Here is a 72,089-nt window from a genome sequence, read left to right as displayed (position 1 = left end):
CTCATGCAAGTATTCCACAGACCCGAGTGCAGGGGCTGTTCTGACCTCTCCATCCCAATGGAAGGGCTTACAGCATTGATGCCCGTGTGAGCTCCACCTCAGAGATCTGTAGCTGGGTGTTCATGTGGGAAATTCAGATTTGAATTTGGTAATGCAAGGCTGAATTAGTGTTTTCCCTATTCTGACACTGCAGTGGTAGGAGTGGTAGGATTGCTAGATGGTACAAGGGAGGGTAACATAATGTTCTGACCTTTTGTGTGAGACCTCATAGCAGCCTTCCAGTATCTGAAGGGGGCCTATGGGGATGCTGGGGAGGGACTGTTCATTAGGGACTGTAGTGACAGGACAAGGGATAATGGGTTAAAACTTACACAGGGGAAGTTTAGGTTGGATATAAGGAGGAAATTCTTTCCTGTGAGGGTGGTGAGGCAGTGGAATGGGTTGCCCAGGGAGATTGTAAATGCTCCATCCCGGCAGTGTTCAAGACCAGGTTGGACAAGGCCTTGGGTGATATGGTTTAGTGTGAGGTGTCCCTGCCCATGGCAGGGGGGTTGGAACTAGATGATCTTAAGGTCCTTCCCAACCCTAACTATTCTATGATTCTATGTTGAAGAATATGATGTTTATTCTGAGAAAAGTCGGAGAATACCGCTGAAGTATTTCTGGATGAGTGTCAAATGTTATTCAAAGAGTGTTTAGAGTGCTTGCATAGTTTCAGGTTTTAAAAAGAGAAAATATGAAAGAAAAGTGAAAGAAAAATTATATCTAGTTTTGGACAGATTACCCAAGCTATCGCTGCCTCCTTCCCCTCCCCCCCCCCCCCCCCCCCCATGCTTCAGGTATCGGTGCCTACGCAATAAATCTAAGCAATACACAACAGCTCAAATCTTCTTGCACACATGAAGCTCCTGGAAGATGCACTTTTTCCCTGCACTGTGGCATCTTGAAATGATTCCTCTTTGTTACGTTTTTCTGCAGTGGTATTTGGAGTACTTCAGAGTAAGACCATGTAGATTTTTAGTATCTGTAGTGAAAAAACTCTACTGAAAATTGGAATTATACTGGTCTGAAAGACAGATCAGAAGTTGCGCCGGGTAAGAGTTCCTTAAGACATGAGAATGATGTAAATCAATAAAAAGATGTTGGATTGAAAAGAAGAAGGATCACAACAATATAATTTTTCATATACTTAGCAAAGACATCCATATAGCATAACAGACCTTTGCACACAAGCACAAATATATGGAGCTATTCAAACACAGGTTCTTGTGAATATTTTAAGTGGTGTTATATGACCTAGCATTCTGTGGCTCACTAATGATGAGGCAGGTCGTCTTTATGGGGCACTAATAATATATATACTCCTTTATTAACAAATAAGCAGAGTTTTTCCTGTTCTGGATTAAATTTTGTTATTTGTTTATTTTACTAGTTGTGTCAGGTACTTTGAATTTTTTTTTGTCCCAATAAAGAAAGACTAGAAAGGTATTTGTGATAGATATGGTGCAGTTCAATAGTTGAAGTTCATTAATAATTGGAATGTTGCAGAGTATGAACTAATGAATACTGATTACTCCTTTCATGTCTAACAGCACCCTGTAGACCAATACATCAGCCCAGACTTTAATTTGGTTCTAGTAATGGTTTCATCAATAGTACATTAATTCTGTGTTTGAAAAGATATACAGTTGAACCTGACCCACACAGTAGATACCACTGTCATAAAATGGCCACATACTGACAACAACTGGATAATTACAAATAATTAAATCCACTGAGATTCAGACAATCCTAATTTTAAGTAAAATGTATCTTATCATATCTATCGACAGGAAGCATAGCAAGGGAGATTTATCAACTTGTACTTCTTCCAAAGCAAATTTACTAGCCTGCATCTTAGAGAACTTACCGATCTGTGAAGCAGCTTCATGAAAGTATCTCTCCTTCCATGTTTACCAGGATTGTTCTTGTGTAGGACTCGTCAATATTCTGTAGCGCCATATTCTGATATTTTTTCTGAATAAAGCCTGCAAAAGAAATTCTCACCTTCAGAGAACTTCAAATATACATACATATTTATTTTCCTCAAAACATGGGTGATCATAGGCTGAAATACAGGTACTTGTTACCTGAAAATCAGAGTTCTTGTTTACTGCCTTCTTAGTATATATTTAGAAGCCTAACAAGCTTAGGTGTTCAAATTTAGATTTTTAAAAATTTTAATTTTGGAGCTGCCAACCTGCTCAGTGTGTCTTAATACACTTTAAACTGTGATCTCATGTTCAAAATGTTTTTAAAATGCTAAAATTTTTATTAAAATATTTGAGAATATTTTAAGAAGAGGGAGAAAAGGCAAAAGAGATAAAATAATTAAAAAAAAATCGGTTGTATTATACGGCTTTTTATAAGCATGAAAGTCACAATAAAAAAGTAAGTAAAATTTGGATGCAGCTTATTAGCACTGTATACAAAAATGATTCAAAATGCATGTACTTAGATTTTCTGAAGCAGGTAAGTCAAATAAACAGGTGCCAGTTCTGCACGGTGTTGGGGTTTGGTCCTTGCCTGCTCTAAGAGGAATGATGCTATTGAATAGGTTTGGTACAGATAGGCTCTAATATTTGAGGATTATCTGTGTGTTTCCTATCTCCCCAGCACTATTGTTTTGGAGATCACTGGATATGAGCATTAACTATAATAGATCCATTTCATTTTGACTCATAGGAAAGCAGATAGAGGAATAAATTCACTGTTCAGAAGGCCCTTATTTGCATTCACATGAGCTGTTACACTTGCTCAGATCCTTTGCACATTCACAAAGTGGTAGTCCACCTTGTCAGTTGCAAGATTAGCTTATTACAAGATTCTTTAAAATGCCTTGAAATTTGATTTATGTGCAAATGTAGCTTGTATGAACAAGTTTCCATTCTTACGAGGCATGACTATTATTCATGGAACAGCAAGACAATTCACTCTGTTTCTCCACAGGGAGAAGCTTTCCTTGCCTTGAATGTCTCGCCAGCTGTGCAACTTTAAGGCAGTGCTTTTTCCACTGAACTAGTTGTCAAACTAGCTTGCACCATTTGCCTACTGAGATTGCCTAGTAACAGCTCCATTCTGCAGTTGTTTCCACTCAAATTATTCAACCTCATTCTCTACATTACTTGTTGGATTTTGCAAGTTGGTTCCAGAAGCTTTTAATTTTAAGCAGCAGGAACTGAAAGAAGGCTCCTTTGGAAAATGTGTTTATCCCTCTTTCTTCACACTGAAAAATATTGTTTCCCTTTCTTTTCCTGTCCAAAATTTTATCACTTCTTTTCATTCTTGCTGAGCTTATAGAAAACTTCTAGCTATGGGGAGCTACTCTACTGTCTGCCATTTAGAGTCATGGAATATTTTGGAGAACATCTGCCTTGAAATATAGTCCTTTTGATTTTGAGTTGCATTAAAGTATCTGCTACGAAAAGCTTTTGTATAAACTATTGTTGCATTTCATGATATGAAGTCATGTTCCTATACTCAGTATTTTTTTTGTCTTCATGAGATCCCATCTTTGAAAGACCTAGGCAATGTTTCCGTAGGCAGCACATATGAAAGAAAATCAGGTCTTTGTGATGATAACTCAGATTTTGACAGATCAGACAAGATGTTCCACTATTCCCATAGTGGAGACTTCTCATAGCTGCGAGTTTAATACTTGTGTTAGCTTCTGAAATTTATTTGGTTTTATTATTTGTTTTTGCTAAAAATCGGTTATTCCTCAAAGAGCATACAGGATTTTTGAAATGCTTTGTGATTCCCTTATTTCAAGGTCTACAAAATTTTCAACAGAAAATAAAACCAAAAACTTGTGGAGAACAATCTTTCTTTAATTTACTGTGTATGCTCTTAAATAACATGGAGATAGAGCTCACACGAAAGAGGCTCTGTTTTCTCCTGGGTAGAATGGTGCATTAATTCAGTCCATTCTATCTGCCTCTGCTGGTGGAATGAAGAAATGAAGATTATGTAGAAAAATCACCAAAGTAGAACTTGTCTTTAGTAACTTCTTTGGTGACCTTTTTTTATATATATAAATGTGCCTTCTATCATCATCCATAAATAGTGCCTATATCTGCTACATTTCTTCAGAATCAACCTCTAAATCTCTAAATAGATACATTTCACTGGGAAAAAAAAAAATGAAGCTGTTCTACTGGGTTTCCCCACCTGTATGTTTATCGCTGTTGCTTATCCTCCTTGAACCTTGTGAAAACAATAATAAAACATTTATTCTTCCCAGATCTGTAATTAACAGAAAACCTAGAACAGCTACAGTAATACAACCCACTTAGTCATTATATAGTTTTGCCTTTCATAGATGATAATCACAGAAATTGGTAATTTATTGCTTCTGTGAATTGAGCCCATAAAGTACTTGAATCCAGAACTCTAAAGCTTATTATGTTGCCACATAGACCTTCTGAAATACAGTGTGACTTCCTTGTTCCACTGACAAAGCAAACTGATAAAGTTGTCCTGTGTCAGATCTCTGCTTGTCTCTTGTCTCTCTGCATATGTATTGAAAGTGAGGTAAAATTTCTCTCTGTGCATCAGGTCTACTGATAGGTTCCTTCCAGCTGTAGTCCGTTTTGAAGGCTGTGGAGAGAGCACAGTATCAGAATTGAAATCCATGTGCAGAACTGGAAGGTTAATTCATGTCCAGCTGAGAAAGGTTGTATTGTCTGAAGGACATGACTGCATGACTAAATTATTTCATAATTATACAAGCATAAGCCAGGAAAACTCATCTACAGTAGTTTGCATGGCAGTACTATTTAAGATACACACACCTGATACTGAGTTATGTAGAGTCATGGGTTTTCTAGAACTACACATAGTAGGCTATTTTTAGGACTTCACTTGTAGTATACCACAAGTGACTCTCTTTTCTTCCTGATCCTTGGTGAAGTGCAGAAGTGCTTTCAGCATATCATTTCATCTAGCCTGTGTCTTCTGGCTAAGGGGATGTCAGAAGCAGGCAAGGATGCTAAGAGCTGAAATATGTATTCCTGACTTAAAATTTGTACAGAAAATACTTTCATTCATGTTCTGATGTGAATTTCATTTCATGAATTGCATTTTAAGTGTTTAGTATCTATACTAATGCAAACACTTTCAAGATTGATTTAACTTAACAAATAGCAATTTGAATTTTCTGAAAAGGGTTTGTGTCTACCTATGTTCCATTGTATAAATGTTCTACTGACTTCTTTTAAACAGAATTTTGTTGCTAATGTTTGGATCTTCTTTATGGCAGAGAACATTCAAAGCCATTGCTGTACATAAAATAGAGTACTTGTGCTCATGTGTGACAGGCAATGGCTGAAGACTGGCATACTGGTCACTGTGGAAGCAGATGACAAAAAGTTGTGGCACCTGCGCTGCAGCACACACTGCAGTCTATAAGCAGTCTTTCCATTTTTTTAGGTGCTGAGCCATAGAAGTAGGAAGTACGACTGGTATTTCAGCAGTAGTAGTGTTGCTGTATGGAACAGGCTGACAACTCTCATGGAAGGCAAGGGGTCAGGAAATGACATGTCTAGACTAAGGCATTGTGTTCAGTGAATAAAAAGTGAACCTGGTATAATTCATTCTTTCAGCCAGCAAATACTTGTCTTGGAACACAACATTTAGCAGATTGCCTTAAAAATTATTTTTGTTATTTCAGTCACCAGCCTTTTTCTCTCCTCTACTTACTACCAGTTTGTTATAAATATATATATCTGGTTAGTTTTTTTAGGATTTACTGCTAAAGTGTTTCGAAAGATGGAAATGTGAGTTATATTTAAGGAAATAACTGTTCTTACAATCATCTCATTAAGAGTTGTTTGAAAACTTTCCTAAGTTTGTGGTAAGTAATGAAGACAGACGTTTACCCCTAAGCCGCAGCTCTTCAGTACAGCAGTGAATAATCTACTGGTGTCTGCTGAATATGCAAATGAGCTGATGCCAATTAAGAAATGGTTTGTGTATTCTTCATAGAATTTGGTGTGTTTTAACCATTGTTATTTTGTTTCTTAAGCTGCAGGCACCTAAATTTTGGGTTGTATCCACTTCCTATGCTGCCAAGATCATACGGTGTCCATCTTTTGCAAGCTATTTATGTTTTTTTAAATTCACTGAGATCTCCACTGATGTGCATTTTATTCCTTCCCAGATATATGAAGATTGAAAGCAAAGAATATGAATTCTACAAGAATTTTTATCTCATCCTTCACACTAAACTGGCTAACCCTCTCTACAAGCCAGAACTGCAGACCTAGACCATCCTCATTAATTTTACTGTCACCAGGGAAGGGCTAGAAGACCAGCTGTTGACTGAGACTGTCAATGTTGAAAAGCCAGACTTAGAAAAATGTAAGGTAAAGACTATATTTTGACCTGCCCATTGCCCCTCCTGAGATTTTGAGACTAGTATTAATGCACCTGTTTGGATCTGCTGTACAGTAATTGTTAGTAACCCATATGTTAGAAAGATTTTAAGGACCAGCTTCTGCAATGTGTAGCAGGTACTTCTACTGATTTGCTCAAATCCATGCTCCCAGAGGGTTAGGCTTGACCTAAATCTCTGCTTGAAATTAAATTAATCATGATTTTATTCTCACACTTCTCTCTACTGCTTGGTTTGCTCTGTGCATTGCATTTAATTTACAGTGCAGGACTAAAGCCCTCTACCATGCTTTGTGCTTCAGTGATCTTGAGCCAGTAAGAGTGAATAAAATTTCATGCCAGTTCGTAAGAAGATATGATGGCATTGTTAGGACCTGCGGCACTTGATTAATAGATCATAATTTATTCCTGCAAAGATGCAGTTCTGTGGCTGCTGCAGGCATGCCAAAGTACAGTAACTTATGAAGAGAAACACTTTTATAGCTGGTTATAGAAAGGACTTTGAGCAGACTGTGATCTATGAGATAAAAAATGAAGAAAACCACTTAAGGGTGTGAAATGAATAAGAACACTTCCTATTTCTCTAGTGTGTCTTCCCAGCTATCACATGTAATTTACTAGCCTCATCCACAAAGATTTGCTACACTTCTTTGAGGTACTGCTGCTTCATGCAATGGTAAACTGGGTCAGAGAGGTTTAATTGCCCCTTGCAGACTGAAAGCCATATACTTGGGAGCATGATCTGAAAGCCATGCTCCTCTGTATCTGCATGTTGTTCTACATGGGGCTGTATGCTTACAGCACCTGTATCACTGAGGGGGGTTTGGTGTGAGGGTCCGAGTCTGATGGAGCTATAAGACTATTTAACTGTCAGAAGGTCAAGCCAGCAGAGCTGACTATGACCATGCTTTCCCCCGCTTCTTGCTGATGAAGTGGGGTTTTCTAGCTTTGTGCTATTGTTGATTTTCTCAGCTGCCACATAGATCACCACTTTCCATCTCTGGTAAGAGACCAGTCCTTTCTTGTGGTCTGAGGAGGAAGGAGGCTAGGAGACAGCTAGAGTGCTGGTCTGCATTGACCCTGACCATCTCTCTTTGGGTGTCTCAGAACCTTAGTTCTAGTGTTTTGGGACAGAAGATAAACTATCTCTTTCAGAAATTAAATTAAATCAAATGATGTAATTAAACAGAAATTATAGTTCAGAAATGGTATAAATCAGAATTTCTGGCTGTGGTTGTTTAAATGCAGTGTTTTCACTCCCTCTGCTAGTCCACCCTGGCCAAGCAGCAGAATAGTTTCAAGACTAAGCTCGGGTCACTGGAGGATGGCATGCTACTCAGCCTGTCAGCTTCCCAGGGCAGCTTCTTAGACAACAGTGAACTTGTGGAGAAACTCAAATCAACAAAGTTAACTGCAGCAGAAATATAGCACAAGGTAATAATAATGGAACTATTTTTAACCACTTGAAGTCACCTGTAAGATGTGTGTTAGTAATTATTTTAATGAAGCATTTCTATAAGCTAAGAAGAGTCAAATCCATCTCTGTACAGCAAGGGCTGTCCACCCACTTAAAAGAGTTCCATATTTCTGGTATGTAATTGTCACATATTCATGGGTGTTTTTCTTTTTCATTTAAGTGCTTGAGTCAGAACTCATAAAACAAGTAAGTATCAGCATGGAATATGAACAAATGTATTCATATATGATTAACATAATTTCACAAGTAAACAGGCATATTGCTGCAGAAAACAGTTGTTCTCTAATGTTTGTCTAAGATAAAAAGCTTGATTTTTATCTTAAATATTTGCTACTTAATATTTGCTACCTTAAATATTTGCTACTCTGTGAAAAGAAGTCAGTTTTCTAGAGTATATACATATGCATTTTTGTATGGATAGGAAAATGTTGGTAATTGTGTGGGATAATTGTGGTGCACTAAAAACTAAATGCAATTGTCATCCTATAGAAAGCTGAAGCCAAAGAAAATGAAGCTCAGATTAATGTGACAAGAGAGCGCTACAGACCAATGGCTGTAAGAGTGTCCATTCTTTATTTTGTTAGGAGCACCCTGGGCAGCTCGAACCCCATCTACCAGTTTTCACTGAGGGTAAAAATTTATCATCTTCCTGTATTTGGTTTCAAAGTGCAAGGAACAGAATTCTGCTTCCAGCAGTGAGGTCTGATATATTAGTTATCGCTTGTACCAGATGTTTACATTTTCAGGTCTGTGTGTCTGACAAAGGAGAACATGATGTGACCTCCTGCTGGTCATGCAGCATTCATGGGAATGCAGTACATTCCCACAAATGACTTTGTAAACTGTCTTTATTCTGACCATGCTTTCTGAATGTTCTTGCAAAGTTTACTTTTTTTTGAGAGATTCTGAATTCACTCTGGCAAATCTACCAAATGATCTAATGCTATGAGGAAGGGAGATCACCCACTGCAAAATTAGCAGTTTGCTTAAGTGAAGAGTATTGGCATTTGCAGCCCTCACCACTAGTTTGTGGAAAGCTTCCTCAAAAGCCTCTTGCAGAAGTGCTTTGCATTTTAGATTGCTTATGCCAGCTCTTCTTAGAAGCCTACAGTCAGCTTATGTTACACGTAAAAAAGAAAAAAAGCAGAATTCAAATAAATTAAAATAACTGTACTTATTTTCAGGCCTTCAATGCAATCTCCCACAAATTAAGCAGGCTGAAAAATCAGGGGATATTCAGTGTCATATGTCTAACCTGACAGAAGCTGTCACATATTCAGCCTTTCTTTTCACAAGCCAAGGACGTTTTGGAAAGGATCAGTTCAGTTCCTTAGCCCAAACAACTTTTCAGGTGACAAAATTTTTCAGATCAATAATGTTGATATTTACTGGCCTTGTTGTTTCTTCACTAGAAGGTAATACCTCTGCCCAAACAAGTTATCTTGTTACAGAGTAAAGGGCACAATAAACTTCTGATTTATTAAATATATTTTTAATTGGAAAAGAGGAGGCTTTTGACAGATGAATATATTTATATCAAAAAGAAAAGAGAATATATGGTATCATGGCAAAGGTGTCTCTTTTTCCCCCACTATATATGATTAAACTGACAAAAAAACTAAAAAAAATCTCGTAGAAACCTGGAGTTTTCTTCAGTATATATACAGCTCATGTGCTGGGACTGCTTCAATGTAAAACAAACCCCCAAAAACCCCAAACAATACCCAACAACAAAAACCACTCGGGATTAGCAAATTTCCCAAAAGCTTTGTGAAAACTTGCAGTCTGAAGAGGCTTAGAATGGTGATAGAAACAGCTGTGCACTACTTGTTCTTCTTCCTATCTTCTGAGACAGGAAAAGGATACATAGAGATAATTAGGTGGAATTCAGAAATATGTAATTTTTCAGTAGTATTAGCATAAAATAATTGTAACTAAATCTGTCTAAGGTTAACTTCAGTGTGCACGATTTACATATTTATGTTTGTTTGTTCCCACAAGCTAAAGAAAAATAACTGCTGTTGTTCGCTAGCTCATCTTTAAATTTCAGTGAATTTGTATGTAAATGTATTATCATATATAAAAATATATTGTGTGTATATATATATGATATATATATGCAGTTATATTTTCTGCAAAAAAGTCTTCACTGGCAGGTTGTATTTGGTTTTCATGGTGTCATTTTTAAAAGGTAAAGGAAAGTTCAGCTCTTTTTGTATGTAGGAATGGTTTAAAAAAAAATTGTCACACTCTTTGGTAACTAATTTCTAAGAATATAATTCCATTTGCAATAGATTTCAAATAAATATTTCAAAATATCATTCAGCAAGATGTAAATTCTTATGTCAGTTTCAAAAATATGCAGCTATAGAAATCCTTGTTGCTTTGAGCTCCCTATTCAGTAATACTTTGAGAAGTGAATACTTTAAGGCAGAAGTGGCTCTGAAGCAAGTTGACCTTTCTCAGTTTTGTATGCTGTGAAGATTCTTCTAAGAATTAAAGAGATAGAACTCCTTGAATTGGATTTCCTTCTTTGATTCAGAGTTGAACACACCTGCAAGAGTCCTGTTGACTTCTTAACTACTCAGTCGTGCAGTGCCATTAAGGTCTGCTGGGAAAATTGCTTTTCAGTTCTAAATCCTTTCTGATGTTATTTCTGAAGGCATGCTACAGATAGGCAATTTCAGATAAAGCCATACACTGAACCATAATTTTAGTAGAACTAGTGATGCTTTTAAAGAGGAACTGTCCTTGCTTAAGAACACTTTGCTTAAATACACTTAAAAAGTGTATTTTTCCTTAGACATAGTGCATTGTGCGTTGTGAGGAAATTCTGGTTTGCCATCATTTGTCCAGTTCCTTAAAATAAAATTTTGATCTTCATAAGACTCCTCACTTCATACGACTCCTCACAATAAATGTTCCATATGAAGTTTCCACTTTGTCATACCTTGATGTTTAACAAGCAGACAGTATGGCAATACTGACCAAAGTAAACTCTTATCAATAATATTATTTTTATGTGCATGTATATATATACGTAATTTAGTATTTTAAGCTAAATCCTGAGTCCCTTTGAATCAGTTAAATTACGGCTTTTTATGTACTCCCAAAAGTATCTGCATTTATCTTCCCATTTCAGTCTTCATACAGAAGGTACACCATCTGTATTTGTCTTTAGCATGCTTCCAGTCTATGTCAGTGATGGATGTATTAGGGGAATAGATAGATACTGAAAGATCCACCAAGAGGTGAAAGAAGTGGGTAGACTCACAATGTCCAGAAAATGAAAAGCTTCCCCAAGAATGGATAAACAAAAGCTTTCTTCAGAAACTAATTTTACTGAGGGCACTCCACTTGGACAGAATGTCATATGCACTTAGGTATGAAATCTGAGGGGCATGTCTTTCAGGGCAGGTGTGTGTGAGAGAGGCTTGTATGTGTCATCACAGAGAAAACTCAGATCTTAGCCAAATAACGTAAAACTGGGTGATCTGTCTGAATTTGAAATCAGTGAGTGTGATTCTTAGCCTGTTCTGCTGGTGAAGAGTTTATGAAGAGGTACTGTGGTAAGACATGAGTCTCATCATATTCGGAGAACATGCTTGTTATTTCTTTTAGATTGCATGTAGGTACCATGAGGAGAGTGCGCATTAATAAATGGAAATATAATAAGTTATGCTATTAATAGCTAAAAGAAATATTTCTAAGTGTTAATTCTCATTATGCCATTAGGGCTGGTAGCTACCCCCATGGAATGACAATTTTTCAGGACTCCCTTTGTTCCAGAGTTCGAGGATTCCAGGTTGAGAGGGAGGCAAGACACAATGGATAAAAAAAAAACAACTAGTTTATTACTATAGGGAAAGATATGGAGGAAGAGCCAGCAAAGAGTAAAAGAAACAGTGATGGATATTTTTGGTGAGTGTTTATCTTACTGATCCCAAAGAACATTTGGTGACGATCAGGAAACCATCTCTGAGAGACATCATTGCAGTGCGAGGTGGCAGGCTCAATGTTATCAGGTTTCCCCACGAAAGGCAACGTTGAACTGGGTGACACGAGGTTCTGACTCTCTGCATTGCATGAGGCTCGGGCTTTTATGCTAGCAAAAAGGCACACTCATTCCAACGTAGGGGGCCAGCCTACATTGGAAGGAGTAGCCGGGTATACAAAAAGGGTCTCTAGGGATAGGGACTTTTAGGAGATTTTTGGGGAGGAGCCGCCACGGACCATTATCTCATGTGTCTTGCAACTGGTATGAGACTCCCTTTTGCTAACAATGGTATTAACTCCCCTATTTTCAAGGCTATATTCCCACAACCCGTGCCAAACAGTACTTTTCTATTTTTGTGTGTTTCACCACGGACCATTATCTGGTGTCACTGACATACCCTTCCTGAAAATTCTCTTACACCATGAAAGATTCAGCTGTGGATACTTACAAATATTCTCCCAGCTGTTTTCCAGTTGTACTGTTTTGATCTTTTAATCCCAAGTGATGGCCTCATAGACCTGATCCTCCACACCCCACCACCACAACTTTTATCCATGTGCATGCCTTCTGAGAATGCAGGCTTTGTACCCTGAGTGTATATTTTGCCCAGCCTTATGTGACAGTATTGCCTGCATATAAGGACTTACTGGACTCAATTACTGAAGAGGTCTTCTCATTCAGAAGTTGCTGTTTTCTGTCACATGGCTCCTGTCCCAAAGAAATGGGAATGACTCTCTTCTCCCTTGCTTCACCACCTGCCTCCCCTCTTGTCTTCAGTTCACTTCCCTGACGATTTTGTTGATGAAATGATTGTTTGACAATCTCTGTCAGCTGCTCAAGTCTGAGAAGCTGCTCAAGGCTTGAAGCCTGTATCAGAGACTGTTTTTGGTGTTTAGTGCATGTTTTTTCATGTGTATAGGAACTCTAGGGGGGAAAAGCTTGGCTCAAGATACGTGGAAAGCACAAGGATGTGTTTCGCAGCATCCATGAAGAGAGTAGTCCAGCCATTCCTATGTTACTCATTTTGTCTCCAGGAGCAGACCCACTTGAAGATATTGAATCACTAAGTAAGCCTCTTATTTGCTTCTTGCATAAGAATCATTCAGCTGGCTTCCCATTAAAGAAAGAAAAATTGACCTTGAAAGTGAAAAGGAACATGCAGGGCTGGAAATGTAGGTAATTTGATATGCGATTATATACTTGTGTGTATGTGCTCATACACACATAAAAGTGTATTTTTACTAAACAAAATAAAGTCTTCTGGAATCATCTGTCACTACAATGGAGTATACATTACTATGGGAAAGTTGGGCACAGTTTATTTTCAGCAGAAGATTCAAGTTCTAAAGTTTCTCCTCCACCCCACACTCCCATATTCGTGGTAAATGCGGTGGATGAAAAGCGTAAGGCTATAAGCACTATAGCATGAAGAAATTTTGAGACCAAGTATTATTCTTCTGCTTGGCATAATGCAGGTTTCCTTTGTACTGTTTTCTACCTTTTGACTTGATGAGGGCCAGAGGGCAATTTTCTTCATGCTCATGTAATCTTGTGCCCCCTGTGACTAAATAATGGTCATTATACAAGCTATATTCAATTGTATAGGGCTCTGTGGCTTTATTCTTAGGATTACTATTCCCCACAGACAATAGTGAGAATACCAGGTTAATACAGCTGTGACCTCACTGTGCTCAATTTAAACTCAGACCTCACAAGGTGAGAGGCTTGTGCATTTACCCCCTGAACCAATCAGTTAAAAAACTGATGTGATATCTACCACATGTTGCTCTCTTTTTCATAAGGGAATTGCTATGTACTCCCTGTAAGAGTTTCTACAGCTCAGTAACAATGCCGAGCATCTATCAAAATGTCAAAAGGTTCATTATCTTAAAACCTAGGGAACAGATTTCTGCAGTCTTTTCCTAATACCAGCAATAAGGCCACTGTTGAGAGCTCGCAATTTTGCTTGTTGAAATTGTAACGATTTAGTGAAGTGCTTCAGAAGAAGTAATATGCATTGCACAAGTGATAGTGAAATTAATGGGGGCATTATCGTTCTTTTTCCTTTCAGCTTTGCAAATTTTTATGTCTCCTCCTTCTCTGTCACTCACCCTTCCCCAGTTATTTCTTTTACAGACAAAAAACTTGAGTTCTCTGTAGACTCTGGAAGATTTTAACGTCTCTCTAGGACAAGGCCAGCAGATGGTTGCAGAGGAGGCAACTAGGAAGGCTGCCCGACACGACCATTGAGTTATTTTCCAAGTGTCAAACAGCCCTTCTGACAGGGACTGTCTCCTCAATTGGAGGGATATTCCCAGAACACAAACAAAACAATCAGTGGGTTAGAGTAAACATTTTAAACAACAAATAATCTTGCTCTTTCTCGCTTTTGACTGTAACAGGATAAACATATTAATAAAATGTATGTCATTTTTTGCTGAACACTCCTCACCCTCCCAGGAGGAGCAAGAGAGATACAACAGAAATCCTCTGGTGGGTAGTAGGACTGCCATCACACATATGCTTTCCCCACATAATTAAGAGTTCCTGTTCCATTGACTGGGCCATAGTGGAGACTTGAGTGAACTGGGTCTGACACCCCCTTGGGATGCTGTGTAATTAACCCTGAGTACTGCTTTTCTGAGATAGCAGCCGCAGCTTTGGCCAGCATTACATGGACTGAGAACCCACTCTGCAACACACACAAAGATCAGTGCAATCCCCTGGTGAGCTGTGGTTCCTGGCACAACGATGGAGTAGGCAGGAACACTGCAGTTGTTAATGCTACTAAGAGCACCGCTTTATGCTAAATAGCCAATGGACATTTGTAGCAATCCCTTTCTCCTGAAGCCAAACAAGAAATGCATGTTCCAGGCCTTGATATTAAGGAGGTCGTGGGAGTGGGGTGATTCCCTCCTCATTTTAACCTCAGTGATGTTTGGCTATCAACCAAGTTGCCTGCAACAAATGAAGGGATGGGCTAGTGTTGTCACCAGCTGAAATAAAACCCCCAAGGGATTAGCAAGGGGCCTTGGTGTGCTAGGTGTTGCGCAAACAGACACAAACAACTCCTTCATCAACAGTGAAACTGGAAGAATTCTTTAACCAGATTCCATGAGTAAGCTATTCATGCAGTCTGAAAATGACCCTCCTTTTCTGTTAGCAAGTACAGAAATGTTGCTGTGAAGGAAAGAGCAGAGATGGGTTTTAGGAGGATTTCAGAGTTCTCAGCTGCTCTGGGGACAGGGCAAAAAAATGGGAGGTGGCAGAATGGGAATCAGCAGTGTTGTGTGTCTGAAGCCACAGGGATACATGGGAAACTCCTGAGAGGCGTCTGGTGTCACAGACCTGATCCATTTTCCTGCCTGTTATGCCTGGGTTCTGAGGTGACAGTTTTGCTGTGAATATTTTTGATAATAAAAGATTGGGGAAATTCCAATAAAGCTGTTGGACCAAATCCCTAATGGTGCTAGGCTAGCTGGAGCTACGGGGATTAGGATGTACTCACTGCTTCTCAAGCTTCAGTCTTCAGGGGTTTGGCCCAAAAAAAGCTCTACATGTTTGTGTTTAAAAAAAAAAAATCCTGAAGAAAAAAGATGATTTATTTTAGTATGCATTTTGTTTGAGGCTAGGGGCTGTATTATGTTTTAAAAAAACTGCTATTCTAAATGACCTGGGTCATACTTTAAAAATTCCTTTGGCTTCAGATCTAGCAAAACCAGTTGGCACAGGGGTTAGCAAAACCGCAGAAAAAGACTGGCTTGAAACCTTTTGGTAACAGGTTTAACTCTTCTATCACTCTTAATAATTTCTCAAACTCAGACACCTTATATATCAAATGGTTGTTTTGTTATTATATTAAGGCTTGAATCACTTCCACTTTGCTGTGGATAGATACAGCCTATATGAAAATGTAGGCACCGCCAGGCTGATATCACGTAATGTGATGTGATATGAAAGTCTTCCTCTCTTTTTATTCCCCTATTCCTTTTTCCACGTGTCAAGGAACAAATTTGGAATACACTTTTATTTGGTCTCTTGATAAAGCAGCCAGAGCATGACTGACATGTTTTATTCTTTGGCTGGTGTATAGAGTTGTAATTCCTTTTGCACTGCACAGAGATGGAAGCCAGTGCAATCAGTAGGTTCTGGCACAGCAGTGAAGAGCCAGACAGAAACTACATGGCTGAGCTGCAATTTGAGTTGAAGTGCTAATACTGTAACAAATAAAAGTGTGGGCTAAAGGAGGGATGAAAACAGCTGTAGCCCAGCCACACTGTAAACCTTTCTCTTGATACTCCCATATTTCACTGGTAGGTGCTTTGGAGGCAGATACTTTTCCATTATAACTCACTTCTCTGATCTATCAATGACTTTCCATTGTCTTCATAAATTAAGAAGCTTAAAGATTATTAGGCTGTGAAGTGGTTTGAAACATATTTTTTAAGCAGCAGAATAGCTGTATACATTTTTCTTTGTCTAGCAGTTCTTCATTCTTGCTCCTATCATTCATTGGACATGTTTTGTCTTAGGTCCCAGATCTACAGGGAATTTGAGTAGACACCAAGTGTGTGGTGGGTTATGCTTATCTTTGCATGGGCAAACACCCACAGTCCCAGATCCCCAGTATATTCCTTAGCTTCAGAATCAGAGCCTGAAACTTTAGAGACTGATGGTGACACCTCTGCTGTTTCAACACATATCAAGAAATGGCAGGAGCTAAGAATCTTCAAGTTTATTCTTCGTACTAGCCAGTTTATTCATGTCAGCAAAGCAGACCATGACGAAGGCAACCGTAACTGTGCACATTAGTCTTCCAGCAATGTATTAACATGTATTTATTTGAGCACAAGACACATGAAGGCAGAGCTTGGGGTAAGAGAAAAGGGTAAGAGTTTATTTTGAAGGGAACTCTGCTAACCAATGCCTAGTAAAAAGAGAGTTGTGCAGTAAAACAGCTGGGTCAAAGCTACCTTGGCTAGAAATGGATAGATTTTGGTGGTATGAGGGGATTTGGAAAGGTACTTCTGTAAAAAGAAGAATGGCTGTAGGTTTATAGGTAAACAAACAACTATTAATGCAGCAATTTTCTTCCTTTTTTGTAATAATATTTTCAATGTTTTTTTTAAATTATTATAATAATATTTTTAATGGAAACATGAAAAACCTAGACAAAGTTTCTGATAAAGACAATCCATAGATACTGTTGTCCCAATTCAGGCCAAGAAATTTATATATATATAAAATGTATAAAATATAAATAATATATATATAAAATTATGTAAATAATATCAACATCATAAATGTATTTTAAGTAGCTAATTTCTAAGCTTGATTCTTTAGAGAACTCTCTTTTCTCCTCCATTATTTTGAACCATAACTGTTTGCAGCAAATTTCTATGTAGACACTGTCTTTAATATCATTAATATGTTTCTGGTTAAGGTATCTTAATTTTAGGAGGAGGGGGTGTAATAAGAAAATTAAACTATGCCCAATCCAGGTGGAATGTTTTGTGGTTTTCTCCAGCATAGAAACTTGTGTTGTGTGTTTCACAGTTAAACTCAGGATTCTGGTTTAAGAAGGGTTTTTGTCATATGTAAAACTTTTCACCTTTATGCAGGCTTTGCTACCAGTTGTTCAGTTCAGGATGACATGTTTCCTTCGACAGCTATGAATTTATCCCTCTAAAGTTTCTTCCACAGATTTATGTTTTTAAGGGCATCAAAAGTCACCTTGTAATGTCAATCACTTCTTAAACTAAAAGACAGACTTTAGGAAACTGTCAGAAAATAAAGAATTAATTTCTGCATGTTTTATAGGCAAATGTCAATTAGTTCATCTTGGTAATTTAAAAACCAGATGAAGCCCTGCACAGAATTTCATCTTGCTGAGATTCTCTACTAACACTATAAACAAAGGAGGTGAAAAAAGTATTATTAAACTTAAATTTCAAACATAACTCTTTGAAAAAACAGCTTAAAATTTGAAGGAATAGTATGCTTTTTAATAAATGTTAAACTAGCAGCTTGGGATAAAACCTATGGATGATTTATGCTAGGAAACTATAGCGGTTATCTGAGTAATATCTATAGAGTTCTAGTGGTTTTTTTTTGATTTGTTTCAGTAGCACAACAGTTCTCCTTTCCTAAGGGACATTTGGAAATAAAAAGGTAACCCATCAACACTTCTGTATCTGAAAACTACAGGGAGCTACAGAAAATACTGCTTAATAGTCACTGATCACTAAGAAATCTGATTCACGCTCTCCTTCAAATTCCAGACTTATAAGTGCTCCCTTTCAGCAGTTGAGGCAGGCACAGCTATCAATAATGCTGCCAGTTGTTAACTGGATAAATGTATTCCTTTTGTCTTTGACAGGATACCCTTGAATTGTGCATCAGAGAAGTGGAATTTAAGCGTCCTTTTTTTTTTCTGTGCACTATTTTCACATTATTTTGCTGAGAGACTGCAGTTTGGCCTTTGGGGCTGGAATTAAAGGAACCTGCTCAGTGCTAGAGATCTCATTGTCTGTATGACTGTCCTCTGCAGCTACTTAGAGACCCCTAGGAAGCTAAGAAACAGTGGGCAGGTAACCATACACCAAGGTTATTTCAACTCAGCTGTTTGTACTGAATGAGTGGGACACAATTCTTTCTCTGAAGCTGCTATTTAAGTGGCCGTCATTATACAATGCCATTGCTAAGTATGAAAATAAACCCGACCAAAGGGGGTGTGGTGGATTTTCTGGCAGTGGATGCTTGAACTTTGTAATATAGGTCAAACCAGTTTCACATCAGTAGCTAAGGGGGAAAAAAATGCCCTTCATTATGTTAACAAAACCAGTGGTTTACATGTGCAGATATGCCAAATTCATTAGGCAGGTAATGAAGCATTTTCACTAATGTAATTACATACAGCAGTTCTGATAGCTCATAACACTGCATTAATAATCACTACAATTAATTCTGATGATGGAAGCAATTTACAGCACGTCACATGTATAAATAATGATGCATTTCCTGCATGTGTCATTATTATGTATTAAGGATGTCACCCTGTGACTTTCTCAGTAATGTTCCCATTGAGTCAAAGTTAAGGGTAGATGAGTGATTTTATTTCTGAGCTACAGCATATTTCACACTTGTACAGTTTAAATACTCAGTTGAGGTAATTTGCATGAGTTCTGTATACGAAATGCCTAAATAAAGGCAATAATTATTTATTAGTGAATGATACAGGATAATACTAAATAGATCCTCCCCTTCTAGTAGCTAAAGAAATTTAAGAGATATTTATAAATAAAAAAAGAGAGGGTAATATCACCCATTGGTGACATGGTTTTCTTCATATCTCCCAACTTGTATTTACTCTTAGAAATTAATTTTCCTTTTCCTTCTTACCCTACTGACCTTTATTTAGCTAATAGGACATGAAACTGTTTTTCCTTTCTGTTGTATTTGGTCTCATAGTGAAATAATTGCTTAATTTTATAGTGATGATTTAATAATGCATCCCATTAAAAAAAAACAGTCTATAAAATAACTTTATTCCAACCCTTACTTTTCTTTGCTAACAAATCTTGCTGTTTAAGATCTGTTCTTTTCAAACCAGAATTCATAAGCTGGATAATTAATTTTGCTAATTAATGAAAAGGAGGATTCTGATGGCAGGGAGGACTTATTGGCCCTTCTCATTGCATTGGTAAGTGATTCATTACCCTGTGGCTTTATAAGCATTTTTTTAACAGAGATAACAGAGAAAAGAGAGATTATAGTTTTGTAAAACATAACTTTGTATGTATATAAACATGTTTATGACTATATGTACATATACATATCCATATACAGATTTATAAATAAAAAAATCTCCCAGTTGAGTATCCTCTGGGGACAACTTTGCTTAAGCCAGTTAAAGATTGACCAGAAAGCATAAACTGGGAAACCTGAGATAGCCCACCAGCTAGTGGAAATTGCCTTACCTCCATAATCACTTGTACCAGTTTATGCGCTTCCTTGTGAATATTTAATCTTCTGCATCTCAAATTGACTTAACCCATTTTCCTGTTGCTAAGATGAGCTCCACCACAGTCGCTTCTGAAAGTTGAGATCTCCTCAGGTGAAGATGCCTGATCCTGCCTCATTGTCCCACTCTTCCCCTCTGCCTTCTGATCCCCACACACATGTTCATGGAGTTACTGTTTGACATTGTGAAGGGGGTGTGAACTCCATCCTCATCATATCCGTTCACTGAGCAATGGCTCAGTGTTTTTTTTCATCCAACAGACCAGTTTTCTGGAGACTACAGTGGCAATTATGCAAACCTGACAGCCCAAAATATTTCTAATGCAAACTCCTCAGTTCTCTCACACTAGCCAAAATGTCCATTTTATCTCACTAGCTTTGATCATCTCAGTGTAGGCAGAGCCCCAGAAGTGTGCAGCTGAATGAGCTTGTACTGCGAATATTGAAATCCTCTTCTAAAACACAAAGGAAAAAGACATTTCCTGAGATAAATATATATGAAATTAGAAAAATTTTAAATGTGTTTCTGTTGCCAACAAAGAGAAAAGCAGGTTTATTCTAACTGGAAGAATGTTTCATTCTAAACCCAAAAGTTGTTGGTATTTTTCACAGGGATTGTCTGTTCAGGCTTCCCATCACCAGCATGTAGCATTACATATTATATTCCAGTGGCTTTTTTCTTTTTCTATTTTTTTTTATTTCTTTTATCATTCTCTTCAAAACAGTTTAAAAAAAAGATGGATTCAAGTTTCATATATTCAAATTGAAATAAACTTGCAGCAAGCAGCTTGGAAGAGCTGCAGATATTTTACTTGTTCTGTTCTGTCACATCATGCAGTATTTAAAGCCTATAATTAAGTTTTTACTTGAACTTTTGGGAGGCAAATACTGCCCCCAAGGGTGTAAAGGTTCCTGTCTGGAAAGGCCTCATCACAAACTGACCTCATGCTCACCAACAGGGAAGGGCTGGTTGGAAACGTGACGCTCCAGGGCAGCCTTGGTTGCAGCAGTCATGAGATGGTTGAATTTGAGATCCTCAGGACAGTGAGAAGAGCGTGCAGCAAGCTCACTGCCCTGGACTTCAGGAGAGCAGACTTTGGCCTCTTCAGGAACCTGCTTAGTAGGTTCCATGGGATACAGCCCTAGAGGGCAGCGGGGGGCCAAGACTGTTGGTTGATATTCTGTTGATATCTACTGCAAACTCAGGAGTGTTGCATCCCAACTAGAAGGAGGTGCAGCAGAGGGCCAGGAGACATCCTTGGATGGATAAGGAGCTGATGAGGAAAATACAAAGGAAAAAAGAGGCTTATAAAAGGTGGAAGCAAGGACAAGTGGCCTGGGAAGAATACAAGGATATTGTCCAGCAAGCTAGGAACCAGGATAGGAAAGCTAAGGCCCAGTTAGAATTAAACTTGGCTAGGGATGTTAAAGATAACAGGAAGGGATTCTATAGGTACGTAGCGAATAAAAGACTAGGGAGAAAGTAGGCCCCCTTCAGAGCCTATCGGGAGAACTGCCTACACAGGATTTGGAACAGGCTGAGGTTCTGAATGACTTCTTTGCTCAGTCTTCACTGGCAAAGGCTCTGACCACACCACCCAAGTCTTGGAAGGCAGATGCAGGGACTGTGAGAATGAAGACCTTAGGCCCACTGTAGGAGAGGATCTGGTTCGAGACCATCTTAAAAACCTGAACGTACAAAAATCCATGATGAAATCCATCTGTGTGTCCTGAAGGAGCTGGCAAAGGAAGTTGCTAAGCCACTGTCCATTATATTTGAAAAATCATGGCAGTCAGGTGAAGTTCCTGAGGACTGGAAAAAGGGAAATGTAACCCCCATTTTCAAGAAGGGGAAAATGGATGACCCGGGGAATTACAGACCAGTCAGTCTCCTCTCTGTGCCTGGCAAAATCTTGGAGCAGATTCTCCTGGAAGGCATGCTAAGGCACATGAAAAACAACAAGGTGCTTGGTGACAGCCAGCATGGCTTCACTAAGGAGAAATCCTGCCTGACCAATTTGGTGGCCTTCTATGATGGGGCTACAGAACTGATGGACAAGGGTAGAGCAGTTGATGTCATCTACTTGGACTTGTGCAAAGCGTTCGACACTGTCCCATATGTCATCCTTGTCTCTAAATTGGAGAGACATCAATTTGATAGGTGGACCACTCAGTGGATAAGGAACTGGCTGGATATCTGCACGCAAAGAGTTGTGGTCAATGGCTCAATGTCCGTCTGGAGACCAGTAACGTGTGGAGTCCCTCAGGGATCGGTGTTGCGACCGATCTTGTTCAACATGTTTGTCACTGACATGGACAGTGGGATTGAGTGTGCCCTCAGCAAGTTTGCAAACAAAAGGGTAGGAAAAAGGAAACTTCAAACTCTGTGAAGCCAAATAAAAGAGAAAGGTAGTTCCCTGAATCAAATATTTTACTACTGTTAACCACATGCTACAACAGTGGCATTATGACTAGAGTTCTACAATAACCGTAGCGCTTATATGATGTAATGGTGATGGGATTAATATTTATTCAATTTTTATCAAAGTTCTTGAATACTTCCCAAATTCAAATAATGTAGAATTTCAGTTACTGAGTGCTTCCTAGTGAGGAGATATAAAAGACTGCAATCAGATACAAGTTTTTTATTTCTCTTCTAAGAAAGGCACAGTAGGTTACCTTCCTGTCATTCATGAAGATTATGTTTTTAAAGGTCTGTTTGGGAAAATACATGCACTTGTTAATGAGTTATGCTCTTTTATATCATGCGGTGTTTTGAAAATGTACTTTTCTCTTAAAAGCTTTCTATAAGGAATAAGGTAGAAAACATGACATAACTCTCAAATGATACACTTTATGCTGTTACTGAATTTTAGTCACAAAGTTGATATTTTCATTGCAATATTTATAGATAAGTCTCACTGGATTGAAATAAAAGAAATCTGTGTTTTAATGTAGTTATTTGCTAAACAAACAAAACCTATCAATGTGACTATATAACCATGAAGCTTTCTGACAGGCAATATTTCAACTTCTTTTGTTTCTCTTAACAGCATCTATTCTGAGCAGCTTTGGTTTTACCCTTGGCAACACAGCTGAAGCTGCCTTTTCGTTGTGAGCAGGATGAGCTTGCTGGTGTCACCTCAGTCCCTAACAAATGGGTTTTCATATGTCAAAGAGCCACACTCAGATGAAGGCAATTGGAAGTAACTGCTCAGAAGAAGATGTCCAAAAGTAAGTTGCCATGGAGATGGAAAGGCTAAACACCAGTGTACTACTGACCTCGGTGGAGGATGATTTCTCCAAATGACAGCTGAGGTTGCAGGGCCGTGACAGGAAGCTCATCCTGCCAGCTCCAGCTCTGCCTCTAGACTATGGATAAGTAAAGAATTACTGCTTCCAGTTTAGTCAGTCCATTAACCTTCACAAGCCTGAACTTTCATTCAAATAATTGTAAAATAAGTATAGGTGGTGAAACCTGAGCAGAATCACTGCTATTCATATGGCCTTTGAAAAGTTTAGGGACCCAACCCCGAGTGTGGATCCACTGGTATTTTAAGCAGGGAGATATCTTTCCAAATTTTCTGCCATAGCTGGAAAATGTTAGAGCCCTGAATTACCAGCAAAACCAGGAAGTCATTCATTGACTGGCTGCCAAATGAATGCAAACAGGATGGCAATGCGTTTCACCAGTGCTGGCACTTTGTATTTGCTGGGGGACTACCCTCTCTTTTACTTATTTGTATTGCTAATGAGTTCTTTTAGCTTAAATTAATTCCAAGAGGTGCATTAGGATAAACCACTATACGTCAGCTTTGCTGTACCTCATCTGGGATCTGTCATAAGGACAGAAGAGGAACTAGTTCCTGCTATGAACCTCTGTAACCCGCTGTCTCCTTCTGCGTGCATGACTCTCGCAAATACAGTAAAACCTGATTTAAGTGCCAGCAGAGAGACTGGTAAGCACAGATTGTCTGACGGAATTGATCTTCTGCTTGAGGTAAATAACAGGACTTTTTCAGCACCTTGGCACTACTTCAAAGTGACATCTGAAGACATAGCTCATTGTGGGTGAGGTTAGGGGTGCAGGTTCAGGCACAGGTAAATGGCTGGTTGCAAAACCAAAATGACTCCAGAAATAAGTGCTTACTGGTGGTATTGTGAGCAGCAGCTTGTTGTTGACTGTTCTAAATGCCAGAAGCTGTTAAATTTTATTGTGATTCTGTGGAGTGGGCCCAGCATTAGGAAGAAATAGCTTCTGTGAAAAGTACCACTTAAAGCCAGAAATATTTTTCAGCAAAAAACAACTTGCAAGTCTGGTTTAAATCCCAGACAGCTCTATGACAATAAGTTCAGAGAAACTGAATCCAGTGAAGTCCTTACAGTGAAGGAGCTGGAGGAGCCTAGAAAATAAATGTGATGTCAGTAGGAAAGCAGTCCACCAACAGTATATCTCACTGTAGCCCTCTGTATACCTATTTAATTCTTGAGCTGCTCCAAAACCCTGAGTCTTATCTTTAATGTCCTGACAGGGGTAGGACCTGTCTGTTCTGTAGGAATGGTGCAGTTAATAGTATTTGGTTCAATACTGAGCTGATTGAGATCTTAATTTTTTCTGCTGTGAAAATTATCGCTGCCATCTATCTCATTGAGGCTAATGCAGCAGTGCAAAACCCTGTACAAGACTCCTACATTTGAAGAGATGTAGTGGAGTATCTTTTTTTCTTTTCTGTTCCAGCTCCTGGGTGTTAACAGCCAGGCAGAAGAGATAGGAAGGGACATCAATACATAAAGAAATGTCCTGTCTGTGAAAGGAAAGAACATCAACACATAGAAATGTTCTAACTGGCACCATTTCTGTGGAAAGTGGAATGGGATCATTGTTTCTGACAAGATGAGATTACTGACGTGCTATCCTACCTCCATACTCCACTTACCTGTCTCCTCTACCTACCTCTCCCTGTGACCCCTTTAAGGTTATTAAGCGTGCAATGTGTTTGTGTAAAGCCCCAAATTAACAGCACACTAAATAGCATTAATCTTGTGGTTTATGTATTAGGATGGGAGTTCAGGTGAGCTGAGGCTCCAGTTCTCCTCTCCCGCAGGTTTCCTGTGTGACTCTGTCCTGTGTGTCTCACTCTCATCTGCAAAATGGCATCATAATCCTTCCTTGTGTGCTGAGGGGATGCAGAAATTCAGTACTTAAAAAATACTCGCCTCTGTAGTGACAGTGTTTAAATAAATTCAGGCATCCCCATGAAGGAAGCAGTGACAGTATTTCAATACTGCAGAAAATAGGAACTCCCCCATGACTGCCACCCTTGTTCTGCAGCTCTCCATCTCTTTCTTTACTCTCGTTTTCCTCTGGATGCTCCTTTTATTTTTCCTCTTCTCACCATCAGATCATGGAGGTTTTGCATGAGGGAATCTGACAGCTCTGCATGCAAGTAGCCAAATGTCCTGGTTTCAGCTGTAACAGTTATGTTTTTCATCTTTCTTGTAGCTGCTGAAGTTCTGTGTTTTACCTGCAGTCTGATACCAATGCTGGCAACACACTGATGTTTTAGTTGTTGCTCAGTAGCACTTACCCTGATCAAGGACTTTCCAGTCTCATGCTCTGCCAGTGAAGAGGGGCACAAGAAGCCAGGAGGAAGCAGAGACAGGACAGCTGACCCAAACAGGTATTCCATACCACAGCACATCATGCCCAGCATATAAACTGAGGGGAGTCACTCAGAAGGGCAGATCGTTGCTCGAGTCAGGCTGGGTATCAGTCAGCAGGTGGTGAACAATTGTATCGTGAATCACTTGTGTTTATTTTTTTTTTCCTTTCCCCTTTTAGTTTTATATTCTTTCCCTTTGTTATTTCCCTTATCATTAGTAGTAGTTTTGTATTATACTGTAGTTACTGGAATGTTCTTATCTCAACCCATGGGATTTACATTCTTCCGATTTTCCTCCCCATCCCACCTGGGGAGGAAAAGAGGGGAGTGAGTGTACAGCTATGTGATGCTGGGCTTAAACCACAACAGTTCTTTTTTGAGATTAACTGTCTAAAACCAGGATACCAAACATTTCAATTCCCAGAGGGAGCTTGTGCTTTTCACTTTCAGTTCCTGCCCACTTGAGGGAGTGTGAACAATTACATATGTCGCATTCATCATTAATGCTGCCAGAGCTAGGGTTGATGGAGGCTGAGCTGCATTGACATTGTGATATCTGTTCCTGCTCATTAGTACCGTTATGAATTGTTCTTCATTTATGTTCTATCTATCTCAGTTCCAGAGTAGGCCTGTGGGGAGGGAGAGAGGCTCTTTTTGGGGGTGAGACGTGTGTGTGCCTGCACTTTGCATAATGCCTGAGACAGTAATGACTGTGGGTGGTGGAGGGGGTGGTGAAGCTATTAAGTACTGTAGAAACACAAACTACTAATCGCACAACTGTAACCCAAGGCAATCACAGGGTTCATCCTTGTAACAGCAGTAATCCCAAGCCCTGGGTTGACATGTTGGTTTGCTTCGGGGGTGTCAGGGTCTGATTGGAGAAAACCTGAGTGTCAGACCCTGTTTCATTCATGATCCCAAGAACAAAATTAAGACGCAAATGAGGTCAAGTACCATAATTGATCAGTTGGTTTATTACAAAAAGACAATTATTATTAAAAAGGGAAATTACTGTAATAAGGGAGATAGATAGCAATAGGACAGATTGGAAAAGCAGTGGAAATGAATCAAGAATTTGGAGTGCAGAGAGAGAGAGATAGTCATCACTGTGGATCCAGTGGTGTCCCATGGATCCAGTGGTGTCCCAGGGATCCGTCATCAGAGGTGGTGATGGTTCAGGGTTTGTAGTCAGTATCGGTTCCTTCAGGGTTTGTAGTTGGTATCAGAGCAGAGTGTCCCCCAAGAGTCTGTAGTAGTCATCGGAGGTGGGAGTCCTCATGGAGGTGTCCTGGAGTCATTCCCTTGACGGTACCCTTGGAGGTGTCCTGATGGAGTTGCCCTCATGGCGATGTCGCATGGAAGGAGTCCCTCAAGGTCCATAGTAGTCATTCGTGGAGAGTGTCCTTATGGAGGTGTCCTTATGGAGTCCTCCTCATGGCAACGGCTCCTCTTCATGATTACCTTTTTGCCCTTTTATAATGAGTTCTAATGTTCTTCATGTCACATATTACACATTCCTGGTGGACCAGTTTCCCTGGTCTTGAAGCCAGCTCTTCAACTGCACATGTCAGCAGCAATTCTTGGGATAATGGGCAGCAATTCCTCACACCAATCCTAGAGGTAATGGATGGAAGAGTCTTATCTCAGCTCTTTCCCACCTATCCCTCAGGCAAGTGGAGTCCCAGTTCAGCTCCTCACACCCTTCTCCTCGGAGGCAATGGATGTTGGAGTCTTATCTCAACTCCTCCTACCCATCTCTCTGGTGGAATTCCATCTCAGCTTCTCATATCAGTCTTCGAGACAAAGGAGTCTGACTTCAGATCAGTCTCTCACAGGTGGCTGATGTTCCTTGAAACTATAAAGCTAAATAGAAGTTGCCAAGTGTTAACAGGTTTGCAGTCATTTCTCTCAATGCTGTTGTCAAAGAGACAGCAAAGGTGGGAGAGAATCTCTGGTTCTTATCTGCCTAAGAAAATAGGATGTTTGCTCTCTCCTGAAGAAGAAATCAGACTTCAAAGTAGAACAGTCAAAATGAGTGGATTGCAGTGATTTCTAATGGCTCTGTTTTTACTGGTCTGGAGAGGTTAAGAAGATGATATTCTGGAGATGCTTCCTGAGGAGTTTAATACAGCAGGAACATGCAGAGCACTACTGCCTGGAGGCTTTACACCTTTGTTCGCCATCAAGAGTGTGAGTGGATGAACCTTCTCCTTTCAAAGATGCATAGGTCTCTTTAAACAGCTGGACTTGGCTGAAGGCAAGTGACTTTTTTAACACTACTGTTGCTGTTCTATGTATTTTGGGGCTTTTTATTGTTGGTTTGTTGTTGGTTTGGGGTTTTTTTTGTAAATGGAATAGCTATTCTTCACGATGCGAGTATGTTTTTTGGACTTGACGTGTCTCCCCACACAGCAGTGCTGCAATCTGCACTCTTCTATGATGCTGTGCCAGACATATGGACTAAACTAGCATGTTACCTTGCCCACTGGTAAGTACCCTTCAGTACATGCACAGAGCTATTCCAGTGATCTAAATCCAGCAGCTTTGTTCCATTTACTTTTTTGTCTACATTTTGTTGTAATGCAAGTCAGTTTTACTTTGAAATGTGTTTTGCAAAAATGCCAAGCACTTGGCTAAAGCGAAGGCTTTGTCACCTCCCTTTATTCCAGGTACTAGGGATGTTCAGCATTCTGTAGGATTCCTTTTTCCCTTCCCTGCCACCAGCAATATCCCCTTGCAGGTGGTTAGATATGGATAAAATAGGCAGTTTTGGAAATTCCTCTGATATCTTGTCATGGTTTAACATCAGGCAGAGGGCTCGTTCACTCCCTTCCTTACCCTTCTTGCCCTCCCCCTACTCCTGGAGGGACAGAGAGGAGAATCGAAACGAATGCAACTCCCACGGGTTGAGATAAGAACAGTTTAGTAACTAAGGTATAACACAGATCACTACTGCTACCACCAATAATAACAATGATAAAGGAAATAACAAGGGAAGAGAATACAACATCTCACCACCAGCTGACTGATAACTCGTTCCCCCCCCTAGCCCGACCAAGCTCTGACCGATGCCTCCTCCAACCCTGCAGTCTACCAGCCCTTCCGGGTAACTCTCAGTTACCTCCTGGGCATGACGTGCTGTGGTATGGAATACCTCTTTGGCTAGCTTGGGTCAGGTGTCCTGTCTCGGCTTCCTCTCAGCTTCCTCTCCTCCCTGGCAGAGCATGAGCCTCACAAAGTCCTTGGCCAAACCAAAACATCATTGTTATCAGCTCTGTTCCCAAGCCGAAAGTCAAAACACTGCACTGCACCAGCTACCAAGGAGGAGAAAAATGACTGCTACTGCTGAACGCAGGACATGTCTCATGGCAGTGTATGCCACAGCATGCCATTATTCAACATCTGTCAGACTCTTGTGCTCCTAATTTGTATTTTGCTCTGACTTACTATAAGTTTAAATGCACTACTGAAGATGGTATCAGACAATTTACATTTAAGAATCAACAACTGTTGTTACCAATTTTTAGCAGTTTCTGAGTAACACGTTAATGGTGTTAACATGACTGATGGTCATGATCAGGTTTTTCTCCAAGACAAGAAGTTTTACAGGTCTGAACATACTCACACTCTCTGCTACCAGCAACCTGCCACATGCTGATCACCTTCTACAGCTGATTTTGGCCATCAGGGAAAGAGCAAATCCCCCTAAACCCATAACCTTGTGCTTATGCAAGCATGTACTTTCTGGTTACTCCAGCCATGTACTTTTTCTTGTAGACAAAGGAACTATTACACTTGAAGTCTGTAATTTATTTATGTTGAAAAAGTGGTACATAAAGATTAAGTCAGAAGCTATTGCCACTTTTAGGGTTACCAATCTCATGTGTTAAGGAGAACTTCACATCTGGACACAGGACCTTGCACTGCCAGCAGTGGTCTGGCCATCTGGCTTGTTCAACCCTGTGATTTCTGACAGGTAAGCAGTGATGGTTGTAAGGACTTGGGTGTTGTGGTTTCACTGCCAGACGTTGATTTTTTTCACCGATGGTGTTAGCTGTGTTTGTGATGCTGTTTGGAGCATTGAGCACGGTCTAAATAAAAAGAGAAAAATCAGCTAGATGTCAGAATGACCATCATCTCCTGAAAGCAGGGGCACCAATAAGGACTTTTCTTCAGCCTAATCAGATGTGAGGACAAAACAGCTAAGGAAATGAAACCTTGAATTTTATAGTTTAAAAAAGGCAGAGTGAGAGTTTTCCTACCATTATTATTTAACCAATTCAGTGAATATGTCATGGTAGTTTTGGTTTGTTCTGTACTGTTCAGAATATTTTGTTTCCAAATAATTGCATTCACGCAGCTTTTCTGCCTTCCTTCAGATAACAGACAAAGGAAAAATAAACCAAACAAAACCCCAGCCAGTCTCAGGCTTGAGCACTACTGGTCCAAGAGGGGCCATTAACAGTTCTGACATTAAAATTACTGTCTGAATATTGAGTTACTGGAAGTATTACTTTTTAAAGCTATACTGCACAGCATGGTATGCAAGAACAACTGGACTTTAGATAAGGTGTGCTTGACTGTAGATGCTACCCGAAAGACCAAAGATTATGCCTACCCACCAGGGGAAGGAGCTTGTATCTGTGGGCTTTTTGTGGAAGAAATAAGCTTAAATTGCTTGATCTCAGTAACCTAGTTCAGGGACTGTAACTCCCTTTATTAGGTAGGTAAGTTCCATCGGGAGTTAGACTAAAGTGTGATCCTATGAACAGCACTGAGGAAATTTAGGAATGGCAATGGACTGTTGATGTTGGACCACTGTGACTTTAAATTTCGTATCAGCTTGGTGTCCTTAATCACTGACTCTACTTTATGCATTAAAATAACTGTTAACTGGATCTAAACAACATCTGCATTGTAATAAAACAGCAACTCTCATCTAGTTGAGATTCAGAAGCTTGAAGACTATTCTGGAGACTTTAGTTTTTACCCCAGTACAGATAGCCTAAAAATTTTCAGCAGCTCTAAGAGGTGCAGAATAAGGTTAGTAATTTCCAGATGTCAGTAACCTGGATCAAGCCATCTATACAGTCACAGTTAAAACAAACAAAAAAGTTATTTAAAAAACCACCTTTCTCCTGTCTTTTCTTCCACCTTGGCAGAAAGTTGTAATTTCTAAATGAACAGATCTAAAGAAATCTGAATTTTTTATTTGCTAGGGCATAATACTTATAGGCCACTGGGGAGACAAAAGAAGCAACTAAATACTTAAAAACCCTGTATTAGCATGATGTATCAATATACCTAAGTGGGTGATGTGTAAGTATGACAAGAGTAGATTTTTCATTTAGGTTTCCAAGCAGTCAATTATTGCAGTAGCTGTAATATGGTTGTAGGCTGTCCCTGAATGGAAATTGTGTTCATCTTTTGAGCTGCAATCCCTCTTTTAACAGCTTTCAACTTTGCTGAGAGTGAAGCACCTAGTTTAGGAATGACAATTAAGGCACACCGTCAAAATGGGTTTTTAGTTTTAACTTAGAAAGGCTGTCAACTGAGTTAGAGCTAATTAGAGACTCCAACAGCAATTAGAGAAACATCATCAGTACTCTTTCACCAGGTCTGAATGTAATAAAAAGAAAGCACCTCTTTTGGAAGTGAGTTGCCACTACAGCAGGTAAGCCCCAAGGGGAAAATCAGGATGGGAGACTGGAGCAACGACAGGCATGTCATTTAACTGTTGATTTTCTGAAATGGTAACCTGAATCAGTCACTCAAAGGCTGTTCATTCCTCCTCTGGATATGAGGAAGGTATCAAGGAACTTCATGAAATGCAGTTTCTGTGTTTGTGTTGGTATTTACAAAGATAGATAAACTTTCCTGTTGCTAAATAAACATTTCTAAAATCCACAAGAAGCATCTGCAACACTTTTATCTGCTACTTTGATATTATACAAACAGGCTCTTCAGTGTAGTTAAGACGAGTTCTGTGCTGCTGAAGGGCTATGTACTATCTGAAAGCTGCTGAGTTTGCTGTGTTTGTATCTGTTCTTCTAACAAACACGTGCTAAACACTGCAAGCATAGTTCTCCACCTCTTGGAATACTTGACCATAATCTAGTGAATCATTAGGAGAAAATATGAGCACTTGACTTTGACAGATACATTCAGTCACAGGCATACTTGAAGTCCCAAAGATAAGTAGTTTCGAGTCCCTGCTTTCAATGAAAGGGCATGCTGATGAAACCAGATGTCCATTCCCAGCAGAAGCTACATACTCATCTCCACATTCACGCAAAGCAATGACACACAACAGGCCAACAACAGTCTACACTGGATCTGTATATTTAAACATAGCTTTAAGTATTCAGCAATAGGCAACTCTTTGAATCTGAAGTACTGTGGTCTTGCACTATAGAACACCATGTGCCTATCTTTACTGTAGGCATCAGGTAAGGCATGTAGCTGGGACCATAGCTGAACTGGCTCAAGGAGTTGACTTGTGAGTCATTTTTGTGAGGGCTATTCCAGTGGATTGAAGTGAAACTAATAATGTTTATGAATGCCCAATTTCTAAAACCAAAAGCAGAAGGCCAACTTATGTTTGCACTTTCACTACGAAAAGCAAGGAGAAGCCACCTAAATGGGCTCTAGCAAATGCAGCTTTATTCTTGGCAGTTTAGTACTAAGCTTTCACTACTATGTACTGCTTTCTTAACCTGCCTTGTAGTTAAAGCAAAAGGAGATATTTTTCATAATCAACTGGAGCAGATTTGCCTCCCAAAACCACAATCTTTCCTGTAACACTCTATGTGCTCTATGGTGTTATGTCCTCATCTGTCACTGTTGTGTTCATGTCTTTCTCCACATAATTATTAGTGATATGCAAACATTCCTTCGTTACAGCAGCTATGGAAAATAAATGGGAGACAATAGCATCTGGGTGTAGTTCAACTCACAAATTACTCTTCTTCATTACTTTTTATTCTCTCTACATAAAATGAAACATGTATCTTACAAGAATTTTAACATAACCATACTGCAATACAAACGTTGCATTTAAACAAAGTTTGAAAGTTTGGTTGTACATACGAAAAAAACGTCTAAATATGAACTGTACGTAAAAAAAAGTAATCCTGAACTCTGATTTAAACCAGTTAACCTGTTACCAGCTGCTGTAAGGTAGTTGGTTCAGGCAGCAGGTACATCACCTGGGATGATGTTTAAAATTCTTTAATTTTTTTTTTTTTTTTTTTTTTTTATAAACGAGTCTTCCACTTCCATGTTTCAGTTACTAATTGCACTTTGGAATAAAAAAAAAAAAAAAAAATCATCCCCCACTGGTACGTTGCATCAGCTTTGGCTGAAATATTATCCATTCAGATGAAGTACCCTTCCCTTCTTTGCATGCAAAGTTCCATAAACTACAGGTGCTGGAGTAGGTTCTGAAAGGTTTGGAAAACTGAATCTTTAGGGTCAAGCTGGAACACGAAGGGCGTTTTGTTTCTTTAAAGACAGGATATGCTTTACAGATAGTTATTAAACACCCTTTCTGGAAACTTGCACAATTATATAAATAAAAATATTGCTCAAATTGACCAAGTTCTCAATCATATGGTTGTGTAGCTCTATCAAAAATTAACCACTCAAAGTTCAAGAGTGCCATTTCACTTAACATATAGGTCTGTGCATGTAGATTTCTCTACCAAAATATTTTCCTGAGAGATCTTTTGCATAAGACCACATCAATCAAAGTTCTAAATGAAGAAATGCATATATTCTACCCTACAATTCTATCTTTTATAAAACATGGTAATAACCTTCTGAAGTCAAATATTGTCAACATATTAATCAGTTGCAGGCACACGTTGAGTTCAGAGTTCTCATTTGTCATTCTCCAGTTGTTTCTGTAAACTAGAAAATGTGAGAAAAGTGTTAGTGCTTTCTAGGAAATTCTGGTTCTCCATAAACAGACAATTACCATAGATGAAGCTGACAACTTCCAAAATAGCACTTCTATATGCTCCAAGCAATCAATACAGATTTCAAATTGGCAAAAGCATTTCAATCTCTTAAGGAAATCAGTTGTTTACAGACCATGTGACTCACTTTACCGAAGCTGATTTCAAGTCCAAAAGGTTTCTTTTGCATTGGTCCAGGATCTGCCCCAGGCCACAGAAGTCAGGTATTGTTTAAAGGGCTACAACAGTTTAAAAGAAAATTACCATGGGGCACAACCCTCACCTTTCCAGGTACTCCTTAACATTGTTGTAGCCATAGAACTTGGCCAAGTGGATGAGCATGCCCGTGGCGCAGCGCCCATCCCGCCGGCGGCAGTAGCTGCAGTTGCACACCCCACGACAAGGAGGACAGATCCAGGCCTGCAAGGGGGGTGAAGGTGGAAGGCAGAAGTAAAGGCAAGACATGAGTAAGATTACAGTCACCTTCCCATTACTCAGACACAAGGTTTTAGAAACCTCTATCAACCAGCCAACCAACCTTATAAACACTTTGCAAATTCTGCTGATTAAATAAATGATTAAGTACTATCCTGTTTGCTTGAATACCTCTAAACTCTGAAGACTCGGGTTCTCTGATGTACTCAGTATTGATTTTCAAATAGACTAAAGGCATCCGCAATGCCTAATAGTAACTCATCTGCGCTAGGCTGACTGCAGCGAACAGCCTTAGCAAAAGACAAGTACCCCCTGTGACAGGTTTCTTTGGCTCTGCCTGCTGGTATAGCATGATTCCTGGGATTGAATTACCCAGCATGTACATGAAGTTAAAGATCTCCCAGCTGCCCAGCAACTTAACAGACAGGCAAGTTCTAACAGCCTGCATTACAGAATTGCAGCCATTGCTACACTGGGCTAGTAAATCAGAGCCATTAGTTCTCCACTGTCTTTCAGAACAGCCCAGAAACCCAGACCTAAAGCAGGAGGCCTTAGAGAGGAGGCCCCAGAACAAGCTGAGCACAGGGAGGACTGTTCTGCAGAGGGCTTTTTGTGTACCCACATGCCTTACTCTCTAGCAGCAGCCTGCCCTTCCTCCTTCCTCAGAGCCTTGGGGGACAACAGGGAAGAGGGAACCAACCCTAAGACTTCTAGGTATCCTTTTCCTTTTTTTTCATATTTAAAAATTGGAATCTAAACCAAGGAACCTGCTTTGCATGCTACATGACTGAGAGCATTAAAAAAAAAGGGGAATGTTTTGCATTTTTCTGAAAGGGGACAGATTTCTTTTTTTAAAAGCTGTCATGCTTTCCCTCCACTATCTGGTAAGAAATGGGAACTTCAAAGCAGGAAGATGGATGGATGGTAACCCAGGTCCAGCATGTTCCACTTGAGCTCCAACAAGACCAGTGTCAGTTTTAACAGTAACTAGAGATTTTCTCATGGCAAAAAGCTTTGAACTCTATGTTATCATGAGCAAGTGCTCCTCAGTTTACTGACAAAACGATATTCGTTACGCTTTCTTTCAAGCCCTGGAAATACCTACTGGATCAAGCAGTGCTGATTTCACATCCTCCCCATATCTATTTCGAAGACATGGTCCACAAAATTGTCCCCTCACTCCACCACAGCCGTGGTTGCGACAGACTGTCTTCGTATCAGTTGTCTTTTGTCGACACTGGTGGCAAGTACTACCCTAAAGTTGGAAAGGAGAAGAAACCTGTATGTCCGAAGGACATCTTAAATGCTCACTGCTGACCTTTGCTAGTATATCTGCTGATAGCAAAGCACAAATTTCTGTTTTGAATTCAAAGTCGGCAATTTGAAGTCAAATTCAGCAATGATTTTCATTAATAAGTTCTGTTATTATAATTAATCTCTGGAGAGATGCTAGGAATTTTACAGTGGCCGGCCTCAGCTGCGCTAGGAGTCTCAAACTCAAATCTCATGTCGCAGTTCTGATCCTTTCCTCTATCTATCTCAGAAAGAGCTAATACTATTCAGAAAATGACCTTGTGACTCATTTCTGCAAATGTAATGAGGCATGAAATAGCAAGCTAACTGTTTAGATCTTTAGGACAATTAATAATAGCCAAACCCAATGAAAGAAAGGAAGTACAAGTTTCATCAAGAGCTTTGGAAACTACCCAAACTATACAAAAATGTCACTTCCAGGGGTACAGTGAGCAGCAGGGATCACTATTATTTAATAGTTCAACCACCACCACATTTATACTAAGTGAGCATAAGAGATCAAAGGGATGTCAACTTTCATCAGTGGTGACTCATAGCTATAGCAAATCCCACTTAACAGCTCAATGAAGAAAGTACTTCCTTGCTGAGGAAAAAGTTGGTGGGGCATATCAACCAGCAGAGGCAGGCCCACAGAAGCCTGGCAAAGCTTTCAAAGTTGTGCTTGTGTAATATTACACTGCCAAGCTGCTCTCTTTAATGCAGGAAAGCATACCTTTTAGCAAATACCAGTGAACTATTAAGAACTTTCATTTTTAAGCACATGGTCGCACTCAAGAACAGCAGCCACTTACTAGAACTTTGTCATAGATTTTATCTTTAACAGTGATTGCAATGTTGTCCAAGTCCTCCTCAGTAATATCCTCTACTGGACGGTTGGATGAGTATTTTGATGATCTCCTCCTTTTGCGCACTCCACAATTCCCCTGCTAAACAAATTCATCTCAACACTTTTTGTCTGGTGTTATGAAGATTCTGTCACCACACTTGGTGACAAATTCTTTCATTTATAATGTGTATGCAGCCTAGAGGGGGTGGCTCATGGACCGCAGTGGGAACAGGGAATAAGAGTTTCCAAACCATCACCACCTCTTTCTCTCCCTCGTAATCTTTTCTATACTCCACTTACTCATTCTGTGTTCTTCCTTCCCACCACTACTACTTTTATTTCTACAATCCCTAACATATTTTTCTGCTACACCCTTTTCTTTGTGTTCCCTGCACATGTCTACTGTAACTGTTCATACTCTGTTTCTTTCCTCTTAAAATAAGGAACTATGATCTTCTGCCTTCCCATTCTCTGCTCCTTCAATCTCCCACCATACTCTCTAATTGCTTTCTCCAATAACAATTTCTAATGTCCTCCAAAAAAGCTTTCTTGAAGTTTTAGGTTAGTCCTGTCATACAGAGCCCTTTCTTACTATTCTGCCTGTGACTCAGAAGGGAGTCCTCCATTCACTATTACTTAAGTGTTCCTTTTTCCTTCCAAATATCATTCTCTTTGACCCCTATTCATGTATGAGTTTCATCTGATCCTTAGCTTTCTCCCTATCACACTCTTTAACACCTAATTTATCCTTCACCCAAGATCAGCTCTTTTCTCTCCAAAGTAGCTATTTACCAGCCCAGGTTCTCATTCAATGCTACTCCATTTTCTTAATAGCCACGTTCCCTCTATAATGCTTCAACTATGCCAAGCTCTCATTCCTACAAGCAGAACTGGAATCCAGCCTGTGCAGAGGCAAACCTCCTTATAAAAGTTATACAATAAATATAAAACGACACCATAAGCCAAGGGAGGAAAAAACAAGATTTTAAGAAAGTGGGAAAGAATAAAACCTACAATTCTCAAATGGCTAACCAGTACGTCAGCAGTTTGTTGGTGCAATTCCCTTCATTCATTCTCAGTTCAGCTATATAACTTCTATCTCTTTTGTTATTTTCTTCACTGAGTCTGAAGATAGAGAAGATCTCCTTTGCCACCTCCACCAGCCCCACTGCCTTGCCACTCAAAGGCCTTCTACATTGTGGGCTCTAGTAATTTTCAAATAATGAATAAATAATAGACCTTATAAACTGCCTTGTCATGACTGGACAACACAGGTCACAAGTAGAGCCCAGTTAATAGGTGAAAGATGAGGCAGGAAGGCCTGAAGATAACTTTTCTGTAGCTAATCCCAACCAAAGCTTCTCATTAGCTTTCTGTAGGATGTGATGTCTGATCTAAGTGCTGGCCAACAATTTAAATGTTTCCTAATCCCTGACTACTGGAGATGTCAAAGTCTGGCAAATACCACACTGAGTCTCTTCTTCAGGAGGTTTTGTTGTCTATAGCTACTGAATTGTTCTGCAAACTTGATAGCTGACACAGTAAACTTTTCCAAGGCAAACTTTTCTGGTGGACGAGCATTTCTGGTTGGGTTCATGCGACGTGCTATCTGGCCTTCCGAAAATGTCCTCCTTGGGATTTTCTTCTGTTTCTAGAAAGAGAAGAATAACAGTCTAATTCTAGTCCAATTAATACCACAGAACAGTACCAAAATTTTATGTATGGCATATTAAGGTAGAAGCTAGCTCTCCCTGTTCTTCAGAAGCTGAATATTTTCTCACATCTCTGCTTCTAGTCAAGAAAAGTCAGCTGAAATAATATTAGTATCATTCTGCGTTCATGCTGAAGTGGTTCAATTTCTTCAGCATAGGTCTGCTACGAAGTGTGGATTTTAGAAGAAAACCCTGCAAGAGGGATATTAACAGGATCTAAACCCAAAGGAAAGCAACTACTCTTCCTTGTTCTCACATATACAAGCATTTGTCTAGCATCTCAACAGTATTTCTGGGTCAAAAATGACAAAGCAGCATCTCGCCTCAGTCTCCATATTTCTCCGTAAATTATCTTGTAAAATTCCATTTCCTCACATAACCTCTGGTACTTAAATACTGACCAATAGCAAACCTATGCAAACAAAGTGACCAAAACCAAAGAAAACCAAAACAATCATGGTGAAAGCATTTCATCAGGTAACACATTAATCCTAAGTTTAGAAAAATGACTATCACCTCCAGCCAGTAGCAGAGACTTACCGAAGGAGTTGAGGTGGGGGTTTTCACTGGGAACAGTTCCGGTATAGAATTCAGTTCTGCCAGCAGCCGAGCAAGCTGAAATCAACAGTGATGCCACATTGAAAACTCACTGCAAACTTGCAAACAACCAACACCAATCACCCGCTCCTCACATATACTCTGAATTATATCTAAACACATGAAGTTTCAGGTTTTCACATGAAATCTTTCTGGAGGCACTTTATTTAAGCGGGGCTCATAAAAGCAGTTAATTTACCCCTGAATAAGCAAAACTCTGCAGGCAGTGCTATCTTCACAGCTCCCATTAATTCTTACTGGGATTTTGAATTAGTTAGAATAACATCCAATCTTGTCAAAACAGCACTGAAGCAGGACATTACAACATGGTTACAACATCTATGACCAATAATGAGAAAATCACAGTCCATGACAGGAGGGAGAGAAGGAAGTCAGGGTGCCCTTGACCAGAAGACCATTGAATGTTTCCTATGGGCTATTTTTCTGAATGACTTCTGATACACCTGCGCTTTTTGCCAGGGCAAGTGTCCCTTTAAACACTGACACTGCAGCAGAGAAACTTTCCTTATCATTTTTCAGGGGTCCTTAGTAGCAAAGACTAGGAATATCCCTTTTTTCAACCATGACAGCTACTGCTGATTTCGCAAATGCTGCAAACCACAGACAGTAATGCTGATGGATGCATTTCTCAGTAAATACTTCAGTGTGGCATTACCAAGACCTATTCAATGTCACTGCAGTACTGCAACTAGGATGCCAATGAATTTCACAATGGTTGAACTAGAAGAGTGAGAACAGTGGAAAAGCAGCAAGACCAACACAAACAGCAGTGAGGATACAAAAGACATTAGAAACACAGGTACAAAACTAAAAGAAGTTTTTACACAGAGGCCTACACACCCAAGAGGTGTACTTGTACTTGGGCAGCCGCAACTTTTCCAGGAATACAGTAAAACTAATCCAACATCAACTTGGATCTACACAGCTGCTTGATAGAGAGCTGGTGGCATGTTGGACAACAGAGGAAAAAGTGTTAGGTAATGATCAGTGTCTTTCTTTTCCTGACCTACACACACACAAACACACACTTTCAGTAGTTATATAGCAAAGCATAATTGTAAACACATCCAACACAACTGAAAAATTACATTTTAGCATCCTTAGCAGTTTTTAGCTGGCTTTCCAATCACTAACTGCAGCAGATCTGTCAGACCAAATGAAAAGTATAAACCCTGCTGTGCAAATGATACCACGAACCATTTGAAGGGACATGCTGTTTTTCTGACATGTTCTGAATATAAGACTACAGCTCAGGCATCTGTAACTTTGTTCACGTCCACATGCAAAATGACTGGTTCAGTTCTGGTCTTAGCAGACTAGACATACTTGAGGCTATTTTAGGGGTTAATGTCTGGATGCTGTTGGTCCTCTACAGTCTTTCCAGGCAGAAAAATTCTAACACAAACCACCATGAGATCTTCCCAAAGTCCCAGCACAGCACCAGCAAGGACCCCAACATTCAACTGTTCTGAAGCTAAGTATTAGGATGTAAATGTTAGAGGACATTAAGTCCTCTAAGTCTTACCATGGCTTTATTTTCTTTAATATTCATAGCTCTTTTAAGCAGAGCACTGGAACTTTCCTCCTGTGTTTCTTTCATGTCTTCTTCAGACTCTGAAGCAGAGCCCTCTAGTTTATCCCACCACTTACAGCTTATTTCTTTTGAATGAGGTGTGAGGGATTCACTTTCCTTTAGAGGTAAGTTAGAAAACTCCTGTTCAGGAACTTTTTTCTCAGATGACTTTCTGGTGGGAAACTGTAAGGCAACACGGAGGCCAAAGCTTTTTCTTTTGGGGGAAACTTTCTTCTTCACCTCTTCCTCCTCTTCTTCCTCGCTACCCAATAAATTATCACGTTCTTCATCACTCAAATCCGACTCTACTGCCTAGAGGCAGGAAGAATCCCATGTTACATTATTGGCTGTGACACACAAAAAGGTCATTTTTAAATCACTAATTCTAGGCAGCAGCCTCATCACCCAAAGGCACAGTCATAAATTCACCTAAGCCAACAAATGTTTAAAAGTTCACAGTACACCACTTCTCCCTGTGCAGAGACCAATACAAAATCTACATATTAATAATCTGATACAGACATGGTTGTCTTCAAACGAAGATTCTTGCCCAGCACAGTCTACAAGCAAGGGAAGAAGTCCTCATGTCTCATATGTGATGTTACACTAAATAAAGCTTTTTATCTCTTTTAAAATATTTTTCTTCAGCATGAAGAAAGAACATCACAGTGTATCAGAAACACTCGTACTAGAACAGGAGTTTTACACAGAAGAAACAGAAAAAAAACAGAAGTCAACATATACATTCACACATACGTAATTGCCTTACCAGAACTCCTTTTTTATTCACATCCACCTCACTTGAAGCAAAGCCTTCAAATGTTTCCATTTCAGAATCAGTGTCTTCTGCAAAAATCCTCTGCAGCTCTTCAGTGAGGTATCTGGACTGAAACTGAACCCCCTGTTAAAAACACCAGCCAGTAGCTATGACAGCCAGTCAGATACACAGTAGTCTCAGTCACATTAAACAGGTTCTGAGATTCAAGAAGATACCAATTAGATGGCATATACTGCAAAGTGAAAGCACTTTGCAGGCAAAGCCTGTCAAAAGAAGAAAGCAGAAGACATACAGTTTCAGCACGAAGTTATTTAGCTTAGGATTTATCTTTTTTTCCCCCCTTCACTTTGAGCACAGGGCTTTAATTGAGCTGCTTCTTGCAGGGGAAACTTTCTTCTGCTTTGCCTCTTTCTCCTCTTCTTAAGTACTACCCAATGAAAATAAACTATCCGCTTTTTAATGTGTAAATTATCATGCTGTTCGTTCTTCTGGATCTAAAAAAACAGGCCTTGAATGGTGTCGTAATTTAAGCCCAGCCAGTACCTCAGAATCATGCAGCCTCTCACTCACTTCCCCCTTTCCTCCCCCCAACTCTTAGTGGAATGGGGAGGAGAATCAAAAGAATATAAAATAAACCCCAGAGGCTGAGATAAGAACCGTCCAGCAACTAAGGTACAATACAAAACTACCACTAATAATAATAAGGGAAATAACAAAGGGAGAGAATATAAAACTAAAAAGGGAAGGAAAAAAAAACCCAACAATAAGCAGCAGTGATGCACAATACAATTGCTCACCACCTGCTGACCAACACCCAGCCTGACCCAAGCAGAGGTCTGCCCTTCCAGGTAACTCCCCCCAGTTTACATACTGGGCATGATGTGCTGTGGTATAGTGTGCGTCAGGTGCCCTGTCTCTGCTCTCTCGTGGCTTCTTGTGCCCCTCCGCATTGGCAGAGCACGAGAGACTGAAGAGTCCTTAATAAGGATAAGCACTACTGAGCAACAACTAAAAACACTGATGCGTTATCAACATTGTTCTCAGGCTGAAGCCAAAAGAGCACGGCAGCAGCTACTAAGAAGGAGAAACATAACTGTTACTGCTGAATCCTGGACAAATGGAAGAAAATATGAACCAAAAACACAGTAAAAAAAAAACAAAAAAAAATGAAACCTCTCTTCTGGGCTTGCTGCAGCAGCACTCAAGGGTCTCTGAGATGGAATATGTTACTTCGTATCCTGGTACACTATCACTGAAGTGACAGATACCAACACAAAACCACAGAGCTTTGAATAGCCTGACTAATATCCCTCCACCTTCCAACTGTTCAACTCTGTTTCAATGGTGCAGTTTATCATTCAAACATATTCCAGGGTATAGAGATCCCAAATTTCTGCCTACAGACTAGGAAGTGAAAATTCAGTCCATGAAAAAGAAACTAAGATCTCATTAAAACACTCTACAATATGCACATTATATAACAATTAAACACAATGCATTTACTAAATCAGTAATGTATTTTCATACTCCCAGTTAGAATTAGTAGAAGACCATCTGCCAACTTGCCCGTTAGTCTCCTGAAAAACTTGTTTTTATGTAGGAACATAACTCATGTTCACACCACACCTGCCTCTTGAAAGCCAGCAACACTCGTCTCCCCAGTTTTCTTCTGCTACTTCTTCCTCTCATGCGAGATACAAAAATGACCTTTCATACAATACACTTACTAAATATCTTTATTATTCCTTTCAACTCTCTCCCTTCCATGACTTTAATTACACCCTTCTTTACCTTAAAATGTCTGGTGAAAAACAGACACAATACATGAGTGGAAAAACTTAGAGGGGAAGGAGAGGAGGGAACTACTGCATATGCTGGTTTTTTGCACTTAAACATCTCCTACAAATTATTATGGGTAATTGGAATAAGTTTTCTCTGAGCAAAATTGCTTTACTCTTTTGTTGATAGCTGCAGTGCAGCTGCTTGAGAAAGGAACAAACACAACAGGGAAGTTACTTTAAAGTTAAATTGCATTTCTTGGAGGGAAACCAAAGTTGTTATGCATTCCGTTTTTTTCATGAAATTCCACAATGAAAAGGGAGGAGGGAAATAAACTTTGTTAGCTGAAGTGACTGAAAATAACACACCTAGAGCTATGCTGTCACTCCTACGAAGAACAGTCTGCACAAGGTAAAAATGGCATCAGGGATAACTGCGGGAGAAATGGCTGAAACTCCACAAAAGCATAGAGATTATGGAAGGAGAACTGCAGAAAGCCGTAAGGAAAAGCACACATGCAGAGGTTGCTACTTATTAGTACGTTTGCACATCAGCATCCAAGAGAACACCTGATGCACCAAGATCCCATTCACCCCCTAGTAGGGCAGCTGCCTTGCCTCTTCTCCCAACAACTGCCCAATTCTACGGATGGAGATTTAAAATAATTCTCAGCCCAAGGGAAACGCAAGAATGGTAAGGAAAGCTGCAGTGCCAGCTGTAAATTTGGAACAAGTCTCACTGGGATTCCCAGTAACACAACTTAAACTAACAGTGCCTAACACTTCCACAGCATTTTTCATTAGAAAAATTTGTAGCAAAGATCATTATCATAATCTCCATCTCTCAAGTTGGGAAACCAAGGCAGGGAGAAGTAAAGTAAGGTGCCAGCTGTCCCAAGCAAGCAGCAGAAGCTCAGGCTCCCACACAAGGCTCCTGCTCCATCACCACCTCTCTTTATTGATCCTTCTTGCTCCGCACAGAGCCACAATTACAGGAGCAAGCCACCTGTTGGTTTTCTGAAGTTACTAGTACTCCCATCTAGCAACAACACTACAAAGCAATTTAGAACCCATTTCACTACATTTTAGCCACCGTCTTTCTTCATAGCAGACTGTGTCTCTACCCCCAAAAGGCTTCTACACTCTCCCGAGGCCACTTGCTTACAAAGGCTCAGAAATAGTACACACTTGTACAAGCCTCATTCTCTCTGTTTCCTTTGCTAACTCAAGTCATCATCCTTGTCTTCAGCACCTCTTAAGCAGGTACAAACCATTATGCTGATCTAGGTACTTCACCATTAAGAGAGCAGAGATCCAGCAAATCTCACAATCATCAACCGGAGCTGGTAGTTTCTGTGGGTCACCACCACTAAAATGTGATTTTAGTGCAGAAACAGAACCAAGATAAATTTCTGGAAGAAATACCTTGAAGTCCGCATACTCACAAATGCCCCTCTATTATCCTGCATTTCCACTGTTGTATGTAGTCAGAGAACATATCAGCCCAGGATAATTCTCCCTTTCCTATTTGCTTCACTTAAACTTGCCTTTTAATGAAACTCATTTTCCTTTTTATATAATTAATCAGTTTTTCAAAGCAATCACTGAAGCAAGTTTGTTTACATTCATTTTTAATATGAGAACTGTAAATTATGGGGTTTGCAGAGAGTAATAGCTTACACAGCCTTGACACAGGCTCAGAGTACTACTGCACCCAGAAAGCATAACTGGGCCAAGGCAATCTCTTCCTACCTTTTTTCCTGGCTTCAGGGAATCACGATTAGCATAGGTGTCTTCTGATAACAACCTCTGTCTGGAAGCATCATCTTGGAACCCCAGAAAATCTTCACTGTCACTGGGGGCATTAAAAATGTCAGCCACATCCTTGGGTATCTGCTGCTGATTCAAAACAAGAGAGAAGACATGAGTCGGACACGCCAACTTACTAGGAAAACTCAAAATAGCAACAGTTCAACTTACTTTTATGCTCCTATGCAAATGCAAATCTGTTTCACAAAATACGCTATACGTACACTGTGCCTTATTTAGCTAAACTCCAGGAAAACTCAGTACGGTCTGTTTTAACCCCTAAATACAGACTCCAGATTTGGGGCAAGGGAGGGGATGTGATATGCAGGGTGTTTAACTCCACAGAACAGCACTCAGATGTAAAAATATGTATGTCTCATCTTTGCAAGCATATGCTCAATGCATCCTTTATTGGTAGTGAAACCCACCACTGTTCCTCCTCTCAATAGTGAGCAATGCATCTTCAAATGTAACAAAATGCTAATCGAGTCCATAGAAACCTTAATATTATATGCAATAACAGTACTATTATGTATTTTAGCAGACACTTAGCTAACTCCCAAAATAAAACCAATGCAACTCATTCTCTTTTGTCAGTACTGCTGCAGGGCTTTTTCCACAACACTTGGTAAGAAGTGAAAACCTATTTTAACCAAAACCACTTCTTGTTTGTAAGAAGCCCACAGTGTAGCCCACCAGGAGGAAGAACTACCAAAGGCAGACAGAAGCACTTTCTGATGTGACCAAGGTTGCAACTTCAGAGTTCAAGAAGTCTGATCCTAGCACAGGAGACTCATATCACCACATCCAACCATTCCCTCTGACCACATGCATTGAACAAGCACTTCAGATAAGCCTCTCTATGTAACAGGCTAGCTCATTACATGGAGAGGCTTACCTGAAGCCTGCCACCTTCAGACAGCTTCCACCTAGCCTGTTTTTAGGATTTGGTGTGTGGAAGGACAGGGTGAACAAATCCAGCCTTAAAAATGGAGGCAGAAGGCATTTTGCCAAGTTTCAGAAGAGGGTTTTACACATCCCAGTATCATCTGCAAAACCATTCAGTCGTTGAGAAATGCTTGGGCAGAAAAGTGCCCGTATCACTCAACAGCACCCAGACATCTATCTTCCATGTCCCCAGGACCACACGTACACGTCACATGCTACTCTTAATCGAAGCAAGCCTTTCTGCTGTTTGCTGTGTGATAAAGTCACACATTGACTTCCCACTCCTCTCATTAACTCTTGCAAACATGAGATCAAGAGCTGCCTGGTGAGAAAGGCCAGTTCCTCTTCCAAAGGAGGTAGTTTCCAACCCTAAATATTCAGGCAAAAATCCCCAACATGAAGTCCAGTACAAGAACAGCCTTGTCCGCTATCACAGACAACCAAGGCTGCTCATACAGGGCCTTGTACAATGATTGTTTCTATTATTATTTTATCCTTTATTTATTTATGCCAAGACAAATGGCCCAAAGGCAGCTCATTCTCCAAAAGTAATGCTGCTGACAACATTCCTCCCCCATTAAAAGAGCAAACAGCACCTTGACCAAAGCTTCACTCTCTGAAACAAGCTACACTAATAGGTATACATGGGCTTAACTTCGTTCTTGCTCCACTTTTATTAAGCTGATGTAGATTGATGCAAAACTGATTCACTGTTGCTTGAGCAAGAGCAGAATGCACAACCCAATGTACTGCACGATCCAATGCACTGCAGAAGTTGTGTTGTCCATATTTGAACCCTTTTAGACATTTCCTTACCCCACCTCTTAAACAAATGGCCAGAATCCACCTCCCTTGAAATTCACTTAGTCCAGAGCAGCATTAAAAATAAAGCACCATGCATTTTAATGGAAAAACATGTAAGGAGCTGTGATCCTCACTGCTATGAATAAACTGCTTCCAGGAGCCACTACATTAATTCTTGTGCTATTGTACAGCCAAGTTAGCCACTGCTGTGATTACTTTATGCCTAACTAATTTCTTGTCTGTTACTTCTAGATCTGCACCAGAAGAGCCATTATGGGGGTGTAATTACAGATTTTAAACAAAGAAAGAAACCAAAAAATTCTTTGCCAATAGAACACCTTTTTTGAATTTTATGCATTCCCAAACACTAAGATACTGATGTAAGTAACTTACTGCAGAATTTAAAATATTTTTAGTTTGCACCTCGCTCCCTGTAGCCCAACTGTGAAGAATCTCATTCAGTCATTGACAAGTCTCCATTTCACTGAAAAGGCCTAGGCTAACAACAGACAACACCTGCCACATGAGGTGGGCATACTCCAGGAGTTCAAAAAGAGCATCCTTGCCTTTATTCCCAGCATCCATTGCCATCAGCAGACAAACATCAAGGATGAGCTTGCACTAACCACCTCTGCTATAATGCACTGTTTACTGTTATTGTGTAGTTCTGGAAGCCACAGACATTTGCATTTTTTCAATTACAACATTCAGAAACTGATTTATAATCAACATAAGAGCCTAGCACTTTAACACTGTCAACAAAGTAGCATATACCAAGAAAGAAAATACGTATTTGCCTAAACAAAATGTCAAAATATTCATGTTTAAACACTTGAAAGATCATAGAATTACAGAATATTAGAACGGTTTGGGTTGGAAGGGACCTTAAAAACCCAGGTACTTCAAGAGAGGAGCTTTTTGGCACTAAACCCCTAAAGACACAAAGGCAGAAAGGCGATGCACATTTTGGGCTTGCTCAGGGAAAATATTTCAAACTGAATGGACCACAGGTTCAGACAGTGGTCTGCTGAAATGCTGCAGAGATGTGAGAAATACTACCTTTTGAAGTTACTAGTCAAAAGCTAAGTACTGAAAATCCGGTAAAAGCTGGAAACAATTACCTGCTGCTGAAAAAATCAAAGGAGGAAATTTTATACCTATTGAGCTCAGTTATTTTTGCACATAAAAAACACTTACTTGTTTAAAACACCCACAAGGTACTTTTCAAAAGCAATGGAAAACATTCCCTGCTACAAATGCCCCCAAATCCAACTATTGCAAGAATAGCCATCTAAGTTTTTCATATGGAAGGTTAAGGTTCAAGACATCCCCACCTCTCAGTTTCCCCATCTCTAAATTTGACAAAATACTGCCCATACACCCAGGAATGCATCAGGATTTGTTGGGCTGCATGAAGGAGAGTTACTGTTCCTGCAGAACTGGGAGCAGACAGCCTGTGTGTGCCTGTGGGGGCTGACAGGTCTGGCACCAAGGGTGAAAACCAAGCTGGGAGGGATGTCAGACCTGTTTCAGCAATGCTCCCACACATCCACGAGTGATGGGAGAAAAAAGGCACCTAAAGGTCCCCCCCAGTCACACCAATGTTTTTCTTATTGCCATCCCCACACATTCCACCCCCTTTGTTAGGCAAAGAGAAAAAGAAAAGCCTGAGGTGATTTACTTTCCACATCAACAGGAAGAATTCTGATGTCTCAAGTGAAAAAGCAACTTTCCCGATACAAAACAGATGCAACTTGACCTTCTGTAAGGCAACTCCCGGCAGGCTGTGAGGAGATAACTGCTTCTGTGTGTGCATGCCCAGAGCTTCAGTGGGAAGCATCAGTTATTTCTACACCACTGTCCACCCTCTTTAGTATTTTTAAGAGATATTTGTACATGCCACTTCCATTTCCAATTGTCACAATAGCACATTCTTCTCTGACAATGTATCAGGAGAACGCACTGTGGAAGAAGCAGGGTTAGATGTAATTCTCTATTTTTTGCTCCTACCATGGAAAAAAAAATAATAAATAAGTTGCATTGTGTTCCCCTCATTCAAGTTTGCACAATGCATGGGCATTCCTATTTGAAGCAGAGGACATATAATTCCAGTAATGTTCAAACTGAAATTATCCAAGTTTATTCTCCAACAAGTACTCACACAAACCAAATTTGTGCAAAGTCACACCTTCAACACACACTGGAAAAGCTTGTCCTAGGCTCAATATGGAGGTAAGCCTAAAGCACACCACCATGGGTTACAGGCACTGGAACTGCATTACTAGGTTACTGGGTCTGGAACTCATAGCCCCAAAATAACAACCAAATGGGGAAGCACTCCAAGGCTGACAATTATGGGCAGCACTCCAAGAATAGAGGGCCCCAGACAGAATGCCAATAGCTGCCAAACCAAAACCCCAAAACTATCTACAAGTCAAGACCCTGGTCTTACACTGGAACCATAAAAGGCGAACAACATTGTACAAAAGCTTAATTTTAAACATCATACACATGTGTGATGTGGGAGGCAAAGAGAGGAAAAGTCATGTACTGCAGTGCAAAAGAATCACACAACTAGATGCACAGTCAAAAGGGCTGTCAGCACTAGCCAGCCTGAGACTCAAGGGCAACAATGCAATTTAGGAAGGCAAGGAGATCCCAGAAGAGCTCCAAAATTCATGAACAGCACCAGAGCAAAAAACCCAAAACCTGCTGGCCAGAGCAGTATATTCCTAGCACAGGTGACAGCAGGTGAAAGTCAAGTGAGTGTTCAGAGAGAAGGAACAAGCGATAAAATGAATCACAGTTTTATAATCTTTGGAGGGATACTTTGATTCCACGGAAGGTGAAGATAGATACTGCCTGTGTCTGTATATCTGTCACAGAAACAACTCCTGGAACTTCCAGGGTGGTTCCACCCGTCCCTGTGAAAAGTTATGGTAATTTTCACTCCAGTCAACCTACTGCTAAAGTCAAGTACTCCATGAAATTTTAGTAAACTCAGGTATTTTCAGAACAGTAGAGTATTGTTTTTACAATGCTTCATTTAAACTGATAATAAACTAAAATCCATCAAGCTACTTTATCCTCCAGTATAGAATGCCCAACCATCATAATCACAAGGCAAGTTACTTAAAATGTTACCTTCTATAGACAATACCTACCTGGAAACCATCCCCTACTTTTCAAAAACACTGATAATAACGGGAATATCAGCATGCAGCATACAAACACAGCCCAAATGCTCTGTTAGCTACTACTATCTCTTATTTTGTATTGTCTAGTATCTCATGGATATATACAGTATTAACACCTATTTCAGAATTAATTCTGCATGATTCAACAGCATCCCTTTCCTCTGTGGTGGTGCCTAGTTATTACTCGAGCCCCAGCATTCCAAGGAAAACACTTTTGTGCAACAGGCATGCAACATGTCCTTTCTTCATGCCTGGATTACTAGCATTCAGGTTTTCTGGGAGCAAAAGCTTTGTCAGCCAGCAGTCCTTTAACAAGCTTCGTGTGCTGAAACTGCTGTGCAAGGACAGCACAGCAATTAGACCCTGGAATGGGAAATGTAACTGCAAGTTTGCACTGCTGACTTCCTCGGCTATTGCTCTAAATGGAGGCACAAACTCACAAGCTAGCTCACCAGTCAGCAGATGTGTGACTAGGGACAAGGAAACCTTTACCACCACATCCCTTCTGCTCACCAGTGCACCACAAAGAGGAGCAAGAACCAGCAAAGGCCTCACTCAGCCAAAAACAAGCTTCCATGAGAAACAGAAAAGTACTGAGAACAGTGTGTGTCCTTCTCCCCTTTGCTGAGCCTTACAGGAATCATGATGCACACCATTTTACCTGTGCAGCAGAAAGGTGAGCAGCAGACAGTAAGAGCCTCTCATTACAGCACCAGAGAAGTGTCACTTGCTTCTATTGTACCATGTCAATCAGATTTCTCCCAAATTGTTCTAGTGTCTTTATCTCCCCACTGCAGATGGCGAGCATGAGGTCATAGACAGGTGGAAGGTTTACAAAGTCCCTGAGAGGACAGAGGTCCTAACAGACGTTTCAGTGTCACTACAACCCTCCTGTTAACAAAAGCCCACGTGAAGCCCTAACTTTCCATCAACAACAGCTGATCAGAGATGCTGATATTCTTGCTCCTTCCCACTACATGGAATACTCACCACACCACATCCCGCGACTGGAACCACAAAAATGCCTGATGCAAGCAGGAACCAGGCATGGACCAGACCACAGTTGGGCGTAAAGATTAAATCATAGAATCATAGAATGGTTTGGACTGGAAGAGACCTTAAAAACTATCCAGTTCCAATCCCCCTGCCATGGCCAGGGAGCCGTTCCACTTGACCAAGTTGTTCAAAGCCCCGTCCAACCTGGCCTTGAACACTGCCAGGGATGGGGCGGCCACAGCTTCTCTGGAAGCACGCCTGCGTTTGTCCCTAAGCCTCCAGCCTTACCAACACACATGTATAATCAAGCAACTCAAATAAATGTTTGCGGCAGCTCGCCATTTCAACAACAAAAAAAAAGAACAGAATTAAAATATTAAAAATTAGCTATTTTAAAGTCACGCCCCCAGGCTTACACACACACAGAGTAATTAATTAACAAAGCTTCTCCCTAACAACCTACGCTTGGCCCTTAGTAGACACGCTGCAGGACCCATCACCGCCGAGACTTTCTCATCGCCTCAGAGACGGTCTCCAAACCCTTCCCGGCACTCTGCGATCTCAGAGCCCCCGCGCCACGTGGAGGGCGCCCGGCGGGACCACAGGGCCTCCACGCTCACTCGGATCGCGGAGGCGCGGGGAGCGGACAAAGGCCGCCGCTGCCTCGGGCAGGCGGAGAGTGGGCAAGCCGGCGCTCTCCCCCAGCGGCCATGCATTGCCCGCCCGGCCCGCGGAACCCGCCGTCCGCCTCGCCTCGCCGCAGCTCACCGCTACCGCTACCGCCGCCGACGCCGCCGCCCCCCGCCGTCGCCCGCGCCGCACCATGGCGTACGGAGCCGCCCGCCCTGCCGCGGGAGGAGGAGAAAGAGGACGGAGGAGGAGTGGGGGGTGGAGCCGGCTCCCAGTGGCGGCGGGAAAGGCGAGATAGTGACGGGGCACCCCGTGCGGCCTGGCTGGGGACGGGTAGCGGCTGTCGGGATGCCCCTGTGAGATCGCGGTCCTCTGAGGGGTCCCCCGGCGGCATCCAGTGTCGTCGGTGGTTTGCTACACGCCCCTCACACGGCAACGGCCGTCAGTATGAAAGGAGCGGTCTTGTCTGGGGGAATACACTTTTAGAGAATCATGGACTCCTCTGGGTTGAAAAGAACCTTAAGATCATTCAGTTCCAGCCCCCTGCCATGGGCAGGGATACCTTCCAATAGACCTGGTGGCTCAAACCCCCACCCAACTTGAACACTGACAGGGTTGAGGCAGCCACAACTTCCAAAGGTGGAAGTGAGGGAAGCAAAGCTGGTTTCTTTCAACAGAAAGATTGGAAAATAAATCAAATTACAGAAAATGAATTGAAAAAAAAATGGGATATATAATTTTTTAAGCATTTTTCCTCCAAGCAATTTCCTATTATGTTGTATTCTTCCACTCCAGCTGGAAGGAAGAACAATGAAAATAAAGATGTGGAAACTGTTTTTCTGGTTTCCTCTGAATAACCTGTATTCCTCGATTAAGAATTTTAATTTTTATTCAAAACTTAACAATATAATAGGGTTGGAACTAGATATTTAAGGTTCCTTCCAACCGGGACCATCCTATGATTCTATGTGTCCCTTTATTAATCAAGGAGGGTGTTACTAGATTAGGCACATTATTTTATGAATACTGAGGAGTTCAGTGAGAAAATAAGCCCTTTGAGCAGAGATGTGATCACAAAGATGGGTGATCGGTTGAGGTAGAGGTCCATGCACAGCTTCCCCCTGTGCTGCTGGCACTGTCAATCTTCCTTTGTCTAATGCAATGTGAAGCAGATCTGGCAGAAACCTGCTGAGATGGTATTTCCCTGCTGCAACTGTGGTAATGGAGTGGTACACTCTCCAATACAGCTGTAATTAACTCTCATGACTAAGGTACACTTGATAAAGTTCCCTTCCTTTTTCCCATTCCTCCATCTGAACGTTTCTCCCTCATAAGCACAACATCCATCTCAACAGGATGGCCTCTGCAGGTGACTCACAGAGAGCCCTCGTGGGATTGGCAGTGAAGTAGCTTCAGTGTTTGCAAAATGCATTCTGCCTACAGTGATAAGTTCCCAGGCTTGACTGGCTATTTTAACTACTGTACTTTAAATATTGACTTAAAATAAAAGTCAGAGAAAAGTAATGTTTTTGTAGGAAAATGGAGACACATGAGAAATGGTTGTGTTCTGCCCCTCTCTGAACAGCCACCCTAAAACATAGAAGAGCCTCTCCATGTATCCTGGGATCTGAGCCTCAGTAAGTACTTACCCATGTAAGCACTTCCAAGCCTTTCTATTCCATCCACATGGACAGTATTTGTTAGGAGGGAACATGAGGAAAGTAGTTACATGCAAACAAAGAACCATTTAGCCAAAGCAGGCCATTTAAATACTGGTTTGCACTGCAATAACCACTATAGAGGCACCTGCAGTTGTCACTCAGGCTGCAGAAATAAGAAGCTTTGAGGATGAGGTGGGGAGGAGGGAATTCAGTAGAAAACAAAATGGGGGAATTATGTGAATTATGTATAATGTCAGCAAAATTGAAATGCAGAATTTTAAAATATGAAAGACTAAAGATATCTTGTGCGAAACATTCCTGAAAGAAGTGTATTTTATGTATTCCACTGCTGACCCTGCATTTGGTTCTTTCACTTGTCCCCAGCAGTCTGCATTATGAAACACTTTGTTAGTAGCTGTCAAGATGCTATCTTGGATAGCGAACAACAGATTTAAAATGACTGTGTTGACTGTCCTGTGCTAAATCAGAGTGAATAAAATTGCATTCCATTACAATAGATATGAGGCTATTATGCTGTTACAAATACAGTATAAACTGCCCGATAATATCTTCAGCTATTTTAAGCAATTTGTTGCTTTGTTTCTCTTCTTCTGTTAACTTTCCACTTCATTTTGTATTTTCACAATTGTTCTCTTTCCCAGTGTTTTCAAGCCCTTTGTGTCAGCTATTGTGCTTTATGTTGCTTTATTAGAAATGTTGGGGGGGGAGGGGGGTTAAATTTCATTTGTTTAATTCGTCTGCAGCTGTACCTCAAATACTTCTCAGTGTGGATTTTCCATCACTGAATTCCTGCACATTTTCTTTACCTTATTTCATATGACTTCAAAGGTTTTTTAATCCCCAATAGTTTTTCTGTCATTGCCTTGTCTGTAGGATCTCATCAGCTGCTCAGGTGAGGTTCATCTGGATTCCAGGTACTTTTCAACTTCATCCTAATATATTAATCCTGAATTACTTTTTAACAACCGAGTCTAGAATAGTTTCTGAACTTACTCGTCACTCCATGATGATAAAGGTGCTGATAATGTCTCTGTCCAGGTACTCGGACTCCAAAAACTATACTATGAAACTCATTAATAAATTCTGTCTTGGGTTGGTGTGACCATTATAATCAGACTATAACTTTCTGAACAGAACAGATATGTACTGAAGGAACTATATGCTGCTCAGAATATGTATCAAGTGTAGCAGAACCATCAGTTTATGGGGGCCACCTCACTAACATGCTAGTGATGCACAGTAAAATTACAAGACAGGACCACCATCTCTCTGGAGTGACCTTGTGAAGTCAAAATTTGTTTGCTATTAGTTTTGAATGAACACATACCACTCTAGGTTATAATTCTGGACTTTAACACTGTGAATTGACCAAGCTGGATAAATATTAAAATCAGTCCTCAGTCCTGAGCTCCCTCACTCACTGCTCCCTCCAACAGTCTCTAATTTGGGGGCCATTGTAATGACAACAGGGGGCTTTGCTCCCATCTTCCTGCCACCACGTTTCTCTGAGACCTGTCAAGTATTTTAAGTAGCATGCACTTTCCCACACTTCTCAATGAATGCTGACATACCTAACACAAAAGGATTACTTTCTGCTGAGAGGAATTATAATCCTCTTTTCCTGCTCTGCAAATCCTCTAGTAAGTGAAAAACAAATGCCAAGATCTGTTCTGCTGTGCAGGGCAAATCACCATTTCAGAAGGTACAGAAGAAAACAACAAATCTAAGGTTTACTTGTGGTCATGCTTATCCAGGAGCTTTGTCCTTGACTATTAACTCATTGGCATCTTCCATCACAGTTTCTGGTGCTTTGATATATTCTATTTTGGTTTCTAATAGCTGTATGAACCAAACACAATTGTTACATGAATGATGCTCAGGACAAAATGCTTATCTGGAAGGTATCTACAAAGAGATACAGATACTAAATTATCTTAACTGAAACCGAGTTTTTACATTACATATTCTGTTAACAAAACCCAGAAACATAATTTTAAGTTATATACAAAACCCAGTGTTTTTTCAAGCTGCTTAAAGTCAATTTGTAGACTGTTTTCAAAAGCCAGTGCCAAAGATACTGGTGGTGGTGAAGGTTTGCGCTCCGAGGGTGAGGTGTCAGTGATACCCGACACAACAACAAAAGCAAAGATGTTCCTGCTACCTTGATTTCCACCCACCCATCTCAGAACATTTCCTCACACGTGCTGGAGCCAGTTGCCACAAAGTGGCTTGCAGGTGAGGCCAAGGGCGAAATTTGTGTGCTCTTACACTACCAACTAAAAATGAACCCTCTGGTTAATCTCTTGCAATAGTAGCCTGAATGCTGCCCCAAGAGAGCCTTCCCTATGTTCTCTCACATTTCCCTTGAAAAAGCTGCAATGAGTGGGGGGGTTACCAAAAAGCTTGCGTTTCTGAAAATTTCATTTCCTTCTTTCAGACTGCAAACTAATACTTTGTTTCCAGTCATTTATAAGGTAGATGAACCAGGATTAATGTCCCCTCCCCCTTTCTATTACACTCATTATACAGCAAGTTGTACTCACAAGGTAGATGAACACCAGCTCACAGCTTCTTCACAGAAGGTGTTCTCCTTTCCATTACGCTACTGCTACAGCAAAAAATCCACACTCCAAATTTGTGAGAGCATACTTGGCATCCTTTTCTTGATCTAATTCTGCAAGTCTCAGGTCAAGGTGAACAGTCATGTCCTTTGCTAATTAATTAATCTTAAAATTCCTTGTTGATATTTGGATGTGTCATGTGGTTTTATTAATTCTTAGCTGCATTTCAGCCCACTTTGATGGATGACTGCTTCCAAACTGCTCATGAGGGAGCTGTGTTAGATTTAGCTAATTCCTCCATGGGTAAATTCTGCAGCATCAGCAGAGCTGGACCATTTCAGTCTGACATGGGAAATGCTCTTTTCTACCCTACCTTCCCAGCCATTCATCTGGGACAAATAAATCTTACTGTTTCAGAGAAGAGAGCTTTGGATTTTCCTTTCTAAGGTTTATATCCTATGAACTAGGATCATCTGACCTTTCTCCTCCTGCTTTCCATGGATTAAAAAGAGGCTCGGAACATGCGGCAATGCCCCATTTCATCCATATACTCTAGGTGGTTCATTTCCCAATTCTTTCTCTTATGTCATCCTTTTAATTTCCTTCTGAGGCTGACTTTTCAGTTCTGTAAATCCTGCTGAAGATCATCATTTTTAGCAAACTACAGACTCACTGAAGTTTGACTGGTATAAATCCATCATCTGGACGTCTGCAATTCAAGTTGTTCATTATGTCCCAAAGAATTAGGTGGTGGAAGACTACAAACACGCAAAGAAGCTGTATGTCAGGTATTATTTCTTGGCACTCAGAAGCTGCTGATGATTGAGTGTCTTCTCTCAACCCTCTGCCAACACTGGTACAGCACCAGAGCAAGGTCCTTTCCTGCTGGCATACTCCAGAGAGAAGCAGACCTGTGTGCCCTCCGTGCCCCTATTGCAGCTCACTGAAAGCCTGCAGATATTTCAGTACACTGCCCTTCTTTTGCCACCCAAAAATGAACCAAAGCAACAACATCCCCTCAGCAAACATCTGTAACTACAGGATTAGTGGGTGACTTTCCACTTCAAAACTGATTAGCAAAGGACCAGTAAAAATCTGGCCAGGCTGCTCCTACTTGTGGCACTTTTCACCTGAGTTTATTAGAACTCTGTGGGGCAAAACAAGCCCCTCACTCAGCTCCAGAAGTACCATCTATTCATGCAAAATGTCTAGGCTCATTGCTTGACATCCTGACTCTGGCTAAGGGTGCAGTTTGTGACTGCAGTGTGATAGTCTTTCTCATGAGCAAGGAACATTGCCTACAATCTCTGTCTCATCAAGGAACCACACACTCTCCCTCAGGAAGAGTTCTCTGGAGCCACAGCCCTGAAAAAGTGTTTGCCACCATCTCTTGTGCCTTATCCCTAGAAAGAACAAGGCTTGTGCCAGTGCTCAGCATCTGGTAGACACAACTGCCTGTGTTGTTGGATTTACCTGTGCTTTGTCACTGACTAGAGCACAGATTGCAAACACAGGGCTGGAGAGTGCCCCAATAGATTTAACTGAATTGAATGACCATTTTTTGTGTGGGTTTTGTCTACCCTTCTGCTTCCAAAGGTGCAGATAAGTCTTTTCACAACACATGGGAACAAATATCAAGAAACAGTGCATTCATTAGAGACGAAAGGTTTGGGAAGTAGGTGTCCAATTTCCTGCTTTTATAGTTAACCATGTCATAATATGCTGATTGAACTCCACCATGAAAGAATTTTCAACATCGTCTTCCTAGAAGAGTTTCAAAATTTCATAGCTTTTACGGGAAGAAATACCTGCTTCCCAGGCCATGTTAGAGCATTTTATCCTTTGCATTTAAAGGTTGCACAAGTCAAGAGAATATGCCAGGTAAAAGGTGCCTGCTATGCAAATTAAATTAAACCAGCTTAAATTCAGCCCATGTTGCTTTACAGCGTCCAGTGGTTACTTCAAATCACTTTAAAGTGAAATCAAAACTCTCTTAGAAAAAAACATTGAAGTTGTTTGTTATTCTAACAATGTTTTAGGAGTAAGTTCTGAATGATACTAACACCCCTGCAAGAGCCCACACAGTACCTAATCAGTAGCTGGTGCTGGGTGCAAAGCAGTAATTCTGTCCCTCACAGTCTAAGAGAAGGTATATGTAGATACAATAATCAATAACTGGGAATGAGAGGAAGAGTCACAGATTCAAGAGATGTCCTGATTGCATTTGCACTCTCAGACTACCATGATCTTCTTTTAGGGGCAAGGAGAGGATGTGGCACAAGGGGAATGACTGCATATGTCTATCACATTGCATCTGCCTTTCTTTTGATCCTGGTAACCTGGGGCACAACTGCTGTTCACACTGTTGACTTTACGAGTGGGCAAGATCCTATGGAAAAATTCATGAGTGCCGTCTTTGACCAAAACAAGAGAGTGCAGTAGGATTCTTCATCTTGTGTTATAAAGCACAAAACCAAACTCACCATAATTTGTTGTGTTTAAAAAATATTTTCCTAGCCCATCAGTATTGCCCTGTGGCTCAAGAAAGTCAAGAATGTAAAAATATAGCCTAGTGTAGGAATAGCCCTTCTTCTTTTTATTTTTATGAACTATCCTCTCTATTGTATCAGTGCAAAGATTCTCGGGATCAGACCCTTTTAAGAAAGGTACTCCATTAGTCCAAAGACTTACAGGTATATCTATTAGAGAGTGGTAGGCTTGTACTATGACACAGTTTGTAACTACCATACGGTTTGTACTAACAAACAGATAAAGTTTGCTCCATACATCAGAGGAGGGTAAGGTATTAATTAAGTGAATTATACACACCTTTCACCTGCCTCACCAAAAATGGAGTTCAAAGGATTGCTGAGGGAAAAGCCATGGCCCCCGCAAACAGACAGAAGATTTTGCAGACTGCTGGATGCTCCAAGACTCTGTGCTGTTCCAGCATCCCCCCTTCCTAGTGTCTTTTGAGAAGTAGCTGTCACCCACAGTCTGAAAAACACTACATTCCTTTCTGTGGAGGAGACACAGTAAGAGCTGCAATCTGCCAGATTTGCAGATTCAAGATCGATCATGAACTCCTTTATGCTCTCAAACCACGAAGTTTTCCTCATAGGAGCAAAGGATGTACGGGCAGAACAGGGGAAGCCTTTTGATCTTGTCTTGTTCCAAAATTAATAACCTTCAATTGTCCTCAGTGGCCCCTTTCCCATACACGCACAAATTACACTGAATTTAATTTTTATCAGTTCATAAGGCAGCAGGTCCTGGCAGGTAGAGATGAACAAACGGGAAGGAGAACAGTTTGGGAGAAGTTAAAACACAAGGAAAAAGCCAAAGAGAGCAGTTATATATCATTGGCAGCTGTCATGCTTTGCCTACATGTTATAGGATTATATATGTCAGGTTAGTTAGAGAGCTCCTTGACGAGGACAATTTCTCCTACACCTTTAAACAGAGCCACAAGGCAAGTGGCAACACAGTAAAAACCTTATATCCAGGTTGATTGGCAGAACGTGGAGACAGATCACTGTCTTAGATTTCTTTTGGGAAGCTCCTGTTACAAAAGTGCAAATCAGTCACTGAATCCACTAAATCCCTCAGGACAAAAGATGAGCCCTTTGCTAACATGCCACAGTGAACAGCAGTGAGAGCCTGAAATTTTTCAAGGGAGAAGCATGCCATGAAAAGGGTGCTAATGCCTGGCCTAGCTGATCTCCAGGACAGGCTTTGCACCTACTCTGCTCAAAGAAAGGGAGGACTCAGGTGATGGCTGAGGAACAAAGACTTCTACCCTCTTTGTGGAACCCAAACACTTGGCTGATATTAAATGTTTACTCTCTGATATTACCTCCCTTGGAAACAGCCAGGACGGCAAAGAAAAAAACCATTTCCCTGTAGTCACATAGAGAATGCAAGAATGGGAACAGGTTTGTATTAGCACTAGCTCTCTGCCTTACTGACTTTTTCCCTAGGCAGCTTTGGTCTGATTCCAGCTTGGCTTGCCCTCCTCTAGGAAGATGAGAGGACATCAGCTTTCTCCTTGGATAGGGTGTGAAGGAAATTTGGGGCTGGCCTGGCCTTGCTGGTTTTTCCCTCCTTTCTCCACTGATCACCTCCATGCTAAAGTAACACATCAGCCTAGTGCCCCTTCCCCTTCTTCTCTCATGGGTTCTTGGAAGCAATTCTCCTTCCATCATCAGGAGGGTAACAGCTGGACTGGGAAAATGAGACTTTGGCAGGCTGAGAAGAACCTGACTTGTCACATCCTAGCAAAGAGGAGGTGGCAACAGCCACAGCAGAAGTAATACCTCTCCAACAAACTGGTGATTTGAGGAAACTCAAATTTGTCTTTCCTGACAGGAGAACCTCTCAGGAAGGAAGATCCCCTAAAGATAACTGGGTGATGGGCCAACTGCCAGTAATGTATACATCTTCTCTCTGCCCTTTGCAGTTCTAAGGTGCATTTTTTACAGCAAAGCCTGTTGAGCAGTGAGGGCACAAGGTGCTCTCCAGTGGCAAAGCCTGTCATGGCTGCCTAAGATGTTCAGTACAGTCCAAAGCAGCACAAGTTCCAGCACTGCTGGAGCAGAACTGAGTTGTGTGTGTACAACCTGCCAAATGCAGGGAAGCAAAAGATTCTTTTAGCAGGATATTGAATAGATAAGAAGGTATGAAGATTTGTTTTAGTCTAAACATAAGCATGCTGCTAAAAGTGAAGTTTCATTAGTACCCTTCAAGGGTCTAATCTGCTGGCCATCTATTGGACTCATACTCTAGCCACCATCTCCATCTTCCGCCTTCTGCCCATTTCTGGATGAATTTAACTAGTTTGCTGAAGGGTACTGCTTCTTTTCAGGAAACATCATGTTTTATGTGCTTTTGAAGGGACAGTGCATTGCAATCATGTTCACCAGCTGTTGCATCTCCCAACAGATGACCATTTTGTAAGATGCTCCCCTGGCAGGGGCCTAAGGTGGGAAGAATACCTTCAAGGCTTTTGTTCGTGTGCTGTACCTGTAATATTATTACCACACAAAATTTCTGTGAAAAAAAAACAAACAGACCAGTCATCCTGAAACCAGTTCTGTGCCTGTACTTTGTACTGGAACATGGGTTATAGAGAAATAAGCCTGAAATGCATGTTTGCTCAGTCTAGCAGGCATCTACCTTGAGCCAGACAAATAAACCACATTTTTTAAAAGCCTTTTGCTGCCTGTAGAATACTGCTTTGTTTGCCATCATTGCTTGGCAAATAGGGAAAAGCTTATCTCTCCTTTCCAGAAACTCATGCAGCTACAGAAGAGCTCCAGAAACTTGTCAGGCTTTACTAAGAAAAAAATATGGGTTTAACATCCCTTGCCAGGAAATTATCTGAACCTTCAGAAGGAGAGAAGGTGTAAAATTAGTTCACTGGGCTATGCCGTTCTGTCCTGATTTTCACTGTTTAATTCCAATTCAAGGATCTTATCAGGTATGTTTTCAAATGCAAACTACAGTATCTTTTACCATTACGGTGTTTCCATACTAGATATTTTTAGCTGCCAAATTAGCATTTACCCCTCCAGTGCAAAATGTACCATATTTTTGTTTGATTAATTTGTGATTAAAATTTAAGCAAGTATGTCTGCTTTCTAGCAGATGGAGGCAAAGGCATAGCTTTGACCCTAGTTACAGTTTTGTTTAATCCCCTCCACAGAAACACAGTTACTGTGCATTAATATACAGCCTTTCACCACCAGACCTGTTAGTGTACATTATGGACTAATAATAATAATTATATTGTCAAACAATTCAAACTGTGTAACAATACAAGCTCCTCTGAAATGCGAAGTGCTATAGGTAATGAAACCTACTTTATGCAGTCAGTTCAAACCTCTTTTTTAACAATCTGGTGTTAAATAAATAATGGGTCTGGTTGCCCCCTCCTCCAGCAGAATCATAGGAGGGGGCAGAGTGGGAGGAAGTCTCCAGAAAGTTTTGCCTTGTTGAGACTGTGCCTAAGATTTTGCCTGAGTGTGGAATTGCTCATTCCCTAGGTTGCCCACTCCTCCCATGCATGTGAATGGGGTGTAAAATGGCACCCACCTAGAGGAGTATTTTGGTCTCAGGTGGGCCAGGAGAGGATATGTGGGCTCTTCTTGGCATGGCTGTTGTGCTTATGGATCACTGGGCATGCAGATATTACAAGCTTGAAGCACAGCATCACTACTACAGCAATATTGGTTCTTCTTTGCAGGAGTCACGGAGCTTGACAGCTGTGCAGTGCATCCTCTTGGCTCTGGAGCCATGGACCAAGTGCTATGGTAGGACAGGGACCCTATTTTGACTTTAGTGTTAGTAACTTGCCTGTTTCTAAGGCATAGTTCTGTGGTTCTCTGTGCCACAGATCAACTTAGTGCATCTGGGTGACTTGTTCTCACTAGCACATTTTGTTAACTTAGTCCCTCATTGTAAAGTAGAGCTATAAGAGCAGGTAAAGTTCAAAGTCTCCTTCAACGTCAGTATGGTAGAAGCTGAAGGAATATGAAAGATATTTTCCTATTTCTGAGTATATTATGCAGACTTAGTGCTATGAGCAGTAGACACAGGGTGCAGTGTGGCGCTGGCTTGCAGGTGGGTGCAGTGTGGCGCTGGCTTGCAGGTGGGTGCAGTGTGGCGCTGGCTTGCAGGTGGGTGCAGTGTGGCGCTGGCTTGCAGGTGGATGCATTGAGAGGCTTTGTTGGTAGCTTTTAATTTCCCACCTTTGGTCCAGAAGTTGTTTCCCCATAGGTGAGCTGCTGGAATATCTACAGTCCATGCCAGCTCCCATAACTGCTGCAGACTGTGAGATGGCTCTGCCTTGAGCCTGGGCAGGAGCACACACAGGCTCTGCAGTGGTGGCTGCTGGGATGACAACCTCCAGCAGCAACTCCGTAACAAGTAGGCAGAGATAATAATGTCTTAAGCTGCTTCTGCTGTCTTGGGCATGGCTGTGTGATTGAGGACACTGTGGAAAGCAGCACAGGCAGGCAAAGCTGGGGCTGTGGACAGGATATCATGAGATAATCCGTTCATCCTCCCTGTACCTTGTGGAGTCGTCTTCGTCAGATGCATATTTGCTCTTCTAGATCAAAGCCACACATCGCGGGGGGAGACAGTGCGGGGTGTGTAGTACAAATCCCAGAAGATTCAACTTATTTTTCCACAGACATTACTTAACCTTTTCCCCATTAAACCTCCGTCTCAGGTACACCCCTTTAAAACTTGCCCTCACCACTCTGATAGGGCGAGATTTCCTGGTGCCTGCCTTTGTTTTTTTTTTGCTTCAGACTTACCTGAAGAAAGACTCCCGGGAAGGATGAAAAAGACGAGAAATGTCCCGGGCGTCCCTCGCATCTTACCTGCGCGCTGCGCCTCCGCCGCCGTTGGGTGCTGCAATGGTGCCATCTCCTGGAGGAAATACGAACAGCAGGATCTGCCCCAGGTTTCGGGGGGGCGAGTGGGTGGCCCAGAGGTTGTCCTCGCTACCGCAGAGCTCTGTGCGCGGAAGAGAACCGGCCTACTACTACGCCGGGGGGCCCGGTGGGTGCTGGAGCTCAGTGGAAACGGCAGCGTGCAGAACCCGGGGGGAGGAACACGGAAAGTGTTAACCAAGGCACATCCGAGGGGAGGGCAGGCTGGGTTCACCAGCCTGAAGCATTACTGCAGCTCCTATGAAACAGCCTTGGATCTGAGATACTCAGCTGAACCACCCCCCCACCCCCCCAGCTGAACACATCCACTGCTGGTGTAAATCCTTGGGTCTTTCTAGACTCATAGAATCAACCAGGTTGGAAAAGACCTTTAGGATCATCAAGTACAACCTTTACTGCAGGACTGCCAAATCCACTGCTAAACCATGTTACTTGAGGCCTCATCTACACGTTTTTGAGCACTCCCAGTGACAGTGATTCCACTATTACCCTGGGCAGCCTGTTCCAATGCCTGATCACCCTCTTGGTGAAGAAATTCTTCCTATAAAGAGATTTTTCCTAATATTTTCTCATAATTTTTCCTAGAACGAGTCAGTTTCACAAACTGAGTGGTGAGGTAGGCCAGAGCAGACCACTGGTGCCTAATTTATCACTCTGAAAACCTGGCTAAGCCATCCCAGCTGGGGCTGAGGGCTTTGGTTACATAGGAAAGAGGTGCCTCATACCTGGCCTCTGCTCCTTGAACTACTTTTCCCTCCTTTCCATGTTCCCTGTTCCCATAGCAATACTGCTTCAGGAAGCAGCTGAAAACCTGCCAGTAACAAGTCAGACTAGGCAAACTTTGACTCTGTTCTTCCCAGCACTAAATGGAGGGAACAATGATTTCTACTAAGGCAAGAATATCACTGGGATCAAAAACATTCCTAAGGAAAAAAAAAAAATATCCCAGAAAACTGAAGAGACTTATTAGTGCATTCTGTCTGCCCCCAGCACTCAGAGAAATAGTGAGCAGCAGTTTGTCCTATAGCACACTGTACTGTGTGGGTCTGGATTCTCCTCCTACTTACATTGGTTTAAATCAAGGAGTCAGTGGAGTTACACAGGTATAAACCCAGCATTATCAGTTCCCAGGTCTCTAAATATTACTGAACCCTACTGCTGATTCTTCTTTGTTTGCCTGTTAGAAACAATTGTTAAAAAGGCACATGCATTTATCCATAGCACAGTGTATCATGTGAAGGGGTTCTTTTATTGGCTTTGATCTTTATTTTTACTTTTATTTATTTCTATGAAGAAATTCAAGATTATTACCTCAATCTAGCCAGTTGGCCTGCTGGGGCTCCCTTTGCTACATCAGGGGTTTCTCTTTTTTTCTAATCCTCTCTTTATGGATAATCCTTCTCTACCTTCTAATGACTCTTGGATGAGGAACGTATTTTATTATTACTACCTGTTGTTTAGAAATTCATTTTATTTGGTGTAAGTGTTGCTAATCATTTGCTAATGAAAACCTTATGGCAATCAATGCAGTCAGGATTATGCTGGTCTTTGTGGCGATTAACCCTTTCTTCATGTCTGTTCTGATTTAGCTTTCCCCATGCACTTTTCAGTTTTTAAACATCAAGCCTAATTCTATTCTGGGGGGTGGGGCCCAAGGTAGAGGTTTCTGTGCAGTCCCAGGTACCATAGGGAACTTTTACTTCCCAGGAGAGATTTTAGGCAGAAGTTGGCATTTTAGGCAGAAGTTGGCATTTTGTAACCTACAAAATGTTTGTATATACAAATGCAGTGATGTCTAAGGTAAGTCCTGGAACAAAATGAGTAGGAAAATCTACAGCTTAGGACAAGAAATAGAGATCATTCTGTTTTACAGAAATGCAGATAATCTTGAGGCAGGGAAGACACTATTCTCTTAAGGACTCTTTGTATTTCTTTATCACACATGCTATTTAAACACAGTAGGTATTCCCTTTAAACACAGAGAATAAAGAATAAGCCCTGCTTTGAAGAATTTACAATTTGAAAAGACAAAGGCAGATCAACAGCATTAAGAAGACAAAGAGCAACGGCTGCACAACATAACAAAAACACAAAGCTTTTCAATTACCATTCCTTCCTCCTCTTCATTTCATTCCCTCAGCCTGACTTTGTATTTCACCAGTTACCTTACAGCCACCTTATAAAGAGGAATAATGGATCCAGGTGGGTGATGCCCCAGCCCACATGCTGCCCAAACTATAGGATCTCTGAATGTTGAGGGGTGTACCAAGACTGGACCTTTAGCAGGGAAGCGTGATGCAGGGTACATCGCCTCAGCAGAGAAGCCCAAGAAGCAGACCCCATGTCAATACTTTGGAGAGTGGGGTTTTGTGTCCGCTTTCAAACTGCTGGAAAAAGGATGAACCTTCAGCAGCAAAGAGAAGAAACCACCTCTGCCACCATCCCTCTCCTTCCTTAGGAAGGGAGAGGGGAGGCAGCAGACAGCTAACAAGGTGCACAGCAGTGCCCCGTTTGGGGAATGCAGCAGCTGGAGCCCTGGCTCTTCAGCTTGGAAAACCCAAGGGACCCTTTCTGATAAAGGATTCATAAATCTGAATTCTGGCTCTGCTGAGGGCAATCATAGCTCATCTGAGACTACACATCATTCCACTCCAAGGAGCCTCAGGGCCTTTTTGAATTAATTTTGCCTCAAATGGGATTTGTTTTCAAAAACCTGAGCCTGAATGTCTTCATGCTCTGAAGTATCTCCAGCTTGAATACAATGGCGTAGAACAGTCTTTAACTTCATGCTTTGCATGCCATATATGGTTTTAGCTATTGGCATGTGTTGAAGAATTTAGCGCTTAAGTGACCAAAGCAAAATGAGGAATGCTCTGCTCCCTATTGCTGCAGGTAACAAATGGGACAATCAAGGAAGAAATTAATATTAAAAAAAAGAGAGCGAGAGAAAGGGTCGTATCTTAAAGGCCTAGACAGCTTTTGTTTGGTTGCTTCAGTATCACCCTGTTTGCTGAATATTAATGTGCTTTAATTCCTTTTTGTTGGAGTCTAGACCTTTCTGAGTTTCTCTGACTGCCAAGGCATGATACATCACCAGGATGCTATTCAGCTGATCTTTCCATAATAAAAATATGAATGTCTTTATTATTTTTTCCAGTCACTGCTGCCAGTTCTACAGGGTGCCAGACAACCATGCTACTGTGTGACTGATGGCACCCGGCCAGTCTTGTGTAACTGTATTATTCATTTGCCCGTTCCAGCTCAAAGCAAAAGAAGGTTGGCACTAGCTTTTCAAAGATGGCTCCAGCAAAGACTCCTTTCTTTGAGCAAACAGTGAGCAGAAGATAAAAAAAAGGAAGGGTAGGAAGGTTAGGGGAAAACAGGAATAAAATTGAGCACCCCAGAGAGCAGTATCTCAGACTGATCAGGTTAACTTTTTGTTACCACTCTGAGAAAATGAGGGAGTCAGAAAAATCAGGTAACCTGGATGATACAACAGACCTGAGCCACTGCTGTGGCAGCTTGGGTGATTCTCCCCATCCTCTCCCATACAACTCATGCTTTTTTGGTATGGGCACAGCATCAGCAGAGGTCCAGAACCAGCTGAGCTGCATGCTTTCTGCACTGACCCCAGGTGAAAGGCCACTCTCAGAAGCAGGACTCAAGGAGTGGCGATGGGCGTGTGGCTCCAGCCCAGCCAGTGCTGAGCTGCCCTGCCAAGCACAAGCACTGGCAAAGCTTCTTACCTTGGGTTTGTTGCCATTCAATTGCAGGTGACTGCTGGCTTCAGCAATAGCACCATGGCATTTACACAGCAGTCAGACAGAAGCTGATGAGTCTGGTTAGACCGGGGCTGAGTTTCCCTGAAGTCATCATGAGCATCTCTGCACTCATGAGTAAACCACTGCCAACTGAAAGGATTAAAATTGTAGGGTAGGACACACTTGCTACATTAATAAAACCCATCTGGAGTCAGAAGGGCTTTTAAAATCTGGGTAGAAGTTTTCTTTCGCCTTTTTCTCCTCACTCTTCTGCCCATTCAGCTCTCCATTACTGGGGACAGATTCTTCTCCTGCCCTTAAGCCCAGTTCATCTCAGTACAGTTTCAGGGTATGCTTTGGAAACCAGACAGTGATCGCTGCTGCCAGTATACCCTGAAACCAGACAACATCCTGTTTCAGTTTATCTTCTTCTAAGAGCAGAGGTCTTCAAGGGCCTTGAGGGTATATTTTTCTACACCTAGGGCCTCTTCACCCAGCTCAGCAGCAGCCAGAGAGTCTCTAACAGACACCTGGAGCTCTGAAAGCTCAGTGAAGGGAAAACAGATAATCTTTTTGATGCAGACTGGTAGTGGGCGATCAGAAAAAGGCAGCTCAGTGTAATGGCAGGGAGAAAACAGTAGTGCAGAGAACCTGAGGCAAAAGGACAGGCTAAGGCTTGGGTATTGGTTTTGCTGTTAAAAATTATTGAAGCAGAAAATCTGTAGGTATGAGGTTAGTTCAGGCTTAGTTTGCACATGCTTCTGTATTACTGAAGCTGTATTTGTTTGGGCGGTAATTTTGGCACATGAAACCTGTCTCCTTCCTCACACCAAACAAAGTTGCAGATACGTTTGGTTACCTCATTTCACGCACAACCTGTACTTTTATGTACATACAGGAGCGTTCTTGCTGTATTAGCTGTTCTTTTTTACCATGGCAGGATCTTGCTGGGACTATGCTGAAATCTTTGGGGATTTGGGATATTGTTTCTTCTTTTTCAAAGAACCTAGCTTAAATGTATGATACACTCTCTGAGGTGTAACATAAACTCCTCAAATTACATCACAGTACCATGTCTTTTCTTTTAATTAAGACCGTTCTGGAATGTCCCTTATCCTTGCTATAGCAAAAGTTGCTGCTTTAGCATAAATTGGTCTGATATCCTTCTAGCTCAGAGAATAAGACCAAAATATTTTTCTCTGGATGCTCTCACAGTCTGGATTTAACTTCAGTCCTTCTTTTCCAGGATTGATGGTACAGAGCAGATTGTGTCATACTCCAACTATTTCTGCCAGGCCTCAAGTCTCATCTGCAGCTTCTGCAAGTCTGCAAACATCCAAAGAGGTATAATCCAATCCTTTGAACATGAGCTAGACCTGAGACACACGACCAGCAAAACCCATGAAGCTTCAGCCCATGCATGGTGCCCAAAGACTGTGCTTCAGATTCTGATAAAACTCCATTAACACTTACTCAAGCACATTTCTATGAAGACTGAATATGATACTGTTGTACTGGGTGTTTTCCACTGTATTCCAAGGCTAGCTGGAGCAAAAAGCACAGCTGCAGTAGAAGGAGTCAGCTTAAGCAGCCATTTCGTTAAACCTGTCTGAAGACTGACAGGTGCAGCATTAATCTTGTGTATGCATCCACAACGTAAAGGTGAAATTCAGTGTGTGTCTCAGTGGTTTTTTCACCTTGGGTACAAAATCAAGCATTCATGGAATAGAGCTGGAGAGCCATTCATAGAATGTGATTTCCAGCAAATTTGGTTAGATATATTGAGACAAAAATCCTAACAGCAGAGGTGCAGGAAATAAAATGTAGCTAATTTAAAATAGCTCTTTAATCACATATCTGGCTTGCCTACATTAACACAAAGGCTTCTGAATGGGGAGATTGTGTTTCCCATAATAGTAATATTTTTTTTGGCTATAAAATACTTTTTTTATCCTTCTTCATTTCTGGGCTAAACAAATGATGTGGAGACACATGACTGGCTTGGTGAAATCAGACACTTAGCAACATTAGGACCTCATGTAATAGATTGCCAAAGGAGAGTGCTGACATCCTCCATGGCTTGGACAAAAGTCTGGGTCTAATGACTCCATGGCACCCCAGTCTGCAGGAACTTCAGGAGCACAATTGCAGCCCACAGAGAGCTGCACCCAGCAGTGCAAATTTGGGTGGTCTCGTGGTTTAAGCCCAGGCCATAAATCAGAACCACGCAGTCTACTCCCCCCCCACACCTTTCTTTCCTCCTCCTGCTACCAGAGGGATGGGGAGGATAATCGAAAGAATGTAACTTCCACGGGTTGAGATAAGAACAGTCCAGTAACTAAGGTATAACACAAACCACTACTGCTACCACCAATAATAATAATGATAAGGGAAAGAACAAGGGAAGAGAATACAATATCACCCGCCAACCAATACCTAATCCAACCCAGCAGTGCACTAGCCCTTCCAGGTAACTCTCAGTTTACATCCTGGACATGACGTGCTGTGGTATGGAATACCGGGTCAGTTTGGGTCAGGTGTCCTGTCTCTGCTTCCTCCCAGCTTCCCCTCCTCCCTGGCAGAGCATGAGACTCAGAAAGTCCTCGATCAGAATAAACATTACTGAGCAGTAACTAAAAACATCGGTGTTATCAACGCTGTTCCCAGGCCGAAAGTCAAAACCACAGCACTGCACCAGCTACTAAGAAGGAGAAAAATGACTGCTACTGCTGAACCCAGGACAGGTAGCTACTGTATATCATCCAGCTGTTATTCTGGGAAAGGTGTTGGAGACTTCTTGCAAGCGTCCTGGCAAAAAGCACAGGGTTTTTTTGCACTTGCCCCATTTCAACTGATGGTGACAATCATCAGTCAAAGAGAAAGAATCCAAAAGAAGCAGCATACCTACAGTCATATTAGTGACAGCAAAGAAGTTGCAGTGTGCAACTCATGCCTGTTCCATAAATTCTTATTTTGTTTTTGTGGGTATTTCAGTGTTTACGCCATAACAGAAATCTGCTTCATGTAGCAGCTCAATAGCTTAATGTGATTGCATTGCAAAGCACTTAATAAGCAAAAAAGTAAACTTCCTCCTTTCTGGGGACAAAAGATTGAAGCTTTGCCTAATTAAATCCACATTTTCTAAGCAAAAAAGAAATATAAAAGAAGATATTTTGTTTCTAAATTCATAACTTTTAAACCAAGGTCATGATTTTTGGTGGCTGAGGATTGTTTTTTTGAACATTTGATGGCAAATTTTTTATTCAGAGCTACATTTAATTTTAAGAAAAATTATCCTATTGCTAAAAGTAATTCTTAGCACCCAGTCAAGTGAACTGTTTGCATGCTCTGGTTATCTCTGTAACTTTCACAGGCCCATCTATTCTATAGTGACTGAAGTCCCTTGGAGCTTTGAATAAACAACCATTTTATAACAGATCTTTGTCACTTATGCCGTGGGTTGATGTGACTCATAATCCACCTGGAATGACACAGCCTGTGTAGCTGCACAAAATTCACACAAGCACATGTTGGTTTAGGAGTCAAAGCAGCAATATGCCCTTTCATACTCCATTCCTGCTAGGTGACTTAGACTCCAAGAGGTGATGTAGCCGTGTGGTTAAATGGCACTTAGTAGCACCACAGGTGCTAAAGACAATCAGGACTGGGCAGCAGCAGGTGGGGATGAGGACTGGAAGAGAGGTGAAAGCAACAACTGCTTCCAGAGCTACCTAAGCCATGGAAAAGACACTGGATTGTGAACGTCAGGCCTCAGACGCATGGGGAAAGCTGTGAAGACGCACATTGTTGGAAGCTCTGGTTGACACAAACTCTTGTCTGTCACTTATTAAACTGTGAGGAGAAACCTAAATTACAGCTGAGCAGAGTTACAGTGTCTGATTATAACACAAAGTATTTCTAGCAACAAAGGCCCTAAGCATATCAATTTATTCAGCTCATTGCATTGTGTGTCTTGCTTACAATTTTCACGTGATAGAGTTAAAATTTACAATCTTGTTGCTGTGAGAAGATATTTTTATATATACTACTTTGTTAGCCATTTTGCTTCCTAACAATTAATCAAAACCCTGAAGAATTATCATGTTGGGGAGTATGGATTTATTTGTGTTATTAAGCTATTCTAGCAGAGCATTTCTACATGGTAACAGCTCTGTTACAATATGGCCCACTTGTTTTATGACAAGTTACAATTTTCTTGTAATATTAGCTGCAATTCATCTCAATAATTATGCTAAATTAAGCAATCATGCATATATAGAAATAAACATTAAATACATTAAAATGAATTGAGAAACATAATTTAATCTCTCTCTAGCTAAATAGAGCAGGGATTGCTTAGCAGTCCTTTAAGTTAAACCTGGCTATGCAGCCCCAGGGCTTTTAGGTTTCTGAGATGGGGGGACACCATGGGTCTGGGAGGGACTCTGGGGGTCACTGATTTCTGCCACCTTCTAGCAAACCTGTAGCCTTCCTGCATTTAGCAGGTTTGAGCTCTGCCTTAATCCAGCCTGGCTGTGAAGCCCCACAGACTTGCTAGGAGCTGCCCCATAACCTCACTGTACTTGTGGATCTTGTGTGAAGCTTGTAATTAGGAATTACTACCATTAGGATGGCCCTGAGGACTACTAAGGCCAGTGCTGTCATGCTAGACTCTCCGCAGAGGTGTAGCATGAACTCTCATAGAATCTACGATACTGGCATATACCCAGAAGCAGACAGTACTAGACATATCCAGGAGCGCTCACAAAGCATCAGCAGCGTGCCCGAGTCCTAGGGATACCTGGGCACAAAGCACATTCACCCCACTGTGCCTTCCCTTGAGGACACGATACACAAAGCTGTTTGACTGAAAAAGGTGTTGAGGAACCTGTGAAGGAAGCAGGAGGGAGAATATGTTATCCTATTCCTTTGAAATCTTGATTACCCATCCAAGTAGGAACTATTTAAATGCCTGAAGGTAGTTGCTGAATCCACTGTCAAATCCTTTATAAATGGGTATATGCTGCTTTTGGTTTTTCTTTTTTTACTCTCTTTCATCAGTGTTGAAAAGATGTGTATTAAAAATCTTTCAGAGTGTTACATTTAGGATGTCATCTCTTTAAACATCCATCAGGAAGCACACCTCAGCTGAGGATTAGACCTCTGAACCATGCGCAGTCTTTGGAAAGGCTCCATTTTTCCCCCAGGGAAGGAAGGTGGTATAGGAGAGGCACAGGAGACCCTCTCCTGCAGCAGGTCTACTGGGAGCCATTCTAATGAACAGCATATTTTTCTTCTCTGTCTTTTGAGCAGAGAAGAGGTTTCCCTAGAAACCATTTTTCTGGTAAATAAAGTCACTGTTTATAAGTAGATTTGCCTAATACTACTGGTAATAATGCTTTAATGGCCTCAAAACATAATGATAGCTTATGTGCCTCTGACTCTCACTATGGAAAGGAAACAGTGATATAAAGGAAATAAGACAAAGACCACTGGAAAAGCAAAATAGTTGGTAGAGGTTTTTCCAAGATCTCTTGTTTCATGCAGATTACCTCAGTAGGACACCTTGCCCTCCACAAAGCTTGCAGCTCGTCCCTTAGGCTCTGCAGGAGACAATAAAAGAGCTGGTCTCTAAAAGGCCCTACTTTAAGTCTGGAT

The 72,089-nt window shown here is 41.1% G+C and overlaps 1 protein-coding gene across 1 annotated transcript; it reads right to left on the bottom strand.

Moving 5' to 3' along the window:
- Positions 1 to 32,815: 32,815 nt before the first annotated feature.
- Positions 32,816 to 50,679, bottom strand: CDCA7L (cell division cycle associated 7 like). The gene is made up of 10 exons (XM_061469174.1): positions 50,626 to 50,679; positions 44,336 to 44,482; positions 40,797 to 40,928; positions 39,980 to 40,339; positions 38,377 to 38,451; positions 37,590 to 37,775; positions 36,090 to 36,221; positions 35,090 to 35,239; positions 33,833 to 33,969; positions 32,816 to 33,502 (listed from the first exon to the last, which is right to left on the bottom strand). Exons 1-10 carry the CDS (start codon positions 50,677 to 50,679, stop codon positions 33,472 to 33,474), a joined length of 1,404 nt encoding a protein of 467 aa, XP_061325158.1. The 3' UTR covers positions 32,816 to 33,471.
- Positions 50,680 to 72,089: the final 21,410 nt, after the last annotated feature.

Source organism: Pezoporus flaviventris, unplaced genomic scaffold (genome assembly GCF_033815535.1).
Source record: "Pezoporus flaviventris isolate CSIRO_AGI_PZ_B2104156 unplaced genomic scaffold, CSIRO_AGI_Pfla_v1 ptg000055l, whole genome shotgun sequence".
NCBI classification, from domain to species: domain Eukaryota; kingdom Metazoa; phylum Chordata; class Aves; order Psittaciformes; family Psittacidae; genus Pezoporus; species Pezoporus flaviventris.
This window is presented reverse-complemented; position numbering and strand designations above follow the sequence as displayed.

Excerpts from the sequence above, each read along its gene's own strand:
- CDCA7L (XM_061469174.1), bottom strand. The coding sequence starts at position 50,679 with ATGGCGAGCTGCCGCAAACATTTATTTGAGTTGCTTGATTATACATGT. Across the intron at positions 40,929-44,335 it reads CCCTGAAGCCAGGAAAAAAG|GGGGTTCAGTTTCAGTCCAG; the intron begins GTAGGAAGAGAT and ends TGTTTTTAACAG. Across the intron at positions 38,452-39,979 it reads TTAAAGAAAATAAAGCCATG|CTTGCTCGGCTGCTGGCAGA; the intron begins GTAAGACTTAGA and ends TGTTGATTTCAG.